We start from the raw sequence: 72,089 nt of genomic DNA on the forward strand, positions 1-72,089 counted from the left end.
CTCCATCATTAATATGGGACTGTCAAGAGCTTCTTCAGTGACCTCCTCTTCTGGTAACGGCGACCTCGGCAGGAAATCCGCGATTTTATTTTCCTTGCCCGGTACATACTCCACATTGAAGTTGTAATGTTCCAGTCCCAGGATCCATCTGCTGATGCGAGGTGTACAATTTTCTAACCCCTTCACAGAGAATATGAAGGTGAGGGGTTTATGATCGGTCCGGATGGTGAACCTTAAACACCACAGGAAAAACTTGAAATGTCTAACAGCCCAGAAACAGGCCAAGGCCTCCCTTTCTATTACGGAACAATTCCGTTCAGGGTTTGTAAGACTCCTGGATGCAAATGCAATGATCTTATCATCTTTTCCATCCTTCTGTATCAAGGTCGCGCCCAGGCCCTTGTTGGAAGCATCTGTAGCCAGGATAGTTCTTTTTGATGCGTCAAAAATACCTAAAGCCGGAGAGTATATTAATTCATCCTTTAATGAATTCACCACTGCATCATGTTCTTCATTCCATAAGAAATCTTTGTTTTTCTTCATGAGCTCTCTCATAGGTTCACACTTGGCAGCAAAATTGTCAACATACTGAGACATATACTCCATTAGCCCGAGGAAGGACTTAAGTTCTTCTTTACTCTTGGGGCTGGGAGCCTCTTTTACCGCCTGGATTAAACTGCTCTTTGGTCTGAACCCATCTTCTGATATCTTATGGCCCAAGTATTCTACTTCTTTCACTTTTATTTTGCATTTTTCTTTCTTCACAGTCAGTCCGGCCTCCATGAGTCTGCTGAAAACGTGTCTTATTACGCTGTCATGTTCATCCTCCTTCTGACCATAGACAAGTATGTCGTCTTGGAAACACATGGTACGTTCTACACCTTCCAAGATCTTCTGCATTGCTTTCTGAAATATGGCTGCTGCGGACGCCAGCCCAAAGGGCATCCTTTTAAACATGAATGCACCAAATGGGGTGATGAACGCTGTGAGTGGTCTTGACTCTGGATGGAGTTCAATTTGGTGATATGCCATGGACAGGTCTATCACACTGAAGTATTTAGCAGGACCCATGGTGCTCAGCATTTCATTTATTATGGACAATGGATGTCTTTCTACCCATATATTGTCGTTTAGATTGAGCAAGTCCACACAGAGACAAATTCCTTCCCACTGGATTTGGCCGCGATCACAATCGGTGCCAGCCACTCTGAGCAGTTTATCGGTTGGATTATGTCTAACTCACATAGCTTGCGCAACTCCTCTTCCAGGGGTATTTTTAACTTATGTGGCACAGGGCGTAATTTATGTACAACAGGCCTGGCATTATACTTCAACTTGATTCTGTGTTGGAACTTGTGCAGACAGCCTAGCTCCTCTTTAAATAGCTGCCTGAACTCTTCACAAATGTTATCACTTTTCAGGGACCTGTCTGTGAGCAAAACCTGTTCAACACTATTTGGATCTAAGATAATACCCAGCTCTTTCTGGTGGACCCATCCCAGTAAATTGGACCCTGATTTCACTACATACACTGTCCCATACGTTTCCCTGTCCTTAAAACGTAGCTGCACATTTTTCACACCTACCAAGGGTATTATCTCTTTGTTGTATCCTCTAGGAGAAATGTCAGGCATTTTCAATTCATCCACATTGCAATTTCCCATGGACACAAAATCATCTTTGTTAAGTAAGGTGAATGGAGACCACGAGTCTGCGTACATTTCTACACGCTTGTCATCAATGAAAACATCACATTTGGGATAAATAGAGTTTACGGTACTATTTATGTCCTTTAATTGCAAAATTATCTTACCGCCTCTTTGCTCTATACACTTTCCTTCCTTGGTTGCACCCCTCTCCATATTTCTTCCCTCATTTCTGGTGTGCAGTTCTCCATCTCTACATACTCTCGCGAAATGCCCTCTCCTATTACATTTTTTACAAGTAACATACCTTGCCGGGCACTGGTAAAAAGTTGCAAAATGGTTATTGCTGCCACACCTGTAGCATTTGGGACCCTTCTCCTTAGATTCTCCTCTTACACTGTAATTTTCTTTCGACTTCACCTTACACACTTCATTACAGTCCTCCTCTTCATTTATAGAAGCCACCACCTCCCCGTTAGGTTTCTTTTCCTTAATGCATCTTGCTGTATGCTCAACTGACTTAGCTATTTCAATTGCTTCTCTTAACCCTGGGTTTTTGGCTAGTAATTTCTCCTGAATGCGTGGGTTATTGGTGCACCTCACAAGTAGGTCTCTTATGAGGGAATCAGTTAAACTTCCAAACTCACATATTATTATTATTATTATTATTATATTTAAATTTATAAAGCGCGCAGCTACCTGGAGTTTTCCCGGTGCTAGGGACAAGATGAGAAACAGGGGAGCAGCACAAGAGATTCAGCAACAAAGATTGGACAATCTATTGATTAAATAACCAGGTCTTCAAATCCTTACGAAATTTAAGGTAATTAGGTTCTGTACGCAGGTGAAGTGGAAGAGAATTCCAGAGGGATGGAGCTAGGTAAAAGAATGAGCGTCCACCCATTCTGGCTCATTTAATCCTGGGTACCTGAAATTTATGCTGGTTAGATGAACGGAGGACACGAGAAGGACAATAATGGTGAACTAATGTTCTAAGATAAGGTGGAGCCCTACCAGAGTTAATTCTGTGCATAAAGCACAGAGCCTTGAACTTTGCACGACTTTCGATGCAGAGACAATGAAGGTTACGCAAGGAAGTCGATGTCGAAGATTTACTAGGAAGTTTACACAATAGCCTAACCGCTATGTTTTCCACCATCTGATGTTTCCGAGGTACTTCCTTGCAGGCACCCAGATAAAGAACGTTGCTGTAGTCCAGTCTAGATGTTATTAGTGCCTGGACTACGGTTTTTTGTGTATCGTGAGGGAGCATCCATATGATCTTCTTCAAACACTTGAGGATAGTGACACAGGTAGCCGAGACTCTGATCGCATGTAGCTTCATAGACATTTGGTCATCAAAGATGACACCAAGGTTACGAGCCGTTTTGGAAGGGGAAGGAAGAGAACCCATCTGAGGGGGCCAATGGTGTGAGCCCCATAGAGCTGTGTTATTGCCGAATAGCAGAAGTTCGGTCTTTCCCCCATTAAGTTTTAATTTATTTTCAAACATCCATTACGCAATATTATTGAGTCCAGAACATAGGGAAGATGGATTAGAATGTGAATTTGCAGAGAGCGAATATGTAAGCTGGGTATCATCAGCATATGAGTAGATGGTGAGCCCAGCTTGTTCTGCAATAGTGGCGAACGGGCTGATGTGTAAATTAAAAAGTAAGGGACTCAAAATGGAGCCCTGAGGGACACCGTATTTAGAGTAATGTTTTTTGGAAGCAGATGTAGTGGAGAAAACTTGAAAAGTTCTGTCAGAAAGAAAGCTAACAAGCCACTTAAGAGCCAAGCCAGTAATACCACAGGATTGAAGGATGTTGAGAAGGATCGTGTGGGAAACCATGTCAAAAGCGGCACTAAGATCGAGTAAAATAAGTGCCACGGTTTCCCCTTTGTCAACTTGGCCACGAATCGTCTCAGAGACACCTAACAGTGTTGATTCTGTCGAGAATCCTGACCTAAAGCCAGACTGGGAATGATGGAGGAGGTTCCTTGATTCAATGTATTTGGTAAGTTGAGAATTGATATGTTTTTCTAAAATTTTAGAGAAGACCGGCAGCAAAGATATGGGGCGAAAGTTAGATGGATTTTCTGGATCGGCATTTGCCTTTTTTAGCAAAGGTACTATCATCGCATGTTTCCATGCCTTGGGGACCCTAGCTTCCCTTAGGGATGAGTTAAGAAGTTCTAAAATAAGAATAAGATTGGAAGTATCCAGAACTTGTAGAACTTGTGGGGGGACAGGATCAGTAGGGGAACCATATTTAATATTGGTAATAATATCGTTAAGTGTAGAGATGTTAAGAAGATCCCATGTTGTTAGCTGCTGATTGGGGTTGCTGGACGTTTGGTCTAAGGTATCAATTTTGCTAGGGGTAGCCTGTTCAGCTGCTGGTGTAAATGTGGGAGTTTCGTCACAAAAATCAGCATAGATATTATCGATTTTAGTGATAAAGAATTCCGCCAGGACATTACATTGCATGTAATCCATGCATGGGGTATTTGGCTGACATGTGTTGCCCAAGAGTTCTTGTACGGCTTTAAAAAGTGCTTTAGGACGATTTTGTGCATTCAAAATAGTAAGATTAACGTGTTCTGCCCTGGCTATCTGGCAAAGTGCAAGATATTTAGCTAAGGCTACTTTGTACAATTGTTTAGTGCAGAGGTCGTAATGAATGTGCCACCTTCGCTCTAAGTTTTTACAAGTGTTTTTTTCCCTTTTTAACGATTCGTTGAACCATGGGGTGGGAGGGTGCTGCAAATTGTACTTTTTCTTACATTGTGGAAGGCATGCATTAACGGCTGAGGTAAGCCAGCTGTGAATGCCCACTTCCTCCTCAGTGTTGTTTATAGTTGTAAAGGGCCTGGAGTTGCCAAGGCAAGAGTTACATTTATTAATGTCCAGATTTTTCCAATTTCTGGCCACTCCAGGTCCTGAAGGAGGGCTATGGTCTTGGGAGACCGATCGATAGTTATAGAAAATTCCACCATACCTGACCAAGGGATGGGTAGGTGAGGTTTACAAATGATGGTATCCAAATTGGAAAAGATGGGGTCAAGTAACTTACCTGCCTTGTGAGTAGGGCCCAAGTTATGGAGAGTGACATTCAGTGCTGCTAGATCCAAAATGAGATTGGTGCTAGTGGGGCAAGATGTATCGTTAAAATGGATGTTGAGATCTCCAAAAATCAAAAAGTTAGTAGCATCTAACAAAAGGGGCGCAATATACTCAGGAAGGGAGGCAGCCCAAGAACTAGCTGGACCTGGGGCACGATAAATAAGAATACCGGAAAGGGTAAAGTTGGGGGACAACAAAAGTTTAAAAAGGCCAGCTTCACAATCCAGTATATCTAGGTCCTCCCATTTACAGTTGTATGTGTTTTTGAAGATGATTACTATCCCTTCACCATCCATACCCACTCTGTTTCTACCGATGTAAGTGTAGTTATCAGGAAGGGCTGACGCTAGGTCAGGGCCACTGCTGTCGTTAAGCCAGGTCTCGGTAAGAAATAGAGCCGCTGGTTGTATGGTAGTGAGTAAGTCAAAGACATCTCTTTTGTGCCTCGGTAGTGATCTGCAATTTAAACTAATAAAAGTGAGCTCATGAGGGGAGTCAATGTATTTATACTTAAGCGAAGGCAGTGGAAAATCAGAGGTCAACAAATTGAGTGTAGAAGGCAGAGAAAGAAGGGTGAAATTGCAACTTGTGCATTTAACTGGAGCAGAGTAACAGCTAAGGGGCCGGGTCATCGGACACTGCGCTGACCTGAGATTAAGAAGGGCTTCTCTGGAATATCTGCGGAGTTTAGTGGAAATAACAGCACAGGGAGAAGCCCCTAGCCCCGTCCGGTCGCGGACGGGCGCAGACATGCTGGACTTAGGCTTGACTTTGGTGCGACATCGGCGCGCCTGCTGCGCGCGTCCGCTGCACAACCGGAAGAACATCGGGATTTAATAGAGGAAGGGGAGTCAGCTGCTGGCCGCTGATTGGCTGCAGGGCAGGGCAGGAAGTAGTAGTCACTTCCTCCTATGTTCTCCGTCCCTCCACACAACCCAAACTTTTGGTGGTGGACCGGGGACACGAACGCGGTGCAATTTAACTAAAAGGTGAGTGCGGCGCTAGTTAAAAACAACAATATTCACAGCAAAAGAAATATATTTTAAAATTGAGTAACAGAGTGACAGAACCTTAACCCAGGCGCTCTGATAGTGCGAAGTCTCTTGGTCGATTCCTGCGCTCAGCGCGTCAAAAGCGCGACTGTGGGGAAGAGTTTTTAAATTAGAGGGGAGTCAGCTGCTGGCCGCTGATTGGCTGCAGGGCAGGGCAGGAAGTAGTAGTCACTTCCTCCTATGTTCTCCGTCCCTCCACACAACCCAAACTTTTGGTGGTGGACCGGGGACACAAACGCAGTGCAACTTAACTAAAAGGTGAGTGCGGCGCTAGTTAAAAACAACAATATTCATAGCAAAAGAAATATATTTTAAAATTGAGAAGCAGAGTGACAGAGCCTTAACCCAGGCGCTCTGATAGTGCTAAGTCTCTTGGTCGATTCCTGCGCTCAGCGCGTCATAGCTGAGTCAGACCCCACAATGATGCAATGAATTTTGCACTGATTCTTGTTTACCTTGACATCTTTTGAAAAACTTATGGCCTTCTAACACCACATTTATCCTTTCCCCAAAATGTTTCTCTAACTTGCCCATGGTCTGCTCATACACATCAACATCGATTTCCACCTCCCCCTCCTGTTCTTGCATGGGTAGTGACTCATAAACCTTGCGCCCCTGTCTACCCAAATTGTGTAGCAAAATGTGTTTTTTCCTTTCTGCCTTGTATTTTTCCCCTCCTACAGCTATTAGGTATGACTCAAATAATTTCACCCACTCCTTCCAACTAATTTCTGGTTCACCTATATCATTCAAGAAGGGTGGGGGTTGACTCATGCTTGCTGCTGCCATGGTTACTCAAAAATATACAACAGGAGGATGGACAAGAGAATGTAAAGTTCTTTACAAGGGCAACCTAAACCGTGGAAATACTGGATGTAGGCTAGTAACCTACTTAAAATACATTTATGGGGATTTATCCTTAATAAAACATTTTATACACCATTACATGAATTGTTCCAAGGGAATTCTCGAGTACTTCGGTAATCTTATTACAATATCAGGTTTACAGTCACAGTTCCTTGTTAGAGGGGAGGACCACTGAACAGCTTTCTTGTTCCACACAGTCAGTTTATATGCATTGCTCTCACCACCACGTAACTGGATAAAGTACTACCCCAGGTAAGTTCACTGCTTACTTTGATGTGGTAGGAAGATTCTAGCTTGCAACCTTCCACGAATGCAGTCTTCTCAAAACGGGCTAACACAATGTTCCTTGTCACCGGCGCAGGTTATTCCAAAAATATGAACACCCGGCCCTTAATAGCTGGTGCGCCGGGTGCGTCGTTCGATTCCGGTTTCAGTCAGGTGACGCCTCGAACATCCTGACAGGAATTTTCTCTTTTTTTTTTCTCTTCAGGCGAAAGTCAAAACTGCATACAGGATGATCACTCCCAACTCGTCACCGCTTGCCAGACTATTTTGGAACAAAAATCTACAAGGATGTCGAGTGAAGGGACAACGACGGTGGAAACTTCTTCCTACATTGTTCTCTGACTGAACCTCAAGGGACTGCAGCGCGACTCCTCTACATGACACGCCTGGACACTTCAACACACCAGACGATCGCCTCATCTGACGTAGGCCACACCAAAACACTCAGAACAGCAGCACAGCTCCTCAACCCAACATGCCCGGACTCGGCTGACCCCTCTGGACACCTCACGCACCCTTAGCTCCGAGGCAAGGATACTACCAACCAGATTTCAGGTACATGTCCAATTTTTTTTCTTCTTATCGGCCTTTCACTGATGAATTGAAAGTTGGTTGACAGCAAAGTCACTCTAGAAATCCCCGATAGCGCTGCTACTCACCTAAGTTTCTTGCGAGCCACCTCTTGCATCCCCTTACGAAGCTAATCCATGGAATTAGAGGTACAATATGGATGTTATTTTTCGCAAAACGCCACCAGAGTCTCAAGGAAGGCCTGCAGATTACATGTGACTCTCTATCTCCAGATCCGAATCGCTGCCGCGGGTTGATTTACAAACCATCCTCTTCTTTCCGTCTTCTATTACTTTAATTTTTCTTATTTATCTTGATCACTCAGACGTACTACAACTACTGCGGCCTCTCACGTCTTATGCAGGTACTTAGATTCCCTTATCGCCAAATACCTTTTTCTTCTTCTTTTTTCCCGAAATTCCTCTTTCCTTCTTTTCCCTTTGTGTGGAGAGAGTACACAAAGGGGAAATGGTCAATTTCTGCCCCCTGCGCAGTTCCGTCGCCAGTGTTGGAACTTGAAAGTGATGACAAGGACTCCAGTGTATTACAGGACTTGTTTATTGACCATCCACTCTCCTCACTGGAGAGTGCACCAACATTCCATTGTCAGCTTCAGGGCGGGGAATACCAACTGGGGTAAAGGGAAGGGGGGGGCGGAAGGTACCACTAGGGGATTAAAGTTACAACACTTATCCTCCCCAGCAAGTGTGTGGAATTATTGCTATCATTTACTCACACATCAATGAAAACCACACAGCCCGGGGGTAGAGGGTTAGGGTTTGGAAATTGGATGGGAATGGGGTTTTTTGGGAAAGTTTTGTTGAGGGAGGAAAAAAAAACACAGCATGTACAAACAACAAATGAAGATAAACAAATCTTTGGATACGAAGATATACATAAATCGTTTAAGGGACATGCATGCACTACTGCAGGCATGAAGTTGATTGCTAAATGGATGGTTAGGTTACTTAAACTAAGTAGTACTTTCTATTGAATGAAAGAATGCGACAGTACAGGGCTGCAGTAATTATGCGTTTTCATTTGCTTATCTTTGCACTCAGAGAAACACTATGTTCATTAAATTAGTTTGAAAAATAGCAAAGTAAAACTATACAATGGCTGGAGGGATGAATTTAGAAGCAGAGAGCAAAGAAATGCAGAGTCACACTCGTAGAAGTTCACAGCAATAACATTACTTAAAAGATAAGTAGAAATGAATGGATACTGTTACTGTATGTTGTTGTACTTGTCCTGTTGAATTTGGGAAGTTGCATGCATCCAGCCATTCCTCTTATTTGCGGTACTCCTCCGTTCCATCTGACGCTCCGTCGATCAATGTTGGTGACCAGAAGACACCCTGTCCACTGCCTGCCTGGCGGATGCTGAATTGCGACTCGCTAATTTGAAGCCTGAATTCATCCTTTTTTCCATTGCACAGGGTGAAAGCCGCCCTGTAAATGTTGATGGAAAAACAGGAAGTGATATTAAAACACCACTGAGAAAAAAATATAAGGTACGTACGCTGTGTAGTTCAAAAAGTCACACTTTCAGTTTCAGAATCGACAGTACAATAGTTTCGAAAGGGCGTACTCTGAGTCTCCTTTTGAAGGATAAATAAGTATGGGCGAATTTTGCGGATCTTTGCCCTCAAGCTAGGTGTACTGTAAACTACGATTTAAGAACAAAATTAGACCTTCCCAGCAGTGCTCCCAGACCCTTAAACCCAGTCGCTAAAATGTAGAATACCCCCAATCAGACCCCAAAAATGGGATATAAGGTTAACTCTTACACAGGAGGAGAAACAGATAAATGATGCTATTCTAAGTCTCTTTTCTTTTCGTAATATTCTAGTTCACAATGGAGCCTACTTCCTCTATCATCTTTTCACACACTCGGTTAATTGGTGAGTGTTAATGACACAATAGGAACCCCCTTTATTAAGTTGTTATTATTATTTGGATTGCAGCCCTGAGGAAGTCATTGTATGATTAAAATAATCATGACGAAACACGTGTTTTAAAATAATCATGACGAAACACGTGTTGGCTGCACAACTGTGAAGAAATTTGCTGATGATCGCATTGATTTATACTACAAAGAAATAAACATTTGGAAGATAATCCAGCAACAGAATTGTGGATTTGAACTTGAGCGTTCGCTATTCAAGACTTGGAATTTGTGTGACTCTGCAATAAGACTTTGGAAAAATTGAGTGCTTGGAAGGGTATTTGCTTGTTTGCTGTTGTACTTTGTATAACTGTTTGTGGATGCAGGTAACCACGTCCTCCTCCCAGAGCACCACATTTAGTTATAACTTTACAGTCCTTGAATTTGCAGAGCGCTCCTCTTCTGTGGTTACCCAACTCAATTCTTACTTTTATCCGGTATTAGACCTTCCCAGCAATGCCCCCGGACGCCTGCAGCCACCGGCAAAAAGCAGAACAACCCCAAAGAGGTTCAGACATTCAATTCAGTCCAAATGCGCTCTGCAGCTAGGCCCTAACTCCCCTTTTCCACCATGGATTTTCTGAAAAACAAATGCAATCAAAATTAGACTGTGCCAGCAGTGCTCCCAGATCCCAAAACCCACCCCCAATAACCTAGAAGCCCCCCTAACAGCACCCCAAAAACAGGCAAGTGAGCAAAAACGGAACAACTTTTTCACCATGGATTTGGTCCAAAACACTTGATTCCAATATTAGACCTTCCGAGCTATGCCCCCAGACCCCTGCAGCCACCCTCAAAAATGCAAAACACCCCTAAACAGGCAAAAAGCAAAAATGCAAAAACTCATACTTAGAAAATTTTCAGCCAACCAGTCAACATCGGTCCAAACGCGCTCTGCAGCTAGACCCTAAGTCCTCTTTCCCACCATGGATTTTCTTCAAATCACTTGCAATCAAAATTATGCTATCCCAGCAGTGCTCCCAGGCCCTACCCCACAAATCTAGAACACCCCCAAACAGCCCCCCAAAAACATGCAATACTGGTATATTCAAAACATGGCAAATTGCGCTGTTCACAAAACATTGCTGTTTTCAGCACTTCCACTACTTCGATCCTCTTGACACTTACCTGGACAGTCACTTGGTCCAGCGATTCACAAGAATCTCAGCAAGGCAGAACAAAATCGAACCACTGCGCTCTTTGAAGAAGAAGAAGAAGAAGAAGAAGAAGAAGAAGAAGAAGGTCTACGACTAGTTTTCACCCAAACACATGCGCCCGCAAAACACCCAAAAAGTCCAAAATTCTGCCAATTCTGGACCAAAGAACACCAAACCCCCCTAAAACCTTGCCAACATCATTATGAACGAACCTGCATCGGGGCCCGAGCCCTAGAATCAGCGTGAACCATACCAACTTAAACGCAAAAACCCTAGTAAATTGCACTGAACCCTAAACCCTAGATATGCTTTGTCTGTCTGTGTCAAAGAACCTAGGTATGCTACATCAGGAGGATGCTTCACTCAGTGGTGCCTGCCTTGACCGTCTGCATGGCCCTGTCGCAAGCACTTCACAAATCCGTTTTGCTCAAGAATTTGCGATTTTTCGGTAATTTCGCGAGATTTGCGAAATACCGAAAAACAGCAAATTTTGCAAACATAACGGATGTTTGGCCCAAGCTTGAGGCAGTGCCATGCAGAGGGTCAAGGCAGGCACCACTGAGTGAAAAAACCTGATGTAGCATACCTAGGCTCTTGTCAGACAGACAGAGCATATCTAATTGTATGCAGCAAGCCACATAGCCCCAATTTTACATGAACTGCTGTTTGGAGTGGACTCTGCCTGGAATAACAACAATAGTACACTGCCTCGCCCTCGACCACTACATACCACGAATAGACAGACATGTAGTTCTGCTGTAGTAGTTGTTGTAGACTGGATTACCTGTTTGCCACTCACGAATTGGCCATGGTTCTTCCGTAAACCGACGCTGATGATCCATCCATCCCAGTGAGTGACTGTAAAGAAAAAATATATATTATTTAATCAATCATCATGGTATATTGGCAAGTGAGTCCGCTCCAAGGACATTTTGCATATTGTGAAATGCAATATAGTGGCCCCTGAATTTGAAGTACAATTTCAATTAAACAAGGTAAAAAAAACAGAGTTGTTGACATAAGTTACAATTACTGTGTAAAAGATTAAATAATAACCAAGACAAGACATATGAATCATCATTTCATGCACACAAAACAAACAGCAATTGGTTTCATCAGAGCCAGACAGCCATTGCTGTCCACTGCATGCCATCTTCTCAATTATTCATTACCTGGTCTACTTTTTGTCCGCATCTTCTTTGGAAAGTGAGGGCCCACAGGGCAGCCTCTCATGTCAATATCAGAAGTAACTCTATCAGCAATCATCAAGCATGTAGTCAGTCAGTAATTTCAGTCCCACTTGAGGGGACTCGTCGTAATCCATCCATCTGCCTTGAGGGAAATGGATAGGGGGAGTCTAGAGGAGGAGTATAAAGGAGCATGATTGAGTTGTGAACTTGTGAACCTCAGGAATGCAGAGTTGCAGACTGCGGCACCTTCAAATCAATAAGGAATATAAGATGAAGACAGTGCTGCTGATGGACTTGTTGTGATTAGGTGATTAGAGTTTTGTTGTGGTAAAAGTTGTAAAACAAAGAAAGACACACAGGAATAAAAGTGAATAAGGACGAATAAAATTAAGTCATTTTCAGGGCTCGGTGTCAGGGAAGTAGAGCTCGTCCTCAAACTCCATGAATTGAGACGGGAGTAGGTCAGGTAACAGAGAAGAACTTCCGTCACCTAAGTCGGTGTCCTCTTCTTCCTACGTGCATTCACGTACTTTGTAATGTGGTGATATGAAGTGCTGAACACTGGAGAAGTGTGGCTCACTGGTTAGAGGCGGCAGACCCAGAAGCAGAGGTCGGCCCGGGACCAGGGTTCAATTCCCGACGTGGCAGGGTACGGAACCAATGTCAGCGGGCTCGATAAATCTCGCCTCGGTGCCTCTCTAACCATGAGCCCCACGCTGCAACTCTGGGCAATAGCTTGCTTAATCTCCACAACGGCCCCCTCGCTGCCGGGGATGCCTGGCTTCCCCTTGGGGATGCCCAATAGGGACCATCTCACAGGGAATGCCAGGACGGGTTCCCCAGCGGTACACAGCGTCAAGAAACCCCAAGGTGAACGTGCGCTCTACAAATTCATACTAACATAGCATAGCATAACATTCATCTTTATCAGTGTTAACCTCTCCACATTTTTGGCCGAGAGGCGGGTCCTTTTTGAAGTTACAATGGCACCAGCAGCACTGAAAACACGTTCAGAAGACACGCTTGTGAGTGGGCAAGACAAATAATTTACAGCCAGGTTGGTGATCAGTGGCCATAGAGCCATTTTCCTGTACCAATACAGCAATGGGTTCTTATTAAGAAAGACCTCTGCTGGGTCATCCAGATAGGCCTGCACCATCGACTCAAGGTTCTCCATGGTTGCTCCACTTTGCGTACCATCTGTGGCCTTTGCAGCACTGGAACGAGCAAACCCTTGATGAGTTAGCCAATCCGCTTCCGACAATATTACGGCTGGGCCTGGTGCAGGTGAGGATGATGATACGGTTGCTGCTGGTGTCGTTAACGGCTGTGAGGGAAAGTGACTCCCTTCGCCCACAGATTCAGAAGTGGAACTTGACGCCGGATGGCGTGCTGATTCAGTTGGACTTCTGCCGGCTCCTTGGATTTTCTGCCGATCTTTTTCGAACCGAGTGGCTGACACAGCTAGCCAATGTTTGTACTTTGAAACATCTGCTTCATCAAAAGGAATGAATGCTTTGCTGGCCACTGCCTTTTTGTACCGTGGATCCAGAATAGTGGCACAAATGTAATGTTGTTCTGTATGTATGTTTTTAAGCCTTTCATTGGCAACTAGGCGGCTTAATAAGCTCTCCGCCAACTGATATGCGTCTTGCTTTTTTTCACCAGCATCTCTGAACGTTGAAGACACCGCCTTCAGTTGGTGCTCTAGCATGACCAACAATTGGATAGCTTTGCCCAAAGAACAGTCCTCCCTGCTGACTTCACTTGTGAAGACCTCAAAAGGACGAAGCATGTCTGTCAGGCTTTTAACTAGCTTCCATTCCTCCAACTCTAGCCTCATGTCTTTCATAGTAGAACCTAGTTGAAAGACATACTCATTGATTACCATGCACTGCTCAGACAGACGCTCAAGCATGTAAAAGGTTGAGTTCCAACGTGTTTCCACCTACTGGATGAGTCCTTTGACTGGCACTTTGCAATCATGTTGAATGCTCCTCTGCTCCTTCCGGGCCTTAAAAGAATGGCTGAAATGTGTGCAGATTCTTCGGCAGGTGGTCAGTAACTTCCTGACTGTGTTTTCATTTTTCAAAAAATCTTGCACAACCAGGTTTATACAGTGCGCCAAACACGGCACTCTGAAATAGTCACCTTGCTGCATGGCCTTAACTATATTACTGCCATTATCCGTGGAAACATAACCAACTATGCGATTTCTTGGTTGCAGCCATTCAGAGACCTTACTGTTAAACTCCTCCAAAATGTTTTTTTGCAGTATGAGATTTCTCCATGGCAAATATGGCTAATGTTGCATGTTTCCGAGTAGCTTGAAAAACTGTGTCCGGGTCAACACCTGCATTTGTCTTGTCTCTAACCCCTGCAAAAGAGACCCAGTGTGCAGTGATGCACATGTAATCAAGGGCTTGGCAACTGGTCCACATGCCTGTTGTCAAGTGGATAGTGTAAACGGCACTCTTCTGCAAAGCTGCCCCAATCACCTCCAGCACATCTTGATGTAGTGCTGGAACCATAACTCTGACAAAATAGGACCGGCTAGGAACCTTCCATTTAGGGCAGACTGTTGCCACTAATTCTAGAAATCCCACCCCTTCCATGAAAGAAAAAGGGAGAAGGTTGAGAGCTAGCATTTTAGCCAGCTTTGCGTTATACAGACGTACCGTTGGGTGGTTGCGTTCAAATGGCGCCTCCGACCAAAACATGCTTCTAATGGTGGGCTGGACCGTTTTCCGTGATGACGATGATGATGATGATGATGCGGACTTTGTTGGGCTTCCTCGATCTTACTTAGGTGCGTATACCACTGGATACGGTGGTGTTGTTTGAGATGACCTCTCTGGCCTCCGGTACCATAGTTGGTACCAAGCTTACCCCGTCTAACGGATACTTTACAAATTGAACAAACAACCATGTTTTCCGCCTTTGCGCTAACAGTAAAGCAGTCCCAAACTGGGGACTGGTGATGTCTGCTGGTGGTGGAGGTGCTACTTTGACTTTCAATGCCAGATGAAGTGGAGGATGGGCGTGGCTGAATTTGTTTCTGTTGTTCACTTACAGCACCACTACTTAAGGTCGAGCTGGATGGAGGTCCATGCCGGCCCTTCTGAATAAAAAAGATGGAAGCTGTAGGTCGTGTTGGTGTTGTAGTTAACGGTGGTGGTATCAGTGCCACGCTGCCCATATCCCGCTCAGCAGCCATTCGGGATAGGGTGAAAATGTTTGTCTGCTGCATGCCCGCTGGGGCTGGAGTGACGACTGTGATGACTGGGTCGTCGTCAGACTGTTCATCAGCAGCAGAAGACACCACTTCTTGTTCGTCGTCATCACCCATAAGTTGAAGACTTGCGGGAGCCTTCCTTTTAGGCTTAGCTACCTTTGTCGGCTCATGGCGTGACTCACTCTCAGACTGCATTACTGGGTTCCAATCACGATCAAGGTCATCAGAATGAAGGGGGCTTGAAGAAGAACTTGTAGTAGTAGGAGTAGCCCTCCTTGACCTTTTTCTTGCTAGCGATCTGGAAGACAATGGATCATCATCAGGAGGAGTGGCTTCCTCAGATGATACCTCCTCTTGAATATCAATTTCCTGTTGTGCCCCTACTTCTGGAGGAACAAGCGTTGTAGGCAGTTGTGCCGCTCCATGAACCTCTAGTTGCACCTCTCCATGCACCTCTCCTTGCACCTCTCCTTGCGCCTCTACTTGCGCCTCTCCTTGCCCATGTACTTGCACTTGTACTAGTTGCACCTGTGTTTGTGGTTGCGGCTGTGGTTGTTGAACACTCGTCAGCTGAGTTACACCCGGCGTTGATTGGATGGTACTTTCTTGTGATGAGCCAAGATCACTGGTCGATGGTGATTGAACAACCAAAGTGGCTTCCGCAGCAGCACTCATGTTCTTGGACCTAACTTGGCGTGGTGGCACTGAGCCCAATGAAGCGGAGGTGCTGCTTCCAGCTTGGTCCCCGGCGGACACCGCTGCTGCTGCAGGCGTAGTTTTTTTTCTCCCAAAAAAGGTGTCGGTGGGCACACCAGTCTCCTTGGTAGGTGGTGCCACCTTCTTCTGCTCCTTCTTACTGGAAGCGGCACTGGCAACTTTTTTCGCTCAGGCGCTACATCCAACTTTCTTTGGGGCAACTCAAGCCGCAGTTGCACGAGTTGCAGAGTTGTCTTGTCTGTGGACACACGTGATGTCACGTCACGTGACGTTGTGCTGCACACACCGCTGCAGGACTTCTGCCTGGCACTGGTGGTTCTCTTGTGCACCTAAAAGCAATGGAAGCCAGAGGAACATCAGTTATACACCCGAAAAAAGTAAAAAAACACACAAAAATCACCACAATACAATGCCATCCATGCCCTCAATGATGTTTAAATTCAAGACACCCCACAGAAAGACTAGGCCCATGCACCACTGAGTACCCCCTGGGCAGAATGGTTGAAAGCAAGGCAAACTGGATGCAGGCCTGAACACACTGCCTGGCTTCAAAATGCCCCCTTGGCCCCCACCACATGGCTAGGCCCTGCCTTTCCCAGGCCTCAAAATGGCCCCCACCCACATGGCCAGCCCCCAACAACGGCCCAAAAAGTAAAAAAACACTCAAAAATCACCACAATCCAATGCCATACATGCCCTCAATGATGTGTAAATTCAAGACACCCCACAGAAAGACTAGGCCCATGCACCACTGAGTACCCCTGGGCATAATGGTTAAAAGCAAGGCAAACTGGGTGCAGGCCTGAGCACACTGCCTGGCTTCAAAATGGCCCCTTGAACCCCAACCACATGGCCAAAGCCCTGCCTGTCCCAGGCCTCAAAATGGCCCCAACTCACATGGCCAGGCCCCAACAACGCCCCAAAAAGTCGAAAAAAACTCAAAAATCACCGCAATCCATTGCCATCCATGCCCTCAATGATGTTTAAATTCAAGACACCCCACAGAAAGACTAGGCCCATGCACCACTGAGTATCCCTGGGCATAATGGTTGAAAGCAAGGCAAACGGGGTGCAGGCCTGGGCACACTGCCTGGCTTCAAAATTGGACCTTGACCCCCACCACATGGCCAGGCCCTGCCTGTCCCAGGCCTCAAAATGGCCCCCACCCACATGGCAAGGCCCCAACAACACCCCTAAAATTCGAAAAACACACACAAATCACCACAATCCAATGCCATCCATGCCCTCAATGATGTTTAAATTCAAGACACCCCACAGAAAGACTAGGCCCACGCACCACAGCTTCAAAATGGCCCCTTGACCCCCACCACATGGCCAGGCCCTCCCTGTCCCAGGCCTCAAAATGGCCCCCACCCACATGGCCAGGCCCCACCAACACCCCAAAAGTAAAAAAAAAACACAAAAATCACCACAATCCAATGTCATCCATGCCCTCAATGATGTTTGAATTCAAGACACCCCACAGAAAGACTAGGCCCATGCACCACTGAGTACCCCCTGGGCATAATGGTTGAAAGCAAGGCAAACTGGATGCAGGCCTCAGCACACTGCTTGGCTTCAAAATGGCCCCTTGACCCCCACCACATGGCCAGGCCCTGCCTGTCCCAGGCCTCAAAATGGCCCCCACCCACATGGCAGGCCCCAACAACGCCCCAAAAGTCGAAAAACACTCAAAAATCACCACAATCCAATGTCATCCATGCCCTCAATGATGTTTGAATTCAAGACACCCCACAGAAAGACTAGGCCCATTCACCACTGAGTACCCTTGGGCATAATGGTTGAAAGCAAGGCAAACTGGATGCAGGCCTGAACACACTGCCTGGCTTCAAAATGCCCCCTTGGCCCCCACCACATGGCTAGGCCCTGCCTTTCCCAGGCCTCAAAATGGCCCCCACCCACATGGCCAGCCCCCAACAACGGCCCAAAAAGTAAAAAAACACTCAAAAATCACCACAATCCAATGCCATACATGCCCTCAATGATGTGTAAATTCAAGACACCCCACAGAAAGACTAGGCCCATGCACCACTGAGTACCCCTGGGCATAATGGTTAAAAGCAAGGCAAACTGGGTGCAGGCCTGAGCACACTGCTTGGCTTCAAAATGGCCCCTTGAACCCCAACCACATGGCCAAAGCCCTGCCTGTCCCAGGCCTCAAAATGGCCCCAACTCACATGGCCAGGCCCCAACAACGCCCCAAAAAGTCGAAAAAAACTCAAAAATCACCGCAATCCATTGCCATCCATGCCCTCAATGATGTTTAAATTCAAGACACCCCACAGAAAGACTAGGCCCATGCACCACTGAGTATCCCTGGGCATAATGGTTGAAAGCAAGGCAAACGGGGTGCAGGCCTGGGCACACTGCCTGGCTTCAAAATTGGACCTTGACCCCCACCACATGGCCAGGCCCTGCCTGTCCCAGGCCTCAAAATGGCCCCCACCCACATGGCAAGGCCCCAACAACACCCCTAAAATTCGAAAAACACACACAAATCACCACAATCCAATGCCATCCATGCCCTCAATGATGTTTAAATTCAAGACACCCCACAGAAAGACTAGGCCCACGCACCACAGCTTCAAAATGGCCCCTTGACCCCCACCACATGGCCAGGCCCTCCCTGTCCCAGGCCTCAAAATGGCCCCCACCCACATGGCCAGGCCCCAACAACACCCCAAAAGTAAAAAAAAAACACAAAAATCACCACAATCCAATGTCATCCATGCCCTCAATGATGTTTGAATTCAAGACACCCCACAGAAAGACTAGGCCCATGCACCACTGAGTACCCCCTGGGCATAATGGTTGAAAGCAAGGCAAACTGGATGCAGGCCTCAGCACACTGCTTGGCTTCAAAATGGCCCCTTGACCCCCACCACATGGCCAGGCCCTGCCTGTCCCAGGCCTCAAAATGGCCCCCACCCACATGGCAGGCCCCAACAACGCCCCAAAAGTCGAAAAACACTCAAAAATCACCACAATCCAATGTCATCCATGCCCTCAATGATGTTTGAATTCAAGACACCCCACAGAAAGACTAGGCCCATTCACCACTGAGTACCCTTGGGCATAATGGTTGAAAGCAAGGCAAACTGGATGCAGGCCTGAGCACACTGCCTGGCTTCAAAATGGCTCCTTGGCCCCCACCACATGGCCAGGCCCTGCCTTTCCCAGGCCTCAAAATGGCCCCCACCCACATGGCCAGGTCCCAACAACGCTCCAAAAATTCGAAAAACACTCATAAATCACCACAATCCAATGCCATACATGCCCTCAATGATGTTTAAATTCAAGACACCCCACAGAAAGACTAGGCCCATGCACCACTGAGTACCCCTAGGCATAATGGTTAAAAGCAAGGCAAACTGGGTGCAGGCCTGAGCACACTGCCTGGCTTCAAAATGGCCCCTTGACCCCCACCACATGGCCAAAGCCCGCCTGTCCCAGGCCTCAAAATGACCCCAACCCACATGGCCAGGCCCCAAAAACGCCCCAAAAAGTCGAAAAAAACTCAAAAATCACCACAATCCAATGCCATCCATGCCCTCAATGATATTTAAATTAAAGACACCCCACAGAAAGACTAGGCCCATGCACCACTGAGTACCCTTGGGCATAATGGTTGAAAGCAAGGCAAACTGGATGCAGGCCTGAGCACACTGCCTGGCTTCAAAATGGCCCCTTGGCCCCCACCACATGGCCAGGCCCTGCCTTTCCCAGGCCTCAATAGGGCCCCCACCCACATGGCCAGGCCCCAACAACGCCCCAAAAAGTCGAAAAACACTCAAAAATCACCACAATCCAATGCCATACATGCCCTCAATGATGTTTAAATTCAAGACACCCCACAGAAAGACTAGGCCCATGCACCACTGAGTACCCCTGGGCATAATGGTTAAAAGCAAGGCAAACTGGGTGCAGGCCTGAGTACACTGCCTGGCTTCAAAATGGCCCCTTGACCCCCATCACATGGCCAAAGCCCTGCCTGTCCCAGGCCTCAACATGGCCCCAACCCACATGGCCAGGCCCCAACAACGCCCCAAAAAGTAAAAAAAAAACTCAAAAATCACCACAATCCAATGCCATCCATGCCCTCATTGATGTTAAAGTTCAGGACACCCCACAGAAAGACTAGGCCCATGCACCACTGAGTACCCCTGGGTATAATGGTTGAAAGCAAGGCAAACTGGGTGCAGGCCTGAGCACACAGCCTGGCTTCAAAATGGCCCCTTGACCCCCACCACATGGCCAGGCCCTGCCTGTCCCAGGCCACAAAATGGCCCCCACCCACATGGCCAGGCCCCAACAACACCCCAAAAGTCGAAAAAAACCACAAAAATCACCACAATCCAATGTCATCCATGCCCTCAATGATGTTTAAATTCAAGACACCCCACAGAAAGATTAGGCCCATGCACCACTGAGTACCCCCTGGGCATAATGGCTGAAAGCAAGGCAAACTGGGTGCAGGCCTGAGCACACTGCCTGGCTTCAAAATGGCCCCTTGACCCCCACCACATGGCCAGGCCCTGCCTGTTCCAGGCCTCAAAATGGCCCCTCCCACATGGCCAGGCCCCAACAACACCCCAAAAAGTCGAAAAACACACAAAAACACCACAATCCAATGCCATCCATGCCCTCAATGATGTTTAAATTCAAGACACCCCACAGAAAGACTAGGCCCATGCACCACTGAGTACCCCTGGGCATAATGGTTGAAAGCAAGACAAACTGGGTGCAGGCCTGAGCACACTGACTGGCTTCAAAATGGCCCCTTGGCCCCCACCACATGGCCAGGCCCTGCCTTTCCCAGGCCTCAAAATGGCCCCCACCCACATGGCAAGGCCCCAACAACGCCCCAAAAAGTCGAAAAACACTCAAAAATCACCACAATCCAATGCCATCCATGCCCTCAATGATGTTTAAATTCAAGACACCCCACAGAAAGACTAGGCCCATGCACCACTGAGTACCCTTGGGCATAATGGTTGAAAGCAAGGCAAACTGGATGCAGGCCTGAGCACACTGCCTGGCTTCAAAATGGCCCCTTGGCCCCAACCACATGGCCAGGCCCTGCCTTTCCCAGGCCTCAAATGGCCCCCACCCACATGGCCAGGCCCCAACAACGCCCCAAAAAGTCGAAAAACACTCAACAATCACCACAATCCAATGCCAAACATGCCCTCAATGATGTTTAAATTCAAGACACCCCACAGAATGACTAGGCCCATGCACCACTGAGTACCCCTGGGCATAATGGTTAAAAACAAGGCAAACTGGGTGCAGGCCTGAGCACACTGCCTGGCTTCAAAATGGCCCCTTGATTGACCCCAACCACATGGCCAAAGCCCTGCCTGTCCCAGGCCTCAAAATGGCCCCAACCCACATGGCCAGGCCCCAAAAACGCCCCAAAAAGTCGAAAAAAACTCACAAATCACCACAATTCAATGCCATCCATGCCCTCAATGATGTTTAAATTCAAGACACCCCACAGAAAGACTAGGCCCATGCACTACTGAGTACCCCTGGGCATAATGGTTGAAAGCAAGGCAAACTGGGTGCAGGCCTGAGCACACTGCCTGGCTTCAAAATGGCCCCTTGACCCCCACCCACATGGCCAGGCCCCAACAACGCCCCAAAAAGTCGAAAAACACTCAAAAATCACCACAATCCAATGCCATACATGCCCTCAATGATGTTTAAATTCAAGACACCCCACAGAAAGACTAGGCCCATGCACCACTGAGTACCCCTGGGCATAATGGTTAAAAGCAAGGCAAACTGGGTGCAGGCCTGAGCACACTGCCTGGCTTCAAAATGGCCCCTTGACCCCCATCACATGGCCAAAGCCCTGCCTGTCCCAGGCCTCAAAATGGCCCCAACCCACATGGCCAGGCCCCAACAACGCCCCAAAAAGTTAAAAAAAAAACTCAAAAATCACCACAATCCAATGCCATCCATGCCCTCATTGATGTTAAAGTTCAAGACACCCCACAGAAAGACTAGGCCCATGCACCACTGAGTACCCCTGGGTATAATGGTTGAAAGCAAGGCAAACTGGGTGCAGGCCTGAGCACACAGCCTGGCTTCAAAATGGCCCCTTGACCCCCACCACATGGCCAGGCCCTGCCTGTCCCAGGCCTCAAAATGGCCCCCACCCACATGGCCAGGCCCCAACAACACCCCAAAAGTCGAAAAAAAACACAAAAATCACCACAATCCAATGTCATCCATGCCCTCAATGATGTTTAAATTCAAGACACCCCACAGAAAGATTAGGCCCATGCACCACTGAGTACCCCCTGGGCATAATGGCTGAAAGCAAGGCAAACTGGGTGCAGGCCTGAGCACACTGCCTGGCTTCAAAATGGCCCCTTGACCCCCACCACATGGCCAGGCCCTGCCTGTTCCAGGCCTCAAAATGGCCCCTACCCACATGGCCAGGCCCCAACAACACCCCAAAAAGTCGAAAAACACACAAAAACACCACAATCCAATGCCATCCATGCCCTCAATGATGTTTAAATTCAAGACACCCCACAGAAAGACTAGGCCCATGCACCACTGAGTACCCCTCGGCATAATGGTTGAAAGCAAGACAAACTGGGTGCAGGCCTGAGCACACTGACTGGCTTCAAAATGGCCCCTTGTCCCCCACCACATGGCCAGGCCCTGCCTTTCCCAGGCCTCAAAATGGCCCCCACCCACATGGCCAGGCCCCAACAACGCCCCAAAAAGTCGAAAAACACTCAAAAATCACCACAATCCAATGCCATCCATGCCCTCAATGATGTTTAAATTCAAGACACCCCACAGAAAGACTAGGCCCATGCACCACTGAGTACCCTTGGGCATAATGGTTGAAAGCAAGGCAAACTGGATGCAGGCCTGAGCACACTGCCTGGCTTCAAAATGGCCCCTTGGCCCCAACCACTTGGCCAGGCCCTGCCTTTCCCAGGCCTCAAAATGGCCCCCACCCACATGGCCAGGCCCCAACAACGCCCCAAAAAGTCGAAAAACACTCAACAATCACCACAATCCAATGCCATACATGCCCTCAATGATGTTTAAATTCAAGACACCCCACAGAATGACTAGGCCCATGCACCACTGAGTACCCCTGGGCATAATGGTTAAAAACAAGGCAAACTGGGTGCAGGCCTGAGCACACTGCCTGGCTTCAAAATGGCACCTTGACCCCAACCACATGGCCAAAGCCATGTGGTTCCAAGCCTCAAAATGGCCCCAACCCACATGGCCAGGCCCCAACAACGCCCCAAAAAGCCGAAAAAAACTCACAAATCACCACAATCCAATGCCATCCATGCCCTCAATGATGTTTAAATTCAAGATACCCCACAGAAAGACTAGGCCCATGCACTACTGAGTACCCCTGGGCATAATGGTTGAAAGCAAGGCAAACTGGGTGCAGGCCTGAGCACACTGCCTGGCTTCAAAATGGCCCCTTGACCCCCACCACATGGCCAGGCCCTGCCTGTCCCAGGCCTCAAAATTGCCCCCACCCACATGGCCAGGCCCCAAAAACACCCTAAAAAGTCAAAAAACACACAAAAATCACCACAATCCAATGCCATCCATGCCCTCAATGATGTTTAAATTCAAGACACCCCACAGAAAGACTAGGCCCATGCACCACTGAGTACCCTTGGGCATAATGGTTGAAAGCAAGGCAAACTGGATGCAGGCCTGAGCACACTGCCTGGCTTCAAAATGGCCCCTTGGCCCCCACCACATGGCCAGGCCCTGCCTTTCCCAGGCCTCAATAGGCCCCCCACCCACATGGCCAGGCCCCAACAACGCCCCAAAAAGTCGAAAAACACTCAACAATCACCACAATCCAATGCCATACATGCCCTCAATGATGTTTAAATTCAAGACACCCCACAGAATGACTAGGCCCATGCACCACTGAGTACCCCTGGGCATAATGGTTAAAAACAAGGCAAACTGGGTGCAGGCCTGAGCACACTGCCTGGCTTCAAAATGGCCCCTTGACCCCAACCACATGGCCAAAGCCCTGCCTGTCCCAGTCCTCAAAATGGCCCCAACCCACATGGCCAGGCCCCAAAAACGCCCCAAAAGTCGAAAAAAACTCACAAATCACCACAATCCAATGCCATCCATGCCCTCAATGATGTTTAAATTCAAGACACCCCACAGAAAGACTAGGCCCATGCACTACTGAGTACCCCTGGGCATAATGGTTGAAAGCAAGGCAAACTGGGTGCAGGCCTGAGCACACTGCCTGGCTTCAAAATGGCCCCTTGACCCCCACCACATGGCCAGGCCCTGCCTGTTCCAGGCCTCAAAATGGCCCCTACCCACATGGCCAGGCCCCAACAACACCCCAAAAAGTCGAAAAGCACACAAAAACACCACAATCCAATGCCATCCATGCCCTCAATGATGTTTAAATTCAAGACACCCCACAGAAAGACTAGGCCCATGCACCACTGAGTACCCCTGGGCATAATGGTTGAAAGCAAGACAAACTGGGTGCAGGCCTGAGCACACTGACTGGCTTCAAAATGGCCCCTTGGCCCCCACCACATGGCCAGGCCCTGCCTTTCCCAGGCCTCAAAATGGCCCCCACCCACATGGCCAGGCCCCAACAACGCCCCAAAAAGTCGAAAAACACTCAAAAATCACCACAATCCAATGCCATCCATGCCCTCAATGATGTTTAAATTCAAGACACCCCACAGAAAGACTAGGCCCATGCACCACTGAGTACCCTTGGGCATAATGGTTGAAAGCAAGGCAAACTGGATGCAGGCCTGAGCACACTGCCTGGCTTCAAAATGGCCCCTTGGCCCCAACCACTTGGCCAGGCCCTGCCTTTCCCAGGCCTCAAAATGGCCCCCACCCACATGTCCAGGCCCCAACAACGCCCCAAAAAGTCGAAAAACACTCAACAATCACCACAATCCAATGCCATCCATGCCCTCAATGATGTTTAAATTCAAGACACCCCACAGAAAGACTAGGCCCATGCACTACTGAGTACCCCTGGGCATAATGGTTGAAAGCAAGGCAAACTGGGTGCAGGCCTGAGCACACTGCCTGGCTTCAAAATGGCCCCTTGACCCCCACCACATGGCCAGGCCCTGCCTGTTCCAGGCCTCAAAATGCCCCCTACCCACATGGCCAGGCCCCAACAACACCCCAAAAAGTCGAAAAGCACACAAAAACACCACAATCCAATGCCATCCATGCCCTCAATGATGTTTAAATTCAAGACACCCCACAGAAAGACTAGGCCCATGCACCACTGAGTACCCCTGGGCATAATGGTTGAAAGCAAGACAAACTGGGTGCAGGCCTGAGCACACTGACTGGCTTCAAAATGGCCCCTTGGCCCCCACCACATGGCCAGGCCCTGCCTTTCCCAGGCCTCAAAATGGCCCCCACCCACATGGCCAGGCCCCAACAACGCCCCAAAAAGTCGAAAAACACTCAAAAATCACCACAATCCAATGCCATCCATGCCCTCAATGATGTTTAAATTCAAGACACCCCACAGAAAGACTAGGCCCATGCACCACTGAGTACCCTTGGGCATAATGGTTGAAAGCAAGGCAAACTGGATGCAGGCCTGAGCACACTGCCTGGCTTCAAAATGGCCCCTTGGCCCCAACCACTTGGCCAGGCCCTGCCTTTCCCAGGCCTCAAAATGGCCCCCACCCACATGGCCAGGCCCCAAAAACGCCCCAAAAAGTCGAAAAACACTCAACAATCACCACAATCCAATGCCATACATGCCCTCAATGATGTTTAAATTCAAGACACCCCACAAAATGACTAGGCCCATGCACCACTGAGTACCCCTGGGCATAATGGTTAAAAACAAGGCAATCTGGGTGCAGGCCTGAGCACACTGCCTGGCTTCAAAATGGCCCCTTGACCCCAACCACATGGCCAAAGCCATGTGGTTCCAAGCCTCAAAATGGCCCCAACCCACATGGCCAGGCCCCAACAACGCCCCAAAAAGCCGAAAAAAAACTCACAAATCACCACAATCCAATGCCATCCATGCCCTCAATGATGTTTAAATTCAAGACACCCCACAGAAAGACTAGGCCCATGCACTACTGAGTACCCCTGGGCATAATGGTTGAAAGCAAGGCAAACTGGGTGCAGGCCTGAGCACACTGCCTGGCTTCAAAATGGCCCCTTGACCCCCACCACATGGCCAGGCCCTGCCTGTCCCAGGCCTCAAAATGGCCCCCACCCACATGGCCAGGCCCCAACAACACCCTAAAAAGTCAAAAAACACACAAAAATCACCACAATCCAATGCCATCCATGCCCTCAATGATGTTTAAATTCAAGACACCCCACAGAAAGACTAGGCCCATGCACCACTGAGTACCCTTGGGCATAATGGTTGAAAGCAAGGCAAACTGGATGCAGGCCTGAGCACACTGCCTGGCTTCAAAATGGCCCCTTGGCCCCCACCACATGGCCAGGCCCTGCCTTTCCCAGGCCTTAATAGGCCCCCCACCCACATGGCCAGGCCCCAACAACGCCCCAAAAAGTCGAAAAACACTCAAAAATCACCACAATCCAATGCCATACATGCCCTCAATGATGTTTAAATTCAAGACAACCCACAGAAAGACTAGGCCCATGCACCACTGAGTACCCCTGGGCATAATGGTTAAAAGCAAGGCAAACTGGGTGCAGGCCTGAGCACGCTGCCTGGCTTCAAAATGGCCCCTTGACCCCCACCACATGGCCAAAGCCCTGCCTGTCCCAGGCCTCAAAATGGCCCCAACCCACATGGACAGGCCCCAACAAGGCCCCAAAAAGTAAAAAAAACACTCAAAAATCACCACAATCCAATGCCATCCAGGCCCTCATTGATGTTAAAGTTGAAGACACCCCACAGAAAGACTAGGCCCATGCACCAATGAGTACCCCTGGGTATAATGGTTGAAAGCAAGGCAAACTGGGTGCAGGCCTGAGCACACAGCCTGGCTTCAAAATGGCCCCTTGACCCCCACCACATGGCCAGGCCCTGCCTGTTCCAGGCCTCAAAATGGCCCCTACCCACATGGCCAGGCCCCAACAACACCCCAAAAAGTCGAAAAACACACAAAAACACCACAATCCAATGCCATCCATGCCCTCAATGATGTTTAAATTCAAGACACCCCACAGAAAGACTAGGCCAATGCACCACTGAGTACCTCTGGGCATAATGGTTGAAAGCAAGACAAACTGGGTGCAGGCCTGAGCACACTGCCTGGCTTCAAAATGGCCCCTTGGCCCCCTCCACATGGCCAGGCCCTGCCTTTCCCAGGCCTCAAAATGGCCCCCACCCACATGGCCAGGCCCCAACAACGCCCCAAAAAGTCGAAAAACACTCAAAAATCACCACAATCCAATGCCATCCATGCCCTCAATGATGTTTAAATTCAAGACACCCCACAGAAAGACGAGGCCCATGCACCACTGAGTACCCTTGGGCATAATGGTTGAAAGCAAGGCAAACTGGATGCAGGCCTGAGCACACTGCCTGGCTTCAAAATGGCCCCTTGGCCCCAACCACATGGCCAGGCCCTGCCTTTCCCAGGCCTCAAAATGGCCCCCACCCACATGGCCAGGCCCCAACAACGCCCCAAAAAGTCGAAAAACACTCAAAAATCACCACAATCCAATGCCATACATGCCCTCAATGAGGTTTAAATTTAAGACACCCCACAGAATGACTAGGCCCATGCACCACTGAGTACCCCTGGGCATAATGGTTAAAAACAAGGCAAACTGGGTGCAGGCCTGAGCACACTGCCTGGCTTCAAAATGGCCCCTTGACCCCAACCACATGGCCAAAGCCCTGCCTGTCCCAGGCCTCAAAATGGCCCCAACCCACATGGCCAGGTCCCAACAACGCCCCAAAAAGTCGAAAAAAACTCACAAATCACCACAATCCAATGCCATCCATGCCCTCAATGATGTTTAAATTTAAGACACCCCACAGAAAGACTAGGCCCATGCACTACTGAGTACCCCTGGGCATAATGGTTGAAAGCAAGGCAAACTGGGTGCAGGCCTGAGCACACTGCCTGGCTTCAAAATGGCCCCTTGACCCCCACCACATGGCCAGGCCCTGCCTGTCCCAGGCCTCAAAATGGCCCCTACCCACATGGCCAGGCCCCAACAACACCCTAAAAAGTCGAAAAACACACAAAAATCACCACAATCCAATGCCATCCATGCCCTCAATGATGTTTAGATTCAAGACACCCCACAGAAAGACTAGGCCCATGCACCACTGAGTACCCTTGGGCATAATGGTTGAAAACAAGGTAAACTGGATGCAGGCCTGAGCACACTGCCTGGCTTCAAAATGGCCCCTTGGCCCCCACCACATGGCCAGGCCCTGCCTTTCCCAGGCCTCAATAGGCCCCCCACCCACATGGCCAGGCCCCAACAACGCCCCAAAAAGTCGAAAAACATTCAAAAATCACCACAATCCAATGCCATACATGCCCTCAATGATGTTTAAATTCAAGACACCCCACAGAAAGACTAGGCCCATGCACCACTGAGTACCCCTGGGCATAATGGTTAAAAGCAAGGCAAACTGGGTGCAGGCCTGAGCACACTGCCTGGCTTCAAAATGGCCCCTTGACCCCCACCACATGGCCAAAGCCCTGCCTGTCCCAGGCCTCAAAATGGCCCCAACCCACATGGCCAGGCCCCCACAACGCCCCAAAAAGTTAAAAAAAACTCAAAAATCACCACAATCCAATGCCATCCATGCCCTCATTGATGTTAAAGTTCAAGACACCCCACAGAAAGACTAGGCCCATGCACCACTGAGTACCCCTCGGTATAATGGTTGAAAGCAAGGCAAACTGGGTGCAGGCCTGAGCACACAGCCTGGCTTCAAAATGGCCCCTTGACCCCCACCACATGGCCCGGCCCTGCCTGTCCCAGGCATCAAAATGGCCCCCACCCACATGGCCAGGCCCCAACAACACCCCAAAAGTCGAACAAAAACACAAAAATCACCACAATCCAATGTCATCCATGCCCTCAATGATGTTTAAATTCAAGACACCCCACAGAAAGATTAGGCCCATGCACCACTGAGTACCCCCTGGGCATAATGGTTGAAAGCAAGGCAAACTGGGTGCAGGCCTGAGCACACTGCCTGGCTTCAAAATGGCCCCTTGACCCCCACCACATGGCCAGGCCCTGCCTTTTCCAGGCCTCAAAATGGCCCCTACCCACATGGCCAGGCCCCAACAACACCCCAAAAGTCGGAAAACACACAAAAACACCACAATCCAATGCCATCCATGCCCTCAATGATGTTTAAATTCAAGACACCCCACAGAAAGACTAGGCCCATGCACCACTGAGTACGCCTGGGTATAATGGTTGAAAGCAAGGCAAACTGGGTGCAGGCCTGAGCACACAGCCTGGCTTCAAAATGGCCCCTTGACCCCCACCACATGGCCCGGCCCTGCCTGTCCCAGGCATCAAAATGGCCCCCACCCACATGGCCAGGCCCCAACAACACCCCAAAAGTCGAACAAAAACACAAAAATCACCACAATCCAATGTCATCCATGCCCTCAATGATGTTTAAATTCAAGACACCCCACAGAAAGATTAGGCCCATGCACCACTGAGTACCCCCTGGGCATAATGGTTGAAAGCAAGGCAAACTGGGTGCAGGCCTGAGCACACTGCCTGGCTTCAAAATGGCCCCTTGACCCCCACCACATGGCCAGGCCCTGCCTTTTCCAGGCCTCAAAATGGCCCCTACCCACATGGCCAGGCCCCAACAACACCCCAAAAGTCGAAAAACACACAAAAACACCACAATCCAATGCCATCCATGCCCTCAATGATGTTTAAATTCAAGACACCCCACAGAAAGACTAGGCCCATGCACCACTGAGTACCCCTGGGCATAATGGTTGAAAGCAAGACAAACTGGGTGCAGGCCTGAGCACACTGCCTGGCTTCAAAATGGCCCCTTGGCCCCCACCCCATGGCCAGGCCCTGCCTTTCCCAGGCCTCAAAATGGCCCCCACCCACATGGCCAGGCCCCAACAACGCCCCAAAAAGTCGAAAAAACACTCAAAAATCACCACAATCCAATGCCATCCATGCCCTCAATGATGTTTAAATTCAAGACACCCCACAGAAAGACTAGGCCCATGCACCACTGAGTATCCCTGGGCATAGTGGTTAAAAACAAGGCAAACTGGGTGCAGGCCTGAGCACACTGCTTGGCTTCAAAATGGCCCCTTGACCCCAACCACATGGCCAAAGCCCTGCCTGTCCCAGGCCACAAAATGGCCCCAGCCCACATGGCCAGGCCCCAACAACGCCCCAAAAAGTCGAAAAAAACTCACAAATCACCACAATCCAATGCCATCCATGCCCTCAATGATGTTTAAATTCAAGACACCCCACAGAAAGACTAGGCCCATGCACTACTGAGTACCCCTGGGCATAATGGTTGAAAGCAAGGCAAACTGGGTGCAGGCCTGAGCACACTGCCTGGCTTCAAAATGGCCCCTTGACCCCCACCACATGGCCAGGCCCTGCCTGTCCCAGGCCTCAAAATGGCCCCCACCCACATGGCCAGGCCCCTACAACACCCCTAAAATTCGAAAAACACACAAAAATCACCACAATCCAAAGCCATCCATGCACTCAATGATGTTTAAATTCAAGACACCCCACAGAAAGACTAGGCCCATGCATCACTCACTACACCTGGGCCTACTGGCTAGTGAGGCTTTACAGGCACCCCAAAATTTAAAAAAATCAACAGATAACAGTGACCTAAAATTCCATGACAAAATGAGAATTAAGTTTAAAAAAAATCACAGAAACATTTGGATCATGCACCCATGACTAACCCTGGGCCTACTGGATACTGTGGCTACCCACAATATATATTTTGTTAAAGTTGTGAAAAAAGGTTTAGAACTGTATTTGCCTCAACTGCAATGCCCCAAACAAACAACACCAACTTACTTGTAAAATCTCAAGTCCAAAAGTGATCCAAACTCCAAAGTCCAAAAAGTCCTCAAATACAAATATCCAGCAGCAGCCACAAAAAGTAATCCTTCCAGCTCCAGATCCAAATCAAAAGTGACCAGGACAGGGACAAAGCGCTGGTAGGAGCCTGCTGGACAGGAACAGGAAGTTGGAGACTCTGGGGCACTTCCTTCCTCCCACCCCACCCCAGAAAATGGACTCCTGCACCAAAAAATGCAGCCAAATGGAGTTATTCTGATCAAAATCATCATTTTCACAAGGTTTATGCTTCCTGCAGTGGATTTCTTGTGCAGAATTGCAATTTCTGCAATGTCAGGAACGCGAGCTGTTCAAATCTCCCGCCGGAAGTCAGCTGCGCGCTGCATCTACGTGTTCGGCATTTTTTACTCCCTCAATGCGTGATCGCGGGACTTTATGACGTACTCGCGTTGTCAAACTCTCGCTGTGCAAGATGGCAAGCCGCGATAACGTAATTGCGTTCGAAAAACTCTCGCGCGATCACGCAGCAAGATCGAAAATGGCGCAGCACACGCCAACCGGGAGAAAAACAACTCGGCGGACTCAGAATCACGGTAAGTCAACGCCACGCGCGCGATATTTAATTTTAATTTAATTTGCGTGTTTATATAGCGCTAGAATCACTCCCGGGGGAGTATCTCCGCGCTTCGACCGCTGCGAAACCCTTCCTGGCTTCCCTGAGAGATGGTCCCTTAATGGGTATCTCCAGGGTGAGACCAGGCATCCCCGGCGGTCTGGTGGGGCCGTTAGTGAAGATGAGGCAAGCTAATGCCCAGAGTTGCCGAGTGTGATCGCTGATCAGAGTGGGCACCGAGGCGAGAGAATTATCGAGTCCGCTGACCCTGGTCCAGAAACCTGCCGCGTCGGGAATCGAACCCTGGTCCCGGGCCGTCCTCTGCTCTCGGGTCTGCCGCCTCTAACCAGTGAGCCACACTACCTCTATTATTTTATTGTATTTTTTAAGCGCGACCAAGCAAAATAATTCGTAGCTTGCGAATGTGAGGATTTTTGGGCAAATTCGCGCGATTCGCGGATCGCGAAATTGCCAAAAATCTGCAAATTCGCCCACGAAACTGATTTTACGCCCAAACTTACTTTGTAAACAATTGTGGAAACAGCACGCATTAGGCACAATTCAGCCCAGGCAGCTGAATTGATAGCTCTGACTAGAGCTTGTGTATTGGCTGAAGGAAAAAGAGTGAATGTGTACACTGATAGCCAGTATGCGTTTGGAGTGGTCCACAGTTTTGGCCGTCTGTGGAAGGAAAGAGAGTTTTTCACCGCCCACGGCACTAAGATACAGCACAGCCAGTTGGTAAATGACCTTCTCGAATCACTTACCTTGCCCACTCAGATAGCAATTATTAAATGTAGTGCGCATAAGAGGATCACTGATGATGTGCTATGCTATGCTATGCTATGCTATGGGTACTTATAATGCACACAGCTGCTCCAGCAAAGGAGCGTCCCGGCGCATGGCAAGGTAAAACACAGCATCAAGTCAAGTCAAGTCAAGTCAAGTAATTTATATAGCGCGCTACATACCCAGAGGGTCTCAAGGCGCTTGAAGAAGGGTGGGGAATTACTGGTCGAATATCCAAGTTTTAAGTTGCTTTCTGATTGCTAGGTGGTTCTGAGTGAGGCGAAGGTGAGTGGGAAGTGAGTTTCAGGTTTTAGCTGCCAGGTAGGAGAAGGATCTTCCACCCATGCAAAGAATAAAAGATACCACTACAGGACAAAATTAAAATAAGAAGGTTTTGATAGCCTTTTGAAACATCAGTAGATCCTCCATCAGACGGATTTCTACAGGAAGAGAATTCCAAAGCGCTGCTGCTCTCACACGAAAAGATCGGCCCCCAGCCCGACTGAGCTTAAACCGGGGAACCACAGCGAGAGCTTGGCCAAAAGATCTGAGAAAGCGGGTAGGAATATAGAAGGACAAGAGATTGGTGAGAATCTGGGGAGCGAAACCTTTCAGAATTTTAAAGGCCAAACATAAGACCTTAAACTGGATTCGCATCCTGACCGGCAGCCAGTGCAAAGAGCGTAGCGTGCTCGAAACGTAGCAGAACCTAGGAAGGCCAACTACCGCTCTAGCAGCAGCGTTTTGAACGCGCTGCAGGCGAGTGATTTCTGCCTGATTGGCCCCCACCAGTAAAGAGCTGGCGTAATCCAGCCGAGAGATCACCGTCGCCTGGATCACCAATTGCCTAGTCGAGGCATCAAAAAACTTGAGGACCGGTCTTAGGCCCCGAAGAACACCAAAGCAGCAGGCCGCAGTTCTTTTAGTATGGCCTGCAAAACTAAGGGTGGAATCCAGCCAGACTCCCAGATTTCTCAATTCTGTAACCGGAGTCGGGGACGGCCCGAGTTCCGGAGGCCACCACCGGTCCCCCCAGAGTTCCGCTTTCTTTCCGACAATCATGATTTCAGTCTTTTTTGCTTTGAGTTGGAGACAGTTGGCATTCATCCAACCAGCCACCGCCCTCAGTCCACTCTGAAACCTAGGGGCATCCTGCTCCGCATCCCCGCTGATAGTAACCGCTAGCTGAGTGTCGTCGGCATATGATCCCATATTTATGCCCCACTGCTTGACGACATCAGCCAGCGGTCTCACGTATAGATTGAATAACGTGGGACTCAGCGAGGATCCCTGTGGAACCCCCATGGCCAGAGGATGGAATTTGGACTGGAAAGGCGGGGTGGCAACGCAAAAAGAGCGATTGTCAAGAAAGGAGCGAAACCACTGCAGAGCGAGCCCACCGAAGCCAATCTCCTCCAGGCGGTGCAGAAGAATACGGTGCGAGATGGTGTCAAAGGCGGCGCTATGGTCTAATAATACAAGCGCCGCCGTCTGACCTGCATCCAGAACCGCACGCAAGTGCTCCACCATGGCGAGGAGGGCTGTCTCCGTGCTGTGGCCGGCACAGAAACCGTTCTGCGTGGGGTCCAGGACATTGGCCCTTGTAAGATGGTCTGAGAGGGCCAAATTAACGTGTGCCTCCGCAACTTTCGCCGGCCAGGGGAGCAAAGAAATAGGGCGGTAATTCTCCGGTCGTGAAGGGTCCAGCGAAGGCTTCTTCAGAATTGGAGAAACCACCGCCTGCTTCCAAGTGGCTGGAACTACACCCGAAGCCAGCGAAAGATTGATCTGGGAGCACAGCGTGGTGCGTCCCAGAAAAGACTGGTCTCTAAGCAGGGCAGGTTTTAACGGATCCGATGGGGAGCCTGACTTAATTTGCTGAGCCAGTTTGTTAAACCCCTCAGGAAGTAGCGGGGGGAGAGAATGCAGAATAATATGGCCTTGAGTGCTGACTTGGGCACCTGGAGGAGGTCCAATACTAGGGAAAGTCTAGTAAATAGTCTGGACTTTCTCTAGAAAGAAAGAAGCCAAGGCCTCGCAGTGGGAGGTGGAACAGGCTTGCGGGGAAGAGATCCTTTTTGCTAAAAGGTCTTTAAGGACTTTGAAGATGGTCTTAGATGGGTTCGGACTATTACAAAATTCCGAGGAATAGAACGCAGCGCGGGCTTTACATATGGCACGATGATAGAGCTTGACAGAAGCAAGATACGCGACTTTCTTATCAGCCTCGTAAGACTTGCGCCATTGTCTTTCCGCCCGTCTGCAGGTGCCTTTCAAAGTACGTAAGGCACTATCGTACCAGGGGCTTACCTCTCTAGAGCTACATTTGCTCAGAGTAATAGGAATCAAGGAGTCGAGCGCCTTGGTAATCCACCGACAAAAGTGGTCGTAGCCCGTTTCCACGTTTTCTAGTGGCCCTAGCGGCTCTTCCGCCAAGATACAATGCAAATCCTCCAATCTAAGTTTATTCCAATGCCGTCTAGGAATCAGTCTGGCAGGTGGAAAAGAAGGGACCTCAGGCAGAGGGTACCTAAAAGATTCGAGGAAGTGGTCCGTCCACCCTAGTGGGGAAATGGTCAGGGTATAGGCTTCAGCTAAGTTTGAAAAGAAGGGGTCCAAGACATGACCCCCTACATGAGTGGGCTGGGATACCAGTTGAACTAACTGAAGGGCCTCCAGGTCCGCTAGGATACTACTAACAGCCGGGATGTTCTGGTTGTCGAAGTGAAGATTTAGATCTCCCAAGATGGAGAAATTGGCACAGCCAATAGCTAACGAGCTAACGGCGTCGGGGAAAGCTTCCCTAAATGCAACATCGCTGCCAGGAGGTCGGTAGACAACCATCCCAGAAAGCGAAAACTGAGGGATAATTGAGATCTGGAAGGAAGCACTTTCGCACCCAGCAATGTTGAGTCCCTTCCAACTACAGGTATAACAGGGCCTAACAGCTAGGGCTATGCCACCGCCTCTAGTGGGCCGGTTCAGAGTGTACAACGAGTACTCAGGGGGGCAGGCAAGATTAATAATAGCCACATCCGCCTCTTGAAGCCAGGTTTCCGTGATGGCAAATAAATCCGGGGACTCATCCATGATTAGGTCATGAATGGCTTGGTGATGTTTCACCAGGGACCTGGCATTAAGATTCAACACCCGCAACATGCGAGCGGGGCGATTGCTCCGGGGGGCAGAAATCAAGGTCTTTTGGCCGATGGTAGTGGGGGAGTCAAGCGACCATGTATTGCAGGCACAATGGAAAGGGCCGCATGGAGGATGGAATGGTGCCATATCACATCTCGGGACTGACAACCCAATAGACATAAGGGCCTCTCTTGAGTAGGAAATCATCACTACACCAAGGGAACTGCCGCAGCGCCCCGCGCGTCCTTAGCGCGGACGGGCGCAGACGGGCAGGACTCTGGCACGACTCCGGCAACGCGACGGCGCCCCCACTGCGCGTCCCTGCTGCGCGGGGGGGAGCGACTTTAAGTAGGCGTCCCGCGATGTTGCCAGAGCGCTAGAACGCTCAAAATGGCGCTCGCCGATGGAAGGTCCTAGTCCTGATCCAAGATGGCGCCCACAGAACATCAGCCCCGGGAATCGGATCCGCCCAAATGGCGGTGAGTGAACAAAATTACATGCAGTGAGTGGGCTCTCAATAAAAGCAGGGTAAAGACTCTAAAATAAGCAAAGCAAATAGCAAACAGGGAAATTATTAAAATATGCGCCAGCGCAGCAGCGATCAGCGCAGCCGCGTGGTACCTTGTCCAGGCTACCAGAAGAACTGAGACCGCCTTAAGTAGGCGTTCCGCGATGTTGCCAGAGCGCTACAACGCTCAAAATGTGGGTTGAGGAAATGCTTTTGCGGATCAGATAGCGAAAGAGACAGCCAGAGACGTTACAAGCCGCATGTATGTTGCGGGCCCTGATAGATGGGTCAGACAAGGAGGGATGTGTGAGGACACAATAGAAAGTGTAAAAATGATCCAGGGAGAGGCTACAGAGAAAGAACTGAGTAAGTGGAGAGAGGGTACAGGAATGTTGGACGCGACAGGGTGTTGAACAGAATTGTCAGAACATCAGCGCTGGCTGTTACCAGACGCCTATGTGCTTCCAGTAGTTACCATGGCACATGGTCCAGCCCACATTAGTGCTAAAGGGATATGCAAACTTCTGGCCCCTGTATGGCAGAATGTGGGGATCCCTAAATGTGCAGATAATTTGGTTAAGCACTGTATTGTCTGCTTGATGCACAATCCAGGGAAGGGAACACCAACCCCAGCAAGCCATTTTGCTCCCCCAACGTATCCTTTTGAGGTGTTGCAAATAGACTATATTCACATGGAGTGATGTAATAATCTGAAGTATGTCCTTGTGGTGGTGTGTGCCTTTTCTAGATGGATAGAGGCCTACCCCCTAAAGGATAATACTGCTCTGTCTACGTCTAAAGTCCTTTTGAAGGAGTTTTTCCCGAGGTTTGGTTTACCTCGAATTGTTTGGAGAGACAACGGAAGTGAATTTGTTGGTCAGATAATGTAGAAAGTGTGTGCAGGTCTTGGTATCAGACAGAAATTTAATGCGGCAAACCACCCTCAGTCAGCAGGTTTGGTGGAATGCTATAATGGTACTCTTAAGCTCAAGCTCGCGAAGAAACAGGCCAGCACAGGTCTTGCCTGGCCCGATGCTTTACCCTTGGCCCTTTTGTCTACTCGAACAACTGTCCATTCCCGTATGGGACTCAGTCCCTACGAGGTTGTGTTTGGACGCCCAGCAAATGTCTGGGGAGTCCCAAGGCCAAAGAAGTATTCTGAGATAGAGCATCCATTGTTGATTGATTATTTGCATGACCTCACCACTAAAATGCGTGTCCTTCATCAACAGGTACAAGACGCCTTGCCTCATGCTTCCACTGATCCTGGCCATACCATACAATCCGGTGATTGGGTTTGCATCAAGAATTTCCAGAGATCAAAGAATTTGGAACCTCGCTGGAGAGAGCCTCGTCAAGTATTGTTGACAACACGCACAGCTGTGAAGGTGGTCGGAAAGAAAAATTGGATCCACGGTGTGCATTGTAAGAAGGTACCCTTGCCTTTGCCTTATGACCAGTGGGTCCGTGAAGGTATTGGCGATTTTGAAGGTGAAAGGGTCCCCCGATTCGTACCTTTTAGCAATACACCCCTAGATTGGACTCGATCTGAGAAAGAGGATGATGACGTTTTACAGGAAGCTGTACCACCACATCTCAGGTTGAACACAACCAATCCAGAGACACTTTTTCAGGACCAGACTGTGCCAAATAAGACGAGATACATTTTGAGGCCTAGAGTGGCTAGAGACAATTGAGATTTTTTTTCTTTTTATTGTACTTTTCAGTGACACTGACCATCCAATTAGGTTGCAGGGTCGTGGTAAGAGTCTTAGTTTGTGACCCGAGTAGTGGCAATAGGCCTGCAGGACTTGCAGTGTCATAGGACGGCTGATAATCACAGCTGAGTGAAGAAGGAAGACTGCCACGAGCAAAATTTAGAGGATGGATTCTGCTATACTAAAGAGAAATGATAAGAAGGATAAAATGAAGAAATATTGCAAATTATTGCATAATAGATGTGGTATAACATTGTGTATTTTAATCTTTTTATGTATTATATTAGCTTGTGTGGGTTTGGTTACTTATACTATGCAGCAGACACCTACACCTACCTCCCATCCCGTGCCTTTCACACCACTGCCTCCCCGCACCAGTTACATACATTACCAGAACAAGAGCAAAGTAGGAGAATGGAATATTTCAATAATTCATTCAATTGTTGCACCAACATCAATTGGTAGTCAACACCACCAATTGTTGGGTTTGTGGACTCTTGCCCCATACTACGGATAAAGGGATGCCATATTTAGTTTTACCTTTTTCCCTGAAGGGGTTCGCTTGGGCTTATACATCTATGTTCTCTAATGCTTACGAGAACCAACCCCGGCGCCCTATTGGTCTATATAGGGGTGGGGTTGATGTTAGTCATGACCCTCTGGTGAAGGGAATATGGGCTATGTCCAAATATTTTAGTAAAATTAATGAGTTCCCCGCCAACGAACAACGGGCATACATTGGCTGGAATGTGACCCGTTACGTTACTAGCCTTACAGATTGGGCCAGACGAAAAAGATCCCCGCCCATATGGACTGTACCCCACCGAGGCCACCTGTGTCTCCAAGGAAATGGTCAGAATGCTAAGGCCCAATTGGGAAAGAGCTCTTGTGCACATACATATACCTATGCATCCCAGACTTCTCCACCGTTAGGGGCATCTCAGGGAACATATTTCGTTTGCCATGACAGGGCCTATACATGGTTACCAACTAATTTCTCAGGGTCATGTTATGTGGCTTTTCTCCTCCCTCCGACATATACCGCCCCTTCAGGACATCACAGAAATAGGTACAGTAGAGGCGCCATTGATTCAGAAGATACAGCAGGACAAAAGCGAGGCGACTTTTTCAAAGGATTCCTCCCATTCTGGGGCCCTATGGACAATAGCAGAAACATAAGGCACCTCATTCGAGTTGTTGAGGCAACGATAAATGAAACTGTAGGGGCACTGAGCAACCTCACAGCCGAGCTTCAGGCGGACCGCCTTATGACATTACAGAACAGAATGGTTTTAGATATCATTCTTGCGGACAGTGGTGGGGTATCTAAATTGATTGGATCCAGCTGTTGCATTTACATACCTGACAACGCCCCTACAGTATAGCAGGCCATCTCTAAATTGCACCTGATCGCTGAGTCCATTCACCAGGACGAAGGAAACTGGTCTTTGTCAGGAGGGTTCTGGGGATTATTGTCCACATGGGGATGGAAGGTACTGACTTTCATTGGAATGACTTTGGCCATTATCTTTTCATGTTGCCTCTGTCTACCATGTGGTCCCGCTATCTGCGGCCTTTGTGCCACCCCGTGTGTCCCAAGACCTGTCTCACAGAAAGCAGAAAATATGAAAATGATGTTGCAGCAACAACTTGACGACCTCATGGCTATTAACATTGACTCAGATTAACGTGAGTCTGTGTTTTGCCTGCGTAATGGCAAAAGGAGGGTCTGAGGTAATTCAGTTTTGACTCCATTTTGTATTCCGTCGCCATTTTGTGTTGCCCTCACTCAGGCAGCTTGGCAAACCAAGTGTTTTTTCCCTTTGTACTGCTACGTGTCAAATAACCCCCCCCCCTTCCTTGTTGTGAAGCCAATTCCAGGAACTAGCCAAACTAATTAATCCTTGTCTAGACTGACTAATCCTTGTCCCAACTATCTGTTGGCCTTCAGTATTCTTTCCCTGCCCTATCTTATCTTTTGGCCTTCGGTATTCTTTCCCTGCATTATCCTATTTCTCAAGTTGTCCTTTGAAGCACACAAACATGTCCTGCCATTACTGATTGACCTATAGGTGCTGTCATTGATTGACTTATGGGGTTGGGCAAGAACATGACTCAAGGGGGACGTTCTGGTTACATGGTGTCTTGTATTGAATGTTTTCCTATTGGCTAATATTTGGTGCATGGGGAGTATTTTTCTGTGGGTGTATATGGTTATAAAAGACTGTGAACCACGGAGTGAAGGGGCAGTCTCCTGAGAACCTACTATTGGTGTACTTCTGGGACAACTATGCATAGCTGCAGTTAATAAATTTGGTTTTCTACGCTAACAGAGTATTCCGTGTCTCTGTACAACAAGGCAGGTGAACTCGGAGATTTCAGGCGTGCATTGCGCCGCCAGGCCCTTCTAGGCCCGGTTCTTCACTCTGGGGGATCGGGAGGACCCAGAACTGAGATCAACCCAGTGTTATGCACTGCTTGGGCCTGGAAAATGCTCGCCAAACCGGCAGGACTTCCATTTATATACGCTCAGCGATTACCACTGGCCTCTCACCCAGACATCTCTGCAGCATGGGAGACACCAGCCCTGAAGGATCTGGCGACTGTCGGTATATGCCGATTAGGAGATCTTTACACACACCGATGATTCCAGTCCCTGCAGGAAATACAGGGTTCCAAAGATCGGGGTTTCATGCTGGGTTTCACTTATGTTAGAGTGCGGCAAGCTATTAAAACTGTTTATCCAGATTACCCGGCAGAACCTGTTGCCTTGCAAGCATTGCAGATTATGCTAGGTGGGGAGGAACGTAAAGGCCTCATCACCAAGTTATATAATGCCTCATTGCGTGAACGGGAGATCGAAGTGCATCCTTCTCATTGCAGATGGCAACAGGTAATGGGCTCTGCACTTACACTGGATATGTGGAAAGACTGCTGTGCACTAACAGGTCGCCTCACGGCGAACTGCAATCTGCATTTGCTCCATTTTAAGTATTTGCACCAATTTTACTATACCCCATTGCAACTTCACAAGTATGGTTTGCGTGAACATGCTAATTGTGTGAGGTGTGGGCATGTTGATGCTGATTTTTTACATATGTCCTGGAATCTCTGCTTTTTGGTCTACGATTGTGCATATTCTCACAGAGGTTGTGATGGAACCTCTACATTGTAAACCGGAGCTCTGCCTGCTAGGTATGTGAGGCAGTTAAAACCATGTAATAGGCAGATCATCGCTGTTTCCACTTTGTTTGCGAAGAGGTCTGTAGCACTTTGTTGGGGGGCAAAAAGTACACCCACTGTTAAAAACTGGGGGGCATATTATCAAGGACCGGTGTTAAAAGTATCGCAGTTTTATTGGCAGGAAACTGCCGATAAAACAGCGATAATTTTAACACTGGTCCTTGATAATATGCCCCCAAATTCGTGATTTGCTTTATTGCAGAGACAAATTGGAGATATATGCTGAGGGGCTACCTGAAACCTCACGCCCCAAAGATTTCTGGGCGCTCCTCACGGCCTATTTACGCACTCACCTGAATTTAACGTGAATGATTTATACTGTACTTCTAACATTTAATGGGAGGTTACTTCTCCTGATGTAGACCACGTCGTAAGTTTTCACCAGCCACCTACTCACGATTACATCTGCTCACTGCTGTGCCGTCAATGTACAATGTACTGCAGTCCACATTGTTGAGGTGGGTGGGTTTGGGGTTGGTTCATTTGGGCGGGGTTGGAATAAGGGAAGGGAGTTTGGGCTCTATAATGTTATTTTTGCTCTCCTGTTTTAGCTAGTACATGCAATAGACGGTTATGCATTGAACTGGTATACTGTGTTTCACCTACAAAAATGGCCTGTACTGATTAGAATTTGCTATGCATTGTAGTCCTTGTTTGGACTCTTGATCATATTTTAACACATGCTGTCTAATAAAGAGATTTGAGAAAACAAAAAAAAGAGTGCACAACTTTTGCTTGACTTCCATGTACGAACGTCTTTGGGTCTGGACCTCCATTGTGTAGTCTGGGAATATCATAATAGTATGGTTTTGGTAGGATAGGGTTTTCTGAATGCGATCCTGCCGTAAAATAGAGTCTCTGTCTCTGAAATTGAGGATCCTGGCAATGATGGGCCGGGGGGGGGGGAAGAGGGGTTTGGTGCCAGGGAGCAGTGGACCCGTTCTTCTGCAAACTAAGATAATAAAGCGTCTTTGGGCATCCATGAGGTGATTCATTGCTCAACAAAGGACTCCACCGGGCCTTGTTCTTTGCCCTCCAGAAATCCCACCAGGCGCAGATTGTTGCATCTAGCCCTGTTCTCGGGCCGTTTATATAGTTCCTTGGCTTGGGTTTGTAATTGGGTCATCTGTTCTTTCAGTCTCTGGGCGTCGTCTTCAACCGAGGAGATGCGGGATTCAGTTTTAGTAATGCGGGCCATCGCATTGCAGTGTTCCTGTCGGAGTAGGGCCATATCCACCCGGACCTCCCCAATCTTATTGCCAGCAGGGGCCTGGGAGGCGCTAATGGCTTGCAAGATCGTATTACGGTCGTATCCTGCCGGAGCAGGCCTCTCAGCGGTCCCGGACAGGGGCCCAGCATCATTGCCAGTGTATTGGTCGATTTTGGTCTGCGTTGCAGGGAGTTTTGGACCGCAGTCTTTCCCCATGGTTGGCAGAAAATATGGGCAGGCAATGGATATTGTTGTGGCTTCTTCGAGTCGGGTGGTCTTTACAGTGATTCCCGTGGTTGGTTTTGTCCAGGCGTCTTGTGGGTTCACGTGAGTCCTAGCTGGTCTTTCGGGCGGTGGGAGGGGGATCCCGGTATCGCCCAGATCGGGCCGCGTGACTGTGTTGAGGTAGGTCCCGACGTCAGGCAGAGCGGGGCCCCACCGTCGATGCCTCAGAGCCACAATAAGGATGGGGTAGGCAAGTCCTTGGGACATGGCCACTTCAGCCTGAAGTTTCACTAGATTCTCCAATACGTGAAGTGCAAGGCCGATTGCGTTGGCAGGGGAAAGACAAGGTCCTGGAAGAGATCATGTAAGGGGTTGCCGCAGTCGTTGTGTGTGTTTCTCTTCAGGGCTGAGCCTCCAGTGGCAGGGCCTGATGGGCATCGCCAGGGGCAGGAGGGGAAATTGGAACAATTCCACTCAACGTCGGGCCTTCCCCACTCAGCCACCCAGGCCGCACCCCGCCAGCAGTCAGGGTGGTCCAGGTCAGGCTGGTGACAGCTGCACACCCGGCATGCGGCTGCTGGTAACCAGGTGCTCCCAGGGCCAAGTCAGGAGTTGGCCCCCCGTCTGTCCTGCTTGGGGACTGCTGCCTGTAGGATGCAGGTGTAAGGGTTAAGGTCCACAGCCTATAGGACGCAGAACGGATGTACTGAGTCGGGTAGGGGTTTTCCGGTTGGATAAATGGAGGGGATAGTGAGTGTTAGCCAGGTAAGGACGCCAGAATGCGGAATCTCTGGGAGGTATGGGGGGCTTCAGTCCAGTTGCTGCACCGGGCTCAATGGGGAAGGGAGGGGGGACAGAGGCCCATTGCTGCACGAGCTCGCAGCCGATCTCCCTTACCTGGAGGCAGTCAAGTGTTGGCCCGCGTCGCTGCACAGTAGGATGACAAAGCACTGGCTCTCCCTCCCAGGGCTCACCAGCCCCTCAGGCCAAGGGCAAGCACCTCGCCCCAGAGGCCCCTCAGTCAAGGAAGAGGGGCACCCATCAGGATCCGAGCTCCCTGGAGCAGGAGGCGGCAGCAGCCCAGGAGTTCCAAGGAGACTTGACGGTCAGGAGAGATAGAGGGGTGTGTCTCCATCCGAGGCCCCACTGCGTGAGCAACGCAGCCGATCCTTGGCCTTCAATAGGTGCAGGTGTTAAGTCCCAATCTCCTTCAGGGTCAGCTCCAGCGCACGATCGGGCATCAAGGGCTCGGATGTAGGCCGGTCTATACGGATCCTCAGATGTGATCGCTCCAGTCGTGACAGGCTCCGGCCAGGAGGGCCCCCCCCTCTGGAATGTGTGTAGGGTCCCGTCACGCAGAGGTCCGTTAGAGAGGTGGTTCCATGTGGGTGGTTCTTGCTTCGCAGCAGGCCAGGATCAGGATACCGGGCGTGCACACGGGCGTAGTGCGATTCTGGGCACACCTCGGGGGGCAGAGGACTCAATCGCTGTGTAGTTTTGTCCCAGGTACTCCTGAGGCCTCCGATTGCTGCTTATGTTTGATGCGGGGGCGTCAGGAATGTGTTGGGCCACATCTAGGTCACTGTGAGTTGGGAGGGTAATCTCTGGCCTTTATGATTTGGTGTGATGAGTGCGGGCTGCCATTTTGTCAGGGGTGCAGTCGGGAGGCCCGGGGTGGATCCGACTGCTGCACCTCGCGTTTCTTGGGTCAGCTCCATGCCAACATCCACCCCTGGCTGCGGTTAGATGGGTATCTCCGCTGGAAGGGGAGGTCAGCTGCCGATGGTGGCGGATACTCGGAACGGATGACATAGGGGTCTAGAGCACTCGCAGAGTGCGACCACCATCTTGACGCTCCAAAGCGATACCAAAGGGGATGATGGACGAAGCGTTTGAGCAAATCAAACACTCACCCCCAGTCAACTGATCTGGGTTTAATCCATCACCATTCTTTAGCTCACTCCACCACCCCAATTCAGACATGGCCATATGCAAATCAGTCTGACCCTGTGCCTCATGGGAACAGTCCAGCCCGAATTGCTAAGCCATGTCTTCCCTGGACCGGAAACAAGCATCCTACCACCGGTTTGGGATTCATAATACCCCTGACTGGGGGTGAGTGTTTGATGTGCTTAAACGCTCTGTCCATCATCCCATTTGGGATCTTGACGCTCCAAGCAACGCCCTCCGAGAAATTTTGTTTAAGAATAAATATCTTTTGCCTGAAAATTAGGAGGAACTCCAGTACATAAAGCATCTACTTACATTTATTTAGGGAGAGTTTTCTCCCAGTCTATTGGAACTGCCTCACATTTTCAACGGACTGAATTAAAAATAGTATCCCATGCAAGTGCTATAAATAAAAATGTTTTATTCCAGCCCTCTTGGAAATTTATCGAACAAAGATTACCCCTATTTTAACGTATGGTTTAGAATATATTCCTATAAATCAATGTATTTTTTAAATCTCAAGGAGGGAAAACTCTTACGTATGCTTACTATTACAAATCAAGCCACTCCTGTTCACGCACCTCAACTGGAATTAGGGATAGTGAGTGCATATGCAAGAGCCTGGGCAAACCTTGTCAGGTGGGCTTATAACATATTGCATGCACCTGAAGGTACATTGAGAGCAATTATATGTCAATAAACTTTAAGGCTGGGCCAGGAATAAATACTTTTAAAGGAAATTTAGAGATTGCTTTGGAGCACTTCCACTGCTCCAAGAATCTTTTACAAAGTTGGTCTCCAGTACTCCTAAAGTGTTTTCAGGAAAAATCTACTCCAAGCTTGAGCTATGAAATGGATAAACTTTATTGTCAACAGTTATCGCATTATAAGCTCTCACTAGCCAGGGTGGAGTATAAAGAGATCCCCGAATATTTGAGTTTTACACTGGACCATAAGGTTAGGCGTTGCATCCTGATGCTAAGACTGAGGACATTTCTGCTAAAAGATATAACAAAAAAATGGGGTGGTAATTTTGATAAAACCGGCCAATGTGATTTGTGTAGAGGCGGAATCCAAGATTTGGTACATGTCCTATTTGTCTGTCCAAATAGCAGCTTGGTTGATGCACGCAATCGATTCTTGAAACCGATTTGCACAAAATAGTTTTAGAACAATAGATCTGCTTGAGCTTATAAGAACCGCACCAGATAAATTTGTATGTCACAAAGTTTTTCGTTTTTTAAAGCGTTTCTCCAGTTTTTTTAGAGATGTTTAAGTTAAGAATAAAAATCTCTTTTGTATATAATGTATTTCGTGATATATCGTGGTACTATGGAATTGGAAATATGTATTAACTATTTTAACATATTCTGGATCTCGGAAGAGGTCTATACCAATAAAATTTCATTTAATTTTATTTCACTAACACTCTGTTATATTTGGGGGACTCTAGTTGGCACAGGTAGGTACTTGTGACAAATAGGGACCCTTACCTCTAGTCAGGGTAAGGGGGTACACTCCTAAAATAATCCCTGCTCACCCCCTTGGTACCTTGGCACGAGCAGACAGGCTTATCTCAGAGGCAGTATGTAAAGCATTTGTGACCACATACAGTAACCCAGTGACAACACTACAGATTGACACCACACAAGGGGGCATATTAGCAAGGGCAATATCGCCGCTTTAGCTGGACTTTTTCCCTCTAAAGCAGCAATATTTTTATCGCCATATTAGCAAGCTGTCGCTAATAGGCGTTAGCTACAGGTTTGGGGCCCGCTTTGCATGCCAGCAATATTGATCTCTAATGACATGCAAACTGGGCGTACCCAAATTGTTAGCGACTGAAAACAGTCGCTAACACAGCTATTGCCTATTAGCAAGGCAGGCGAAGCGATACAAAAATCGCGATAAGCACGATTATCACTAGATCCTAACGCCTGCTAAAAAGTTGACTTACCTGTATAGTCAATGGGGGGGTGGATTATCACATTAAGCCCCCATTGGCGTTAATGCGAGAATATCACTGGATTTCCATCGATATTCTCGCATTGAGCCGCTATCGCCGGATATTTTATCGCATTGGAAATAAACGTTGCTAATAGCACGTTATCTCTGCGATAATATCCAGCGATAAAAAAAAGTGCGCTATGCGCATTTACCGATAAATATTGCTACTCCTAGCTAATATGCCCCAAGGTTTTATATAAAAGATAAGTATACTTTATATAGATTTACCACAAGACCATAAACAACAAAAATACACAATACTGTTACTTTAAGATGGTAGTTTTAGCTTAGTTCAGTTCAGTTCTTAAGATGCAACACTTTGCGTCAATGTACCTTACGATGCGTTGCGCTTCCACGACAAGCAATGTCGCAGTGATGGAAATGCAGCAAAGTTCCGGTGCAAAGAAATAAAGAGGTGAAGATCTTCCAGATTCGGCACGCATCTCCGACGATATGAGAAGTTCTCAGTTTGATGTGTTGACTGCAGGGGCGACATCCTTGTTCATCGATGCGAGCTTCAGCTGCGACACTCTTCTCCCACGTTTCCGTGAACTTCCGCACGATGCGACAACTACAGCGGCAACATCCAAGATGCGAAGGCAGCACCTCCGACGGCGGCGCACTTCTCCGGGGGATGCGAGGCGCTTTCCTCGATGCGGTGCAATACGACAGGTATATCGCTGACATTCAAGATGCGACAGCAGCAACAGCGACACGCTTCTTCCTCGTTGCGAGACACTTCTCTCGATGCGGTGCAATATGACAGCTACAGCGCCGACATTCATGATGCAACAGCAGCACCAGCGACACGCTTCCTATTTGTTGCAAGACGCTTCTCTCGATGCGGTGCAATACGACAGCTACAGCGCCGACATTCAAGATGCGACTGCAGTAGCAGCAACGGTGGCACGCTTCTTCCTCGTTGAGTCGCGCTTCCAGCTACTTGCGACACGCAGTTCCTCAGAAGGCCCAAAACAGCAGCAGGCACTTCCAAAACAACTCTGGGGAGCTGGGGGTAGGAGTCTGTTGTCTCTGGGACTTCAGCAGGAGGTAAGCTCTTTTCCAAGCCCTTGGAGATCCTTCACAAGTTGAAAATAAAGTACAAAAAGTTCCTTTCTCCTTCCTTTGGCAGTCAGGCAACCACTGCAGGCCAATCCCCAAGCAGCACTTCAGCTTAGGGATAGTCTCTCCTCAGTTTCTTCAGGTTCCTTTCCTCAGCAAAGGTTTCTTCTTGTAGTCCAAAAGTGATCTAATTTCTTGGGATCGGGGTCCCAATACTTATACCCCAAACTCCTTTGTCTTCTGAAGGCAGAGGGGCCTTTGTCCAGTTCAAACCAGTTCTGGAGCACTCAGTGTACAGGACTCTTTCTTTCCTTTCACAGTGCAGGGCAGAAACATTAGACGCCCCACAGGAGGTGGAGCCAGCATTGTGGAAGGCAAGCACAGCCCTGGAGCACTTTGTCGACTGGATTCCTTCTCTTCTTTCACTGTGCAGGGCAGAGACATCAGCAACACCCCAGGAGGTGGAACCAGCATTGTGAAAGGCAGGCACAGCCCTATTCAAGGTTCAGGTGCAACTCCTCCCTCCCATCTAGATGCAGATCTCTCTATTCACCACTGGGCTGACTCATTCTGTCTCCTGGAATCCCCAGCCCTGTCACTCACAATTCCCAGACAAAGGAATACACAACCTAGCAGAGGCAGGCTTGAAAGGTTAGGCAAGAAATACATACTTTCTAAAAGTGATATTTTAAAACACAGAATGTTAAAACGAACTTCACTAAAAGATGTATTTTATCATTCTGAGTTCAGGCATACTAAACTCGGATTTCTTCCATGTTCTCTGAGTCTGTTAGGATTATAAAATGTAATAATCTAACAGCCCATTCTAGCCTATGGAGAAAAGGTAGCCTTGCAATAGTGAAAAACGAAAATGACTGTAATTCACTATTAGGACATGCCACACACATCAGGGCATGTCCTACCTTATACTTACAATGCACCCTGCCCTTGGGCATACCATAGGGGTGTCTGATATGAAGAAAAGGGAATGTTTAGGGACTGGTAAGTGGGTCCACTTGCCCAGTCAGCATGACAGTACCAGACTGCATGCAGGCTCTGCAATGGCAGGCCGTAGACACATTTTACAAGGTTGCTTCTGTGGGTGGCACAACCAGTGCTGCAAGACCACTAGCAGCATTTGGATTACAAGCCCTGGGTACTCCTGGTGCACTGTACTGGTGACTGATAAGTAAACCAAATAGTCAATCATTGATTCACCAATTAATACATTCATTTACATTAGGGAGCACTTGCATTGTGGCACTGGACAGCAGTGGCACAGTGCCCAAAGCATCTAACACCAGCAAAAAGACATGAGGCAACAGCAAAAATGCAAGGTAGACCCACGCCAATGATGGTAGGTCTAACACACTCCCTCACCTCTCCTGATATTGTCACACCTCCTATACGATCCCACTCCATTCCCCTTCATCATTAGCGCTGGCTGCTCTCTTACCACTGCTGGTCTGGACAATCCCATGAGCCTCTGCAATCTCTTTACACCTTTGACCCACCTAGGGCTTTAAAACTTCATGTTTATGCTCTTAACTTCATTTTTCAAAGGTGACGGAAAAACCATAACGTAATCCCAGATCAGCAGTGCAGTCCCCGTTTACAGTTCACATGCTTTAATCTATCTTGAATTTCCTAAGAGAATTTAGTTCTTTCAGATGATGTGTTTCTGTGTCTTTATCGTCATACAACATATGACTCTAATGTATTACAAATTGTGAAGCCGTCCCCCTCAGGTCTGGGTGAGCTCAGACTGTGGTTGGGTGTTTATGATGGGCACGATTGAGAGCCTGGAGACTGAAGGCTCTACAGGTTTCTCACAGTGCCTGCCAATGGCGCATTCAGACTAAATGCACATCCGATCCTTGGCCTCTCTGGAGAGCGCAGAGATCAATGGTCATATAAATGACATTTGTAAATGAAAGCACTACTATGCACGTGCTGGCGGTAGCTGGGTTATGATCAGTTACGCATTCCCCTATGGGTGAGACCAGGGCAGCAGGGTACCTTTTCTCCTCAAATCTTTCTGAAATCCTTAATCTGCAAATCTCACATCATATCTTTCCTCTTCAGCACCAGTTTTTACCCTCTCTTTTTGTGTGTATTTCCTTTCATCAGCGCAGTCAATGAGGAAGATCCAGATGTATTCTGCAATTATTGTTGCGCCTGATCTAGGATGGGTCCACCATCAGTAAAATATGCTGAATTTGTCCCAGTGGAACTTGCGGACACTGGAACTTATTCAGTAACAGCTGCGTGCTGCCGGCTTCTCTTACAGAGCCACAACCTTAGGAGAAGAGGGGGTTTCTTATTTTCACTTCCAGCTGGTTCCAAGGCCCTTCTTTTGTTAGAATCTCATCCTGGCTTAATGTCACCTAGAGCCCTCAGCTCACTTTCAAGCTACGAGGCAACGACGGACAGAGCAGGGCCTCTTTTTATCCTGAGCAAGGTTCCAGGAGAGGTGAGGTATACTCCCTGTACAACACAGATACAAATGACACTGGTTGATACAGAGGATTGTGAAAAATATATATGACACACATGTATCCTTTGAATGGTTTAGTTATGTTTCACGTTGTTGATATGCAGTAGCCTCAACTTCTATGCTCCCACACGCCACCTTCGATCGACCAGCCACGCCCTCGCCACCATCCCCCGGATCCGAAGAGCCACCACAGGAGGAAGGTCCTTCTCCTACCTGGCCGCTAAGACGTGGAACTCCCTCCTGACCCACCTCCGCCTGACCCAGGACCACCTCGCCTTCAGGAAGCAGCTCAAGACCTGGCTGTTCGAGCAGTAGCGGACCCCCTTCTCCCCAAGCGCCTTGAGACCCTCTGGGTGAGTAGTGCGCTATATAAATGCTATGATTGATTGATTGATTGATTGAGTAGCAAACAATAAGGACTGTGGCCCTGAAGAAAGCCGCGGGATTCAGTTCCCTTCTGGCTGAAACATGTTGGCCCGGTACATGCAGTTATATGGTTAGACTGCATCTTTGCACTGTTCTTGTTTTTAGTAAGGGAGAGATCAAGTTATATTAAAGTTTGTTGTATTGATCCTCTATCCTTTTTTAATCTCACCACACTTTATTATTTTTGTACTGCACCGGACTCCATCACGATCATTACACTCTTGGTCTTTACGACAGTTGGAGATGTGACCCTGACGAGTATGGGTTATGGACTAGTCTCAATGATCATGAGACATACCATTCCTATTTGGATGACCAAATGAGAATACATGATCTACATCTGACGTTGATGGAAATCCAGTCTTTCTCTGTATGGGTCTATTCGACAATTGCAATGAATCCCATTATGTAGGTTGTTTATCTTGGTATTTTATGAGTAAGCTAATGGTTTCTAGCCTCAGCAACGTCCACTGACTTGTGTAGGAGTGTTCGTTTCCTTTTGGAGCACAAACAGGCTCTGATATAGACCCCCAGTGTGTTTTTGGTTTTTGATTCATTGAGTAGGGGACTTCACCCTGGGCAGGTCTTTAAACATTTTTACCTTAGACTCTTTCTCCCTTGGTTATTTAACCTAGAGCCCTCACCCATATATTAATGCAATGGAGGAATCAAAGACACACAAGCATGTTATTTACAGGCCCGTGCTCTGCCGGTGCGCCACTATTCATGACGTTCTGGCAGCGCGGAGTGCAGACCCATATCTGCCAGGCTACGCAAAGCCACTTTTCATGACGCTCTGGCAGTGCAGAGTGCAGACCCATATCTGCCAGGCTACGCAAAGCCACTTTTCATGACGCTCCCGCAGCGCAGAGTGCAGACCCATATCTGCCAGTCTATGCAAAGCCACTTTTCATGACGCTCTGGCAGTGCAGAGTGCAGACCCATATCTGCCAGGCTACGCAAAGGCACTTTTCATGATGCTCTGGCAGCGCAGAGTGCAGACCCATATCTGCCAGGCTACGCAAAGCCCATTTACATGATGCTCTGGCAGCACAGAGAGCATTATAAGATTCAATTGGAACACTGTTCATTCTACTTTCCCAACATCAGTATGAGCAGAGATTTTGAATGCACGTGTATGTGTAGAGGAGCTGAAAAGATGTGCACACACTTTGCTCTTGGCCCTTCGGTGTGGCTACAGACATCATACGGTACCATTCTCAGCCGTGACAGTACTTTAAATGGACTGAAATTGGTCCATAGCCAAAGAGGCGTGACTAAGAATCCTTTAAAAGGTGCAGCTGGAAACATGTGAACAAGAATCCTGTTCTTCTCTGAGAACCCTGCCAGTATTTGGGCGCCTCTGAGCTTTCTGTTACTACATCCGGACATAACAACAATAGAGCAATGCCTAAACAAGCCAGACTTATTGGCTTTGACAATGCTTGTTACCTGTATCAAATAGATGAGTAACAACGATTTTGTTCTGGTAACAATAACTGAAAAGTTCTGCCATTCACACCACATTCCTCTGCAGTCTCTCACTCTGTTAGAGACACCTTGACCCCTTTTTTCCCCACATCTTTTTGAAATCCTCCATTTGCACATCGTGAGCATCATCTCTTTCCTCCTCTTCAGCGCCATCCTTTCATCTGATTTACTGCAACATTCTCCCACACAAACACCACCGCCTGCAGTAAGCACTGCATTTTGTTACCCTTTGGCACTGTTGTGTAACTCCTCAAACACTTTACCACAGGTACAATTTGCACACGTGTGACGCTCACTCTCTGTGGTGTGTGGAGAGGACAAAGAGTGGAGGTGCATGCAGTCTGAACAACACAAGGACAAACCGATGTGCACTGTGAGAAGCCGACACTGCACTCTGACTCAAATCCAGAGCTGTCAATCACATCCCATCATAATCACACACCCACAATTTCTACTCAATAACACACCTGGATTTTTTTTTGGTAAAACAATTTTTATTGCAGAGATCAATGAAATTAGAACAGAATACTGGCATTATTTGTCGCGGGACCCACAATCCTTCGGTTCCATCCGGTAATCAAGCACACAGCCATACAACCCACATCCCGGAGGCTGGGTGGCGTTCTCATAACAACAGTAGGTTGTATACTCCATCGATGAGTGCTTTCATCACGTTTGGTCTACCGCGCTCTGCTTTTAATTTTTCTCCCCCCCCCCCAAACAACTATGCGGTGCTTATATGTCCGCTATCATTATCCTGATTCATCCCCCCTCACCCTCCCCCCTCCCCCCAGATGTCTGGACCTAGTCTGGTGCCGGGAGTTCCAGCTGTATTGGGAATGTCAGGAGTCGTATGCCTAGTGTTGTGTTCATGTGTCCGGTGTTAGTGCCGGGTTCAGGACCGCCTCCCCCAGGGCCCCAGGGTCTATTGCCTCCTCGTCACTCTCCACTGCACTATCTCTGAGAGCCTGGACCAGGATTTCCCATGCCATTGCTGCTTCCTGAGCCCTCTCATCTGATCCACGCCGGGCCAGTTGGTACCTAATTGTGCTCTCCGCTGCAGCCCATTTCAGGAACTCGTTCAGCCATCGTCTGTGTGTCGGTGCCGCATTTGATTTCCACCCTCTAGTTAGCTCCCTCTTCGCAATAAGTAAGCCCATGTCTATGAATTTACTTGATAGTTTGGTTTTGCGTGTGTGCGGCAACCAGTGTAAGATCGTAACTGCGCCGTCGTACAGCAGGTCTCTGTCTGTTACTTCGTTCAGGGTGTCGCCCACCTCCCTCCAGTAATCCTGCAAATGCGGACAGTCCCGTAGCATATGTAGGAGGTCAGCTCTCAGTCGCGCACATCTGGGGCATGCTGCGTCCTCCGCATCAAAGTATGTTGCTATTTTGAGTGGGGTGAGGTAAGCCCTATGGACAATATAAAGATGTATTAACTGGAAGCGGGCGTTCCTGGTGCTTTTCCTGGCTCTCTGAACCAGTTGGGACCACGTTGTGTCAGGGATCTCTCTTTGTAGGTCAGCTTCCCATTGAGTTTTAAGGCGAGTAAGAGGTTGGATGTTCTCCGTATGCATTCTGGAGTAAAGGCATGTAACTGCCTTGTATGTACCCGCCGCCATCATCGTGTATTGGCATGCTGATGTTGTTTTGGGTTCAATCAGTCCCTCCCCCCAGTGTGCCTGTATGGCCCTTGTCACAGCCGCATGTAATAAGTAGTCGCCTCTGGGGAGGTCGTAACGCTCTAGCAGGGTCTGGTATGGAGTCATTACTCCGTCGTCAAAGAGGTCCCCCACCATTTGCAGTCCAGCCTCCTCCCAAAGTTGGAGTCTCGACCAGTCTCCACCATGTGGCAGCGCTGTTAACATGCCTAACGGGATTTCAGGCGCATAGGGGTGTGCAGGACCAGCTCGTTTTGGCATGCGGTTCCAACATAACCTCATCGTCCGTTCTTCCTGGGATAGCCCACCAAGTACCAACCTTTGTTGGAGGGTTATAAACGCCAACACGTGGCGGGGGGTGCCAAGATCCCTCTCCTGATCTGGGCCCCGGTATACCCTTGCCACCTCTTGCGTGAAGTACTGTAGTTGCGCCGCCAGGTAATATAACTCGAAGTCAGGGACCGCCAGTCCCCCCTCGTTTTTCGGGCGGATCAGGGTCACCAGTGCTATTCTCCGCCTGCCTGCTCCCCATAGGAAGGACACTATTTGGGATTTTAAGCGTGTAAAGACCGCTCCCGGTATCCATATGGGGAGGGTCCTAAAGAAATATAGCAATCGTGGCAGGGCTATCATCTTGAGTAGCGACACCCGGCCTGTCATGGAGAGGGGGAGGGTGGCCCAGAAGGACATGGCGCCCTGCAGTGCTCGAATGCAGCGGCCTATATTGCTATCTAAGAGGTCTGCGGGCGCGTGGTAGATATATACCCCGAGGTAGTGTAAGCAGTCTGCCTCCCAGCGTAGTAGAGGATGGACCAGGGAGCATTTTTCTGTCTTTCGTATGGGGAAGAGGCAAGATTTCGACCAGTTGACCTTTAAACCAGAGACATCCCTGAACCGTGCCAGGAGCTCCTCTGCCCCCGCCACTGCCTCCTCGGCGTTATCTAAAAACAGCAGGAGGTCGTCCGCGTATAGTGATATATAGTGGTGGGCCCCTCCAACCTCCAGGCCATGGAAATAACTACCAGTCCTAGCCAGTGCAGCTAAGGGCTCCACCGCTAGTGCGAACAAGAGAGGGGATAGTGCGCATCCCTGTCTAGTACCCCTGTGCACCTCATATCGATCCGATATCAGAGTTCCCACCCTCATTCTAGCGCCTGCCGATGCATAGAGCACTTTCGTCCATCGTATGTAACCCTCGCCTAGGCCGAAACTGTGCATTACTTTGTATAAATAGTTCCACTCTAGGCTATCGAAGGCCTTCTCTATGTCGATCGCCAGCACCATGGGGGCTCTCGCATTCGGTGGGGGCTCTGCTATGAACCGAAGTAACCTGCGGATGTTGTGCGAAGTGTTCCTAGTAGGAATGAAACCCGACTGGTCTGTATGGATCAGGTCTTGCATGTGGGCTACTAGTCTAGTGGCCAGAATCGTACTTAGGATTTTATAGTCAGTTGTCAACATTGACAACGGCCGATATGAAGCCGGTTCAGCGCTGTCCCTTCGTGGCTTTAAGAGGGGGATCATGATCGCCTCGCGCATGGAGTGGGGTAACATGCCCTTCACTTTGGCTTCGGTATAAATTATCTGGAGTCTCGGGGCTAGTAGATCTATATATTTCCCGTAAAATTCTATGGGCAGTCCGTCCATTCCTGGCGTTTTATTACGCGCCATCCTTTTTATCGCTCCCCTGATTTCCGTCAATGTGATCGGTCCCCCGATGGTAGCAGCCTGTTCTTGGTCTAGGTGAGGCAGATGTACCTCAGTCAGTAGCGCTTCTATCGCCTTGTGGCGATCTCCCAGGTCCCTTCTATATAGTTGTTCATAATACACTCTAAAGCAATCTAATATATCCGGTTGGGTAGTATAAACTTCGCCATCCGATCCTTTCAAGGACAGGATCGGAGTGTTGCCCCTGGTAGGGTTGGCGAGCCAAGCCAAGAGCGTCCCCGTTTTATCCCCTTCAGCTAGCGTTTTAGTCAGGTAAGTTTTATAATCAAAGCTACGGAGGCGCTCTACTTCTACTGCCACCGCCTCCCTCGCAGTACAGACCCTCTCTTGGAGTTCGGGGTGATTAGGCCGTTCTTTTTCTGCCCTTCTCAAGGTTTGCTCCGCTCTGTCTAAATCATCTAGCAATGTTCGTCGGGCGCCCGCAAACTTTCCTATGCAGTGCCCTCGTACCACCACCTTGAGCGCGTCCCATTCCGCGGCTCTAGATGAAGCAGTACCCTCGTTCTCTGCAAAGTATTGGGAGATCCTATCCTCTAACGCTGCACGGAACGGTGGGTCGTCCAGCGTGTCAGGCCGAAGCCGCCACGTCGGGATCCGCGTAATACCGTTCATCCAATCCAGCGTCTTGAGCAGGGGGTTGTGATCTGAAATCGTGCGTGTTAAATATTCAGTCCGGGCCACCATCGACAACACCGGCGGAGAGCACAAGAAGGCATCCAATCGGACATGCAGGTCGTGTAAGCCGGAATAAAAGGAATAGTCCCTCTCAGTAGGATGTTGTATTCGCCATACATCCGTCAGGTCCCATTGCTGTCGCCAGTCTAATCTATGTTTCGCTAGTCTGTGTATTGGGGATGTATGCAGTGGTGGGTGTGATCTATCTAGCGTGATGTCTTCGATAGAATTAAAGTCCCCTCCCATCAGTAGTGGCCCGGTAAGGTAGGTAGCCAATGACTTGGAGAGTCTAGTGAAGTATGCCGCTTGCTCTATATTTGGCGCATAAGTACTGCATAGTGCTATATGGCGGCCTCTGAGTAGTCCCTCAACCGCTACAAATCTCCCATCTGGATCTATAGTGTGCCTAGTAAACTGGAAGGGAACCCCCGCCCGAATCCAAATTAGTGCTCCCCTAGCAAATGCTGAATATGAGGTGTAGAACAGGTACCCCCTCCATCTCTTTTGCAGTGCTATACCCTCTTTCTTGGTGAGGTGGGTTTCTTGTAGAAAGGCTATGTGAATCCCCCTACGGACCAGGTAGGAGTGCACTTTGTATCTCTTCGCCATTGAATTCAGCCCTCGCACATTCCAGGACACACATTTTAATGATCCCACATTATCCATTGTCCCGTTGCAGTCGGATTAAGCCCATTTCCGTCCGCGACCAGACTACAGGTTTGACATCAACCCCACTTGCCCCCAACAAAACCCCAAAACTTCTTCTCTGAGCATTGGCTTTTCCCATCTCAGACCCTTCCCCCTCCCCCCCAACTATGCCCTGAGAAACCCCAACCTCTCCAGGCTTCCCCCTCCCCAGAACAGGACCTAACCGCAAAAGAGTTATCCCCATCCAAACTGGAGAGCAACGTGCTCTCAATTCCTCGTATTCCGCAGTTTGTACTGCGGTGGCCTTATGGGCCTCTGGGTGCGTGTATTAGCTTTGTTACGTTCAGTTCGCTTACCCCATTCCCTCGCCCTGGGATGCGTATCAAGGCTTACGCAGTATAGTCTTACAGTTGCCTTGTTCAAGTGTTCGTGAGCGCCGGATCAGCCATGGCAGTCCTTGTCAGATCTGTACGTTCCATGCTCAGATGCCGAAGATTTCTTCTGCCATTTGCGGTGTAACCTTCGGGTCTTTTGTGCCGTCTTCTTCTGACAATTCCGTCTCCGAGCCTGTTTTTGGTTCCTCTGAGTTCGAGTCCCTCTCCGTTAGTGTCGGCGTTGTGCCAGAAACCTTCTTCACTGCTTGCAGTGCCGCTTTCCGTTCTTCTTCCGTCTGAGAGTCCGTCGGTTTTTTGGAGTTTCGCCTATACGTCCGGAGCCTCCTGGATTGCCGTGCCGGGCGCAGGTGAAGCTCTTCTTCCGCTCTGTGGCGAGCCCCGTCCGTCCCAGCCTTATAAGTTTCCCACCAGTCCCAAGCCTCCGCAGATGTCATGAAGAATAAGGCCTTCCCATCTACTAGTATCCGCAGCTTGGCCGGGAATAACAGCGAGTATTGCAGCCCCTCTGTACGCAGTTCTTTTTTGATGGATAGGAAGGAGGCACGTAGTTTTTGAGTCTCGAAGGTGTAATCCGGGAAGAGCGTGACATTTTTATTGTCGACCTGGAAGGGCCCCACGTCTCTTGCTCGCTGCAGCAACCAGTCTCTGTCTTTGTAGTGGAGTAATTTGATTACCACCGGACGAGGGGGTAGACCCGGCTTCGGGGGTCTGGCCGGGACTCGATGTGCCCGTTCTATGGTGAAGAAGGGGGATAGGCCCTCCGGGGCCACCACAGTCCTCAACCAGTCGTCTAGGTAGCCTGCCATGTCCGTCCCCTCCTTTTTCTCCGGAAGGCCTACTAAGCGTACATTATTCCGCCTACTGCGATTTTCGGCGTCTTCCGCCCGTCTCTCCAGTGCTTGTATGTGGTCCAGCGCTTCAGTTAGCCTCCCCTTCGTCGCAGCATGTTCCGGCACAATGTCCTTCAGGGTGGCCTCCACCTCCTTCACCCTGTCGGCCAATTTTCCGTGGTCTGCTCTTAGGAGTCCCAGCCCTGTCGATACCTGGGCAATATCCCGGTGTAGGGCGTCTTTTGTGGCCGCGATAGCGTTGAGGATCTTGTCTTGCATCTGTTGCAGCTCTGATGGGGGTTGCTGAGTATTCTCTGGAGTTTCCACGGTCGGGCCACCGTCTCCCTTCGGACCCCGCGGCTTCCCCATGTCGCTCTGGTAGGAACAGCTGGCTCCGACGAGGCAGTCGTTGGTCACCGGGTCTCCCAGCAGGTGGCCAGTTCACACTCCCCAGCCCTGTGCGCATTGCTGAAAGGTGTGTCTCGTGTCGCGGTAGTTGTCAATTCCCTTCCGGTGGTGCCTGTCGGGGCCTCGGGGTTCTGCCGCCTCAGTGGTGCGTTCACCTTTTATAGGGAGCAGTAATGGTATCTATGGGACCAGTGATGGGGCTCAGTCGCGCCTGGATTCCTCTCTCCACTTAGTGCCCGGTCTCCGATACTAGGCACCCCACCTCTAGGTACTCTACCCTGCTGCCGTTGCCGTACGCCTCGACGGCTGCTGTGCTGGGTTTCTGGCTGTATTTTGTGCACAGCAGGGGGGGGTTAGTAGGGTCCAAAACCGGGAGGTCAAGGTGTCGTGCCCAGGGCGGGCTACCCCTTCTCACTTCTGCCGCTTCTCCGGGTCCCGTACTGGGTAGTGCAGGGGTCCCACATCGGTGGCGTCACCAGCAGCTCGGAGCGGCCGTGTGGACCCTCACGGGTTGCCCCCCCGGTGGTCTGCTTGGTGCAGAGTTCGAGGGTGCACCCCCGCGAAGACGGGGCTTGGGCGCAACTGTCGCGGAGGAGGTGAGGCCCCCGCTTATCAGTGCCTTCTATGGCCAGTAAAGTTCGCAGCAGTAGGGCGCACTTATTGGGCAATTGAGCCCGGTTCCGGGACACAGACAGCGTAGCACCCGGCTGGGTAGGGCTCCGCTAATGGCGCTGGCTGCGTCTGAGTAATCCAGGCGGATTCCCGGGCAATCTCCGCGCGCCGTCTCTGTTGCTTTCCTACCTTCAGGTCAAAAGACTGAGTCACTGACAGCAGATGGGCGGTGCGGCTCCCGTCACTCAGCAGCCCCGGATCAGGCTCCCCGCTGACTTCGCAGGTATTTCGGCTCGCCTCAGCCGTACTCGCAGCTCCGGTCCCGCCGTGCACACTAATGGTGGGGTTCGGCTGATAGGGTTACAGGCCCCCCAGCCGGGGTGTAGATTTCGGCCGTTCCGGGCCGGGACTCCGCCAGGCCACTCGGGCCCCGCCTCGCTGCTCACCAACCTCAGATCCGCCGGAGCGCTGAGTCAGGCCGAGGGCTGCGCTCGCCCGTTCACTGGATTGCGGTCGTTGTCCGCCTGGGCACTGGAATAGATCTAGTGTTTACCAGCAGTCGTCGGAGATCTCTGCGCCGCCATTTTGTGTCTCCTCGGCCCGGGCCCTTTATGGCTCGATTCACCCTTTAGAGGCGTCCGGTCGGTTCGTCACTCGACCTGAATAGGCACAGATGGTATTTATGGGATCGACCCGAGTTTCACGGGGATCCCTCTTCTGGTTCCGGATTCTTACAGGATTATCGGGCTGTGGGCGAGGAGCCTCGCTAGGCTGCGTCTGTTCCCATCGGCTGCTAGCCACGCCCCCCAATAACACACCTGGATGCAGCGCAGTTTACAGTATACACTGCACAAGTGCCATGTGTTGCATACTAAACTACTACACAACATTTGGAAACACAAATCCTCTCAGGTAAAACAGGATGTAATAACGTGTCACGCATCCTGTGTATTTAGTTTAAGGTGGACTGGTAATGGTGAGCCGCAGCACAGTGAACACGAAATGCAAAGTGCTAAAGAAAGTAAGTGCTTGTGTTACTAAACAAAAAGGTTTAGGCGACCCTCTAAACCAAAACGTTTGTTGATTCTCAGTTGCAATTGGCACACATAAACCGTTGTTCCTGTGTCTTAGTAAGCATGTAAGGTAGCGCAGATGGTAAACGCATCCACTGCAGACATCTGCAGCACGCAGAGCACAGGCTTGAAGCCTTTTAAGATGCAACACGTCCTCGACCCTTATTTTGTGAAGGCGTCCCCTCCCTATGATGGGGAATGCTATACAACACATGGAGTGGAGTATAATGGACATAAGGTGTGGATATTTTTAAAAGGGTTGATGCGTGTGTGTGTCTGTTTTGTATTTCCAAAACGCTTGCAGGTAAAATCCTATGTGCTGTTCATCCCTCTAAAATCTAACTTTGCCGTTGTATTTAGGAAGCAAACTGTGTTGTTAAATGAAACATACAGGAAACATATTTTAGGCAGAATGAAGTCCTGCATGAACCAAGAAGAGGTAGACGAAGGGTTCCTGCTGCTCAGGCGTCGGCACCGCAGTGACTCATAATAATGATCATTTTATCTGAGCATGGTCCTGAGAGATCGGCTCTCCTTCCAAAAAGTACAGCCCTCCATCAAATGAGCGCCCTATAGGAGGGGATCTTAAATGCATAGAATGCTGACCCAACCCATTCCAATACAAGATACAGCAGGATTTATTTAGGAAAATATGTCTACATACATCTGCAATAAACACAGTTCAACTACTAACTCTTAAACATATGTGGTAAAAGGTATGATGGGAAGGTAAAAGATCCCACGTTTCTTTCTGCAGCTCCAACGGTAATCACGCACCACAAAGAGCGAGCAGCACCTGGGCTGAAGACGAAAGCCAGTCCGTCCTGAGAGGCGAGTACCACTGCGCGCTACAGAGGGGCTATGGGCTTCGATTTGTTGGGACTTTGGCATCTATGAATAGGGTTCTGTGCTGAGAGCCCTAGCTGTGAGCTCAATGTTGTGGTGACGTGTAAGTAGTAGTTTAGTGTGTGTTGTGTAAGACGGTCTGAGAGCGTTGATGATGTGCCCTCATGTAACGGCCTGAGAGAGGCTGTGCTGAGAGCCCTAGCTGTGAGCTAAAACGTGTTGTGACGTGTAAGTAGTAGTTTAGTGTATGTTTTGCAAGGCGGCGTTAGAGCGTTGCGGCTGTGCCCTCATGTAACGGCGTGAGAGAGGCGGTAAATGAATCCTGTATTCGGTTGGTACAATAGAATCAACTGGCAGTGAGAAAGACTCAGCACATTTATAAAGAAATAACACGAGGATGGTGAGCAGCCTTACATTCTTGCATGGCTGCTCGCAATCACGCTTCACAGGTGACCAGAGCTGCAATTACAGAGCCCAGGTCTAGGCAAGGAAAATGACTCATCTTAATGATGCTGCCTCACTGGGCATACCATTATGCACTGAGTGCTTGCCTTCGAACACCTTTAGCTGGGACTTAAACATCAGTATGCCGTACATCGTGCCCTTAAATACCGAACAATGCTAATTAGTGCATGGCCTTTTAAAATAACTTAATCTGCAAGGCACGAATCACGCCCAGAGAGCCACAGCTGCCTGTAAAGCCCTGCAGCCTCTCTCAGAAACTAGTGCAGCAAAAGCATGCGGAGAAGAAAGATGCTGCACAACTTGTGACCCTCGGCAACCCGATAACTGCAGTTTAATAAGCACGCTGCAACGTTCTCCCTCTTCCACTGTGGTATGTTGCTAGGCCCAAGATTTGCTCTCTGTGCTCCTTCATGCAAGAGATCTTTTTTTCTACGCTGCTCGCTTTTTAAAAGCAAGAGCTGCAAATGGTGACTCAGTGATGTGTGAAGAGTATGCGCTTCACAACGGAGTTTGCGCGCTCAGGGTTATTACACTAAATGCACGTACCCTACAGGGAACACTGGCCATCAGGCATTTTTGACTATAAGCCATCGCTAAGTTACAACATTCCAGTAAAACTTACTTTGGCGTAAGCAGGACATAAGATTGTTAAAGTGAAAATGGATCTATCTTGTTTGTATTAATTGGTGTTATAGAAACATTTGTTTTGAGTGAAGTTCCTGGCATAAACTGTGCAGTGATAGGTTTCAGTTTAGTGTGTATTATTTGGTGCCGTTGCATAGGTGCCTTTCGAGTGAAGCTCTTCTCACACCCAGTGCAGCGATGAGGCCTCTAACTGGAGTGTAGACTTCGGAGCTAGATTGCTGTGCATGGCGGAGAGTGGACCCACTCACCCTAACACACGTGGAGCGTGAGATGAGTTGCAGAGCAGGCGGTCTGTGGAGGTGTCACTGACGAGGCACAGCTGTTGCAGCAGCAGAGACTAGGAGGCACCTGGAAGGCTGGTAAGCGGAGTGCACCTGATTGGGATGGAGGGGCTCCTGAACGTAAATCGCAATATTTACGGAGGCTTTTGGACTTTTGTGCCCACGGCCAGTACTGATTCAGCCTGCCGGTCGCACAAGACACCAACGCTGCCTGACTTGAAATAATGTGGTACATTAGGACCTGTTAGACCTGGCACCTTGGCGTGAGTCTCCCTTCCACTTTTTGCTGATGTGCCTCAGATGTTTTGCTGGTGTTCGCTGCTCAGGGCACTGCGCCACGGCCAATCCGTGCTGCAGTTCAAGTGCTCCCAATGTAAAGTGTACCTGTAATTGATTTCCATGATTGGCTCATTGGATTTACTGTCAGTCCCCAGTAAAGTGCACCAGGAGTGCCAGGGCTTGTAAATACCAATACTTCTAGGGGGCCTGCAGCGCTGGTTGCGCCACCCACAGAAGCAGCCTTTTAAAATGTGTCTAGGGTCTGCCATTGCAGTACCTGCGTGCAGTCTGGTACTGTCATGCTGGATGGGCAAGTGCACACACTTGACAGCCTCTAAACCTTCCCTTTACTTCATATGAGTCACCCCTATGGTAGGCCAAAGGGCAGGGTGCATTGTAAGCATAAAGTAGGACAAACCGTGATGTGTGTGGCATGTCCTAATAGTGAATTACAGCTATTTTCGTTTTTCACTATTGTAAGGCTACCTGTTCTCATAGGCTAGAATGGGCTGCTGAAATTATTACACTCTATAATCCCAGCAGGCTCAGGGAACATGGTGGAAGTTCAAGGTTAGTATGCCTGAACTCAGAATAATAAAATACTTCTTTTAGTAAAGTATATTTTAATATCCTGTGTTTGCAAATGCTACTTTTAGAAAGTTAGCATTTGCTTGCCTGACTATTTCAGCCCGCCTCTGCTAGGATGTGTATCTGCTGTCTGGTTTCTGTGAGTGACAGGGCTGGGGGATTTCAGGAGACAGTCTGGGCTGCCAGGAGGTGAATGGAGAGATTACCACCAGGCTAGGTGGGAGGCGTGCCCCTTGACTCTGAATAGGGCTGTGCTCTGCCACCACAATGCTGGCTCCACCTCCTGCGGAGCATCTGATGTCCCTGCCCTGCAACCTGAAAGCAACTGCAGGAGTCTCCAAAACAAAGTGCTCCAAAACTGAGTTGAACCGGGCTTAGGCCCCCTGGCCTGCAAAGACAAAAGAAACTGACTATAAATGTAGGAGCCCTGCACCTAAGAGATTAGGTCCTGTTTTACCACGAAGAACCTCTGCCCGACTAGAAGGACCAAGAGAAGCTGAAGGAGGAGAGACTGTCCCTGATCTGAAGGACTGGCCTGCAGTGGTTCCTTGATGAGGAAGGAGAGGAAAAGACCAGAAAGGACTTTGCTTCATTTGTGCTTGAAACTATCTCCAAGGGCTTGATCTGAGCTTGCCCCCTGACCTGAGCCCCAGGACCATTGGGTTCATTGTGCCTTCGCTCGTCTTTACCAGAGCCGTGTGCTTCCTTCCCGCCGGAGCTGTGCCCTGTGCACCCTCGCCCCCTCCTAGGGCCATGACACTCAGGAGCCTGGCCGCCCCTGCCCGCTGAGAGCCCCGCTCATGCAGAGTCGCTCTCTCCCCGTCGGGCCGGGCCGCCTGCTCCCCTGTCACCTCGCCTGCTATTTGGAGCGCGTTGTGTGCACCCGAGCCCCTCCCGCCGGAATCCCACCTGGAGCGCGATCCTACGCCTCGGACGGCCGCCCGTACTTTGAAAAGTACCCGGCCGCCCCGCTTTGCCATCCAAGCACCTGATAGAGGCCGCATCGCACTCTGGAGCGACCCCCAGTACGGTCCGTACTGGAGGCCCTGTGCCGCGTCTGCCCGTTGGACAGCACCAAGCCCCCAAAGATCCGAAGGTACGCTTCGCCCGCCGGCACGTACTAATAGAGTACGCCTTGTCCCCACCAGGTACGCCGTGTGGACTGAAGCACCAAAGCTACATCACGCAAATCAAGGTACAGTGCCATTCACTGACTCGGGGTCCGCAACGTTCTGTTTTCCCCGCTGCACTGTTTCCACACGAACGAGTCGTACGGCCGCCCTGCGACTCGTCCTCCGCCTTAAAGCCGACCGCGCGGTATGCTCAGTACCGCACAGCGCGTGAGCCTCAGTAGGCCTCCCTGCCTTCATCCCGTACAGTGCACGACAGCGCGCTTCGCAGCACTCGGTCATCCGCGAACTGTGCAACAAAGTCAGGGCCCGCGGAGGGAAGGTGGGGGAAAGATTTCTCTCTCGCACAGAAAAGCTATTGCCTAATCACAATCTTGTGGCCTCAAAGCTTTACGTTATATTGGTCTTGTAAGTAATCCTGCACATGAAAGTTATTTTTACATAAAGTCTACGTATTTTTATACAAACATTACGCCTGGTGTCCATTTGTGGTGGGTCATTGTCTCTACTGTATGTGGTCATAAATGCTTAACTGACTTATTGCCCTGAGGATTAGCCTTGTCTGCTTGTGCCACGCAACCTAAAGGGTGAGCAGGGGTTATTCTTAAGGGATAGTTCCCTTGCCCTGACTAGAGGAGAGGGTCCCTGTTTGTCACAAGTGCACACCTGTGCCAACCAGAGACCCCCAATTGTAACAGGACCCATAACTGGAGCTTGTGGGAGTCGACCAGTGGGCCCAGTCAGAGCGGGCACCAACAGGAAGACTGTGTACAGCGGAAAGATTAGTTAGAGCAACTCTGCCGCGTGAAGCAGCGGCCAGGAAGTCATTGCGGGCGGCGAATTGTGGTCTAAGAAATAGCTCATGTAAGGAATCGCCACAAAGTATGGATCCTGTAGGCTTCGAAGTAACCCAAGAGACACGTGAACCAGGAGATATGGATGCAAAGGGGAAATCCCATGCAGTGCGGCCTGTGAGTACGAGGTGGAGCAGCGGTGGAACCAACATCGGAGTATAAGTGGGGCACGAATAGCAGGCATAGACCTACACGACAGATGGGGGCGCTAGGAGGCACGCAAGGAAAATGACTTCACTGCTGTGAGGCTCTTGCAGCTCAGCGTCTTTATCCTGAAAATAATCCTGCTTCTCATACCCAAAATTGCTCCATGCTGTGAGGAAGTGAAGTTTGAAATATGGTGCCCTGGCTGGTCGATTTTGGTGCTGGTAGTGTGACGACATCCTGCGCTACTGAGAGATAATTGGTGGAGAAGCCGGACAGACCTACACGGCCCGGAGCTGTTGCTGGGATCGACTAGTCACTCGAGGGCCACGGCACCCACGTGGCGACTGGGCCGCATCCTGACCACGCTGCTGTAAAGATTCGGGAGTGAGTGAATCGCGGGTAGTCCATGGCACGCTGCTGAACCAGCCCTACTACACCAATGGGAGAAGAAACCGTGATCGTGATGCCAGTATAGCCGATGTGGGCCTCCTCCCTCAAAACCTGGCCCCTTACCCGCCATTGAAGGTGTGTGCGCGGGAATTGTGCATTGCTAGCTGTGCCGCTATTATAAAGAAGAGTGCGACTGGGGGAAATCCATCTGACAGATAGCGTGTGACATCGGCTCATACCTATCCGGTGATATACACGGAGCTATCTGGTCCCGTAATCCTTTCCTGGTGGGAGAGCCCAAGGCTATGACGAAACTGCATACTGCTACAGACGCTGTCCTTGTATGAAGCTCCTGTGGGGAAATGCGTGGTGTGGAGAGATAATCACCCCTGTTGGGAGATAATCGCCCCCATTGTCCAGTGCCAGCATGAAATAACGCTGCTCATACCGACCCACACCGCCATATTGATGATGGAAGTGTGCACTTGCTGACTTTATTGTGCTTTCCCTCACCGGAGACTGAGCTTACCCCTTCTCGGCCAGCACTGCGAAGCCCTGGTGGCGTTTTCTGAATGCTGTCAAGGTGTGAATCTGGACGCTGCTGTGCTGCGATTTCACAGTTAAGGTGACCTACGCTGGGCTCTCCTGCAACACGAAGCTGATCCTTGTGGGGCTGGGGCAAACAAACTGTGAGCTGGGTGGCCCGTCCACTGTTCCCCCAGGTACAATAATGGACCATCTTGTGGGGTGGCACTAACTTAGAAATTCTGGACCTCCTGACGGTCGCGTGGCCCGCCACTGATGGGAATCGTGGACGGCCTACTATACCTGTTTGAGGTGCACCGGGCAATCACTCACAAGTCATACAACCCACTCTTGGTAGATGCTCTTGGCCTGCAGCCCTACCCACAAAACCAGACGCTGCTCAACACCAATCATGGGGAAGGCAGACGCCAGTCAACCTCGCCTGACTTTTGAAGCTAAAACGGTGGGCCGTACTCAGCAGGAACATGTCAGGGAGAGCAGGGAGGACGCCGCGCAAAGAGCGCCCTCCCCACTGGAGAACGATATGAAATCTTTGCTAATAGAGGTGTGCCAGAGCCTCACAACCATTGCAGACAAAATGGATGCCATGACTAATCGTATGGATGCCATTGTCCACAAGCTGGAAGGACACTATGAACGCATTAACCCCTCCCATGCTGAGCTCATCATGAGGCACGGTTGCGCTGTGCTCATGATGAGCTGAGCTCGTCATGACCGCCGTGGCGCTCACACGCGGGGCTAATTCCCCTGCTGTGCTTAACGTTCCACGAAAATGGGTGTGGTCATGACGAGCTCAAATCGTCATGAGCACAGCGCCACCGTGCTGCATGACGAGCCGAGCTCGTCATGAGTACAGCGGCGCCACCCGTGGCCCACCTCCTCCCACACCACGGGGGAATTACCCCTGCGGCGAAGGGGTTAAAGAAACAGAGCGGCGCGTTTCAGATGTGGAAGACAGTACCTCCAGTATGTGGACCCATGTGGCGTAAATGGATAATTACTCAAGATAATTGCTGCAAAGAACGAGGACCTGGAGGCCCGCAGTCCTGTGAATTCCAGAGAGTACAAACACGGGTAGAATGGAAGTGTACATTGAGAGCCTACTGACAAAAACCATTGGTGCTACATTCTTATCCTCCCAACTTATCGTCGAAAGGGTGCATCGAACCCTCGGCCCGAGGCCGCCACCTGGAGGAACCCCACGCCCTATAATAGCGCACCTTCTAAATTATCGAGAGCACAATGTTGTCCTTAAAATAGCACGGGAAAAGCGCCGACTTGTTTATGAAGGCAACAAATTTACGATCTACCCAGATTTCACGAGTGCAGGAGGAACAAAGCAAGTTTGATCCCGCCAAACAGAAGTTGCGCCAGGCCCAGATAGAATACGCTCTTCTCTACCCTGCGAAGCTACGAGTCACTCACCAGGGAAAGCAATCCTTTTTCACCAACCCACAGCAGGTAGATGACTTCCTGAAATGATTGAAACGACAAAATAACACTTCCTCTACGCCGGACCTGCCTAGTAAAGATACAGGCTCACTGCCCGGAGTGATACGTAACAAAAGTTCTCATGACTCCCGGGGAACTGTACCCTCCTGCTATAACTGATGAACTGGATGAACTGCACAGGAAGAATTGCTCACCTGATGGGACTTCTCAGGCTCACATGGTACAAGGGCAAGCTACTCCACGTTCCGAGCACCCTCGCCCTCGAGAGACATGATCGCTCCATCGCCCTACCTCTCTGAGGGTGGGGAGGAAACGTGCTTGGCCCTGGAAGTTCCCCTCAAAGGGTGTACCCCCGTTGGCTCTTGCCGCAGATTAATCTGCAGAAGTTATGGGGTATTGGGAGGGGGGAGGGATTGTACTTACTGGCATGTTTGGGATGCTTCCGTGGGAGGGTGGGAAAAGGGTTGTTAATCGGGGTTGTTCTAGTACATAAGACATGCTATATATAGACAGACAAGGTTTAGATTCTCAATGTGACGAGCATTCTTTTTTACGTTCTTGAATGGCTAACTCGTTGTATCCCCAAGGTCTAAAAGTCCTTACCTGGAATATTAGGGGGGCTGAGTGACCCGAGAAAGAGCCGGAGGGTTTTGTCATATTTAGACTGCCATCAGACACAAATTGTGACGCTCCAAGAAACCCATCTCAACCCTCACCACACACTCACCTTTGCATCCAAATGGGCGGATCACCGAATACTTTCATACTCCTCATACTCTAGGGGGACGGCCACACTCATAAAGAACACCCCTTTTGTGGTCACTGGCAGGGCAAGCGATCAACAGGGACGCTACTGCATAGTATGGGCAAGACTGGGCCCCGATTCGGTCACCCTGGCGTGCTGTTATGGCCCTAACATTGATACCCCAGACATCTTTACCGTGCTGTGGGGAAAAATACAAGAAATTGGCTCCACTTGCATAATATGGGGGCGGATTTCAATGTTGCTCTGAATCCTCGTAGAGATAGGTCTAATCCTGCACCACATCACTATACTAGAGCCCAAGAAATAATAGCCAATGGTGGGCTGATATATGCATGGCATCAACTACATCCCCACACTGCGGAGAGCACACATTTCACAGCACACTCTGCCTCCTGGTCTCGATATCCCGAGGCCTTGTACCTGCACTACTCTCAGTCACGCAATTGACCCGCACATTATCTGACCACTCTCCTGTAAGAATGACGATCTCCCCTCTTTAAGGGGGACCTTCCACGCACAAGTTGGAGGTTGTTGCCTCTCACATTGCTCGATGCGGTGTTTCGTGGCGAATTAGGTCTAGCCATAACTGACTTTTTGCAGAGGAATCAGGGCTCTGTAGAAACCGTTGAGACACTTTGGGAGGCATTTAAGGTTACAATTCGGGGATTCTGTATCTCTACGAGTTGTGGCGTCTTACGGGACATCCGGCGGACCTTACAGACATTGGAGAGGGAACTTAAGGGCATAGAGACTAGACTTTCAGAGGGCGCTGATGGCAGAACACAGAGTTAACTTTGGGATAAACTCTCGGACTACGCAGACACAGCAGACAGGGAGACAAAATTCAGGGGAAAGTATTGGGTGGCTAGATGCTACGGTGAGGGAGAGAGACTGGGAAAGGCTTTGGCAGAAACCTTACATAAGCCTAGATTTTCCAATTATGTACTGGAAGTTGAAGGACCTGGTGAGGTGGTATACAGAGATACAGCTGACATCCTTGCCACATTTAGGGCCCACTACTCCGGGCTGTACACCTTAAGGAGAAGGAACTTTATTGACCTTGACACTTATCTTTCTGATGTGGCTCTGGGACGGCTGGGAGAATCGCAAAGGGAATTTTTGTGCGCCCCATTTGAGCTAGATGAGATCAGGGAAACTATTACGCAAATGAGGTCGGGGAAGGCCCCTGGGTTGGGTGGGCTTCCCATTGAATTCTACAAAGCGTACATTATCTCCTCGCTCCCATTCTCCAGGAGGTATTTGAGGATGCCCTGGGGCAAGAAAGGCTCCCCCCATCCATGAGAGAAGCTCGGATTATCTCACTACGTAAACCTGGAACGTAGCCCGCTTCTTGCGACTCGTACAGACCTCTGTCACTTATTAATTGTGATACCAAAATTCTCGCTAAAGTCATTGCCAATCGCCTGAGCTTGCTCACTGAAAAGCTGGTTCTCCCTGATCAGTTGGGATCTATCCCACGGTGCTCGACCACATATAACTTATGTATACTCTTTTCTATATTACATAATGTGGACCCTTATCTGGTCCTGCCGGCGGTCTTTTTAGACGCCACCAAGGCGTTTGATTCGGTCGAATGGGACTATTTACTGGAGGTTCTGCAACGCATGGGCTCCCCTCCATTGTTTCTCTTGTGGATCCGCTTGTTATATAATTTCCCTTCCGCCAGGGTTATGATCAGTGGCCACATATCTATGGCTTTCCATTTAACCAAGGGTACCAGACAGGGATGCCCTCTATCCCCCTTATTTTCGCCCTTGCGATTGAGCCCCAGGCTGCTCAGCTTCATCATAAACACAAGCCACTAAAATAGGGTCCTAGGGCATTTTTATAGACCCTTGCATGAACACTGCCCCCAACTAAACATTCAGAAAACACAGGATGCCCATGGGTCTCTATTGGAACAATCCAAGAATGACAAAAACCAATAAACTAAATGTAATGTGAAACTATTGCTAGAGTATTTGTGGCAAAACAAGATATCCCTAAGTAAATCAGGACACCCATCAGTCGCTTTCCGGTACCGCCCTTGTCATCATCTGGGTTTCCTTATACCATGAACCACACAGTATCAACCATCTGGACTAGGTGTACATGTCCAATGGCCCAAGATGTGAGAGGTATCGGGTGATGTTTGCTGAGTGAGTTGCAGGACATTAATAATGTGAAGCAAAAGTGGTGTGGTTTAAAATTTGGTGAAATTAGAGAAATTAAATGTTAATAGTGTCCCTCAGTTTTCCAAGATTGAAAAACAGTGCAAACAAATAGCAGTAAAACAAATATCTACTAATCAAATTCCCGTAAATGTAAGCTATGATGTTTCATGAAATACACATGCACCTACAACAGGATACAATTGTGTCAATAACTAGGCGTTACTCAATAAAGTTTTTTTAAAGACATAGGTCCATGGCAATAGTAGACGCTCTGCTGCTGACAAGGATCTTACTTTATCCTTTTTGTGCCGAGTCTATTAAAGCAGAACAGGTCCCAGCGAGTGTGTTTATAATCGATGTTTGATGCACCCATGATGGTCCATGTTATCGAATAAGAAAGCTATCACACTATCATTCCCATAACTCTACAATATGGGCAAGATGGTCTGCGTGCGCCGAACAGGAGCGCTAACTACAGTTTTGACACCAAAAGGTACTTTGCGATCTAATTTACTTATATCTTTAAAGCTGATTATACTTTGCAAATTGAGATCACGGGTATGTTTTAGGATGATAGCCGAGTATTCTAGAAAACCAGCATTATTGTGCATGATAGGAGCATAACTACATGTCCCATGATTCTCCCACACGACCAGACGCGATGACGCGCCTCCTCAGGTGTGGTTGACGCTGTACCACGAGGAATAAAGATGGCGCCTAGATGCTGCCGGCTACCTCCCCGAGTCGGCTCGGATGACTGCCAGGAGTACTGACGGAGAGGTAAGCCGGCAGCGCTTTAGTAGGGCTCAGCCATCGTGCGCCAGGAGTTAAATAGCACATATAGGGGCGTGGCTTCGACAGAGATGTGAGAAGACGTGTCCTGGGGGAGCTCCCGCTTCCAGACGCCTGTAGCAGCGATTAAAGTGGAGCTGGGGTGCTTTACAAGCTGCACCCGGGGCACACTTGGGGTGCTGCAGTGTCCAGTGCCCATTGGCAAGTTGTGTACGCTTTCGAGCGCAGCATTTCGAAAGTAACAGAGGCCGAACTTCCCGGACCCTGAGGGACGGCCCACCATCTTGCGCGCTCTCCGGAGGAGCTGTCTCTGCGTCCTGCGTCCGGCTGACGGGACCTGCCTGCGGCGATTGCTGGCCACCCCTGCGGATGTGTGGCGGGGTGTGGAGTCCGGATTGAGAGCAAGTACCCGAGGGAGCGGGACAGCGGACCCGTACCCGAGGTCGGAGGCCGGCGAAAGCGGTTAGTGCGGCCCGCCATTTTGTGGGGAGGGCCTGGTTCACGAGTGGCGGAGCCTTGATGGGGCACACATCTGGTGAGCGCTGACCCTCGCGTGCTCCCCCCGCAGGGTTGGAGCAGAATTCGAGGAGTGAGAGGCGGACCCCCTCGGGTAGCTGGCGGTGACGGCTCTGTGATTGAAGACCTGCAGACGCTGTCCCCGCAGCCCGCCATTTTGAGACCCCGTGACAGGGCTCTGGTCTGTGACTTGTGGAGCAGCGGATTCTATACCCCTGGGCGTACTGGCCTTATCATCGCCTGGGGGTGAACCTGGACACGTGAATCAGAGCAGAGCAGCAGAGAGGCTAGGCGGGGCTCCCCAGAGTGTGTTTGCGGGCAGCAAGGCTGTGGAGGCTGACGCCAGGGCTACTGGTCCCCCGAGAGTGAAGGTGCGTACACCCCTGGGGAGAGAGAGCTGCTCCGTGGTAGGGCTCTGGGAAGGCCCTGCCCCGCTGTACTGAGTCGCGGAGTGA

The sequence above is a fragment of the Lissotriton vulgaris genome, chromosome 1_2 (genome assembly GCF_964263255.1).
Source record: "Lissotriton vulgaris chromosome 1_2, aLisVul1.2, whole genome shotgun sequence".
Taxonomy (NCBI): domain Eukaryota; kingdom Metazoa; phylum Chordata; class Amphibia; order Caudata; family Salamandridae; genus Lissotriton; species Lissotriton vulgaris.